Source organism: Drosophila erecta, unplaced genomic scaffold (genome assembly GCF_003286155.1).
Source record: "Drosophila erecta strain 14021-0224.00,06,07 unplaced genomic scaffold, DereRS2 tig00000055-arrow-pilon, whole genome shotgun sequence".
Taxonomy (NCBI): domain Eukaryota; kingdom Metazoa; phylum Arthropoda; class Insecta; order Diptera; family Drosophilidae; genus Drosophila; species Drosophila erecta.
In genome coordinates, this window is record NW_020825200.1 from 1,621,444 (window position 1) to 1,691,326 (window position 69,883).

The window sequence follows — 69,883 nt, forward strand, 5'->3', positions numbered from 1 at the left end:
TGCATTCAAATTTAGAAATTCATTTTTTAAAAAAAATTTTGTAATTTTTTCGATGTATGATGTTGTAGAAATTCGACACAATTAAAAAATGCCCCAAGGCTGAAGTTCTATACTCCATAACTCAACTTATCTGAATCGGATTTTGAAGTGGCATACCTCTAAATGTTTCTGGCACATTTCTCTATAAAACTGCATTCAAATTTAGAAATTTATTTTTTTTTAATTTTTTTGAAGTTTTCCTGATGTATGATGTTGTAGAAAATCAAGATTATTAAGAAATGCCCCAAGGCTGAAGTTCTAATTTCCATAACTCAACTTATCTTAATCGGATTTTGAAGTGGCATACCTCTAAATGTTTCTGGCGCAATTCTCTAACAAACTGCATTCAAATTTAGAAATTTATTTTTTTTTAATTTTTTTGTAGTTTTCCTGATGTATGATGTTGTAGAAAATCAAGATTATTAAGAAATGCCCCAAGGCTGAAGTTTTAAACTCCATAACTCAACTTATCTGACGTTCTTAAGGCTGAAGTTCTAATTTCCATAACTCAACTTATCTTAATCGGATTTTGAAGTGGCATACCTCTAAATGTTTCTGGCGCAATTCTCTAACAAACTGCATTCAAATTTAGAAATTTATTTTTTTTTTAATTTTTTTGTAGTTTTCCTGATGTATGATGTTGTAGAAAATCAAGATTATTAAGAAATGCCCCAAGGCTGAAGTTTTAAACTCCATAACTCAACTTATCTTAATCGGATTTTGAAGTGGCATACCTCTAAATTTTTCTGTCGCAATTCTCTAAAAAACTGCATTCAAATTTAGAAATTTATTTTTTTTTAATTTTTTTGTAGTTTTCCTGATGTATGATATTGTAGAAAATCAAGATTATTAAGAAATGCCCCAGGGCTGAAGTTTTAAACTCCATAACTCAACTTATATTAATCGGATTTTAAAGTGGCATACCTCTAAATGTTTGTGGCGTAATTCTCTAAAAGTCTGCATTCAAATTTAGAAATTTATTTTTTAAAAAAAATTTTCTAATTTTTTTGATGTATGATGTTGTAGAAATTGTAGCAATGTAAAAAATGCCCCAAGGCTGAAGTTCTATACTCCATAACTCAACTTATCTTAATCGGATTTTGAAGTGGCATACCTCTAAATGTTTGTGGCGTAATTCTCTAAAAGTCTGCATTCAAATTTAGAAATTCATTTTTTAAAAAAAATTTTGTAATTTTTTCGATGTATGATGTTGTAGAAATTCGACACAATTAAAAAATGCCCCAAGGCTGAAGTTCTATACTCCATAACTCAACATATCTTAATCGGATTTTGAAGTGGCATACCTCTAAATGTTTCTGGCGCAATTATCTAAAAAACTGCATTCAAATTTAGAAATTTATTTTTTTTTAATTTTTTTGTAGTTTTTCTGTTGTAGAAATTCTAGATTATCAAGAGATGACTCAAGGCAGAAGTTCTAAACTACATAACTCAACTTATATTAATCGGATTTTGAAGTGGCATACCTCTAAATGTTTGTGGCGTAATTCTCTAAAAGTCTGCATTCAAATTTAGAAATTTATTTTTTTTTAATTTTTTTGAAATTTTTTTGATGTGATGATGTAGAAAGTCAAGAATATTAAGAAACGTCCCAAGGCTGAAGTTCTATACTCCATAACTCAACTTATCTTAATCGGATTTTGAAGTGGCATACCTCTAAATGTTTGTGGCGTAATTCTCTAAAAATCTGCATTCAAATTTAGAAATTCATTTTTTAAAAAAAATTTTGTAATTTTTTCGATGTATGATGTTGTAGAAATTCGACACAATTAAAAAATGCCCCAAGGCTGAAGTTCTATACTCCATAACTCAACTTATCTGAATCGGATTTTGAAGTGGCATACCTCTAAATGTTTCTGGCACATTTCTCTATAAAACTGCATTCAAATTTAGAAATTTATTTTTTTTGAATTTTTTTGTAGTTTTCCTGATGTATGATGTTGTAGAAAATCAAGATTATTAAGAAATGCCCCAAGGCTGAAGTTCTAAACTCCATAACTCAACTTATCTTAATCGGATTTTGAAGTGGCATACCTCTAAATGTTTCTGGCACATTTCTCTATAAAACTGCATTCAAATTTAGAAATTTATTTTTTTTTAATTTTTTTGTAGTTTTCCTGATGTATGATGTTGTAGAAAATCAAGATTATTAAGAAATGCCCCAAGGCTGAAGTTCTAAACTCCATAACTCAACTTATCTTAATCGGATTTTGAAGTGGCATACCTCTAAATGTTTCTGGCGAAATTCTCTAAAAGTCTGCATTCAAATTTAGAAATTTATTTTTTTTTAATTTTGTTGTAATTTTTTTGATGTGATGATGTAGAAAGTCAAGAATATTAAGAAACGTCCCAAGGCTGAAGTTCTAATTTCCATAACTCAACTTATCTGAATCGGATTTTGAAGTGGCATACCTCTAAATGTTTCTGGCGCAATTCTCTATAAAACTGCATTCAAATTTAGAAATTTATTTTTTTTTAATTTTTTTGTAGTTTTCCTGATGTATGATGTTGTAGAAAATCAAGATTATTAAGAAATGCCCCAAGGCTGAAGTTCTAATTTCCATAACTCAACTTATCTTAATCGGATTTTGAAGTGGCATACCTCTAAATGTTTCTGGCGCAATTCTCTAACAAACTGCATTCAAATTTAGAAATTTATTTTTTTTAAATTTTTTTGTAGTTTTCCTGATGTATGATGTTGTAGAAAATCAAGATTATTAAGAAATGCCCCAAGGCTGAAGTTTTAAACTCCATAACTCAACTTATCTTAATCGGATTTTGAAGTGGCATACCTCTAAATTTTTCTGTCGCAATTCTCTAAAAAACTGCATTCAAATTTAGAAATTTATTTTTTAAAAAAAATTTTGTAATTTTTTCGATGTATGATGTTGTAGAAATTCGACACAATTAAAAAATGCCCCAAGGCTGAAGTTCTATACTCCATAACTCAACTTATCTGAATCGGATTTTGAAGTGGCATACCTCTAAATGTTTCTGGCACATTTCTCTATAAAACTGCATTCAAATTTAGAAATTTATTTTTTTTGAATTTTTTTGTAGTTTTCCTGATGTATGATGTTGTAGAAAATCAAGATTATTAAGAAATGCCCCAAGGCTGAAGTTCTAAACTCCATAACTCAACTTATATTAATCGGATTTTGAAGTGGCATACCTCTAAATGTTTCTGGCACATTTCTCTATAAAACTGCATTCAAATTTAGAAATTTATTTTTTTTTAATTTTTTTGTAGTTTTCCTGATGTATGATGTTGTAGAAAATCAAGATTATTAAGAAATGCCCCAAGGCTGAAGTTCTAAACTCCATAACTCAACTTATCTTAATCGGATTTTGAAGTGGCATACCTCTAAATGTTTCTGGCGAAATTCTCTAAAAGTCTGCATTCAAATTTAGAAATTTATTTTTTTTTAATTTTGTTGTAATTTTTTTGATGTGATGATGTAGAAAGTCAAGAATATTAAGAAACGTCCCAAGGCTGAAGTTCTAATTTCCATAACTCAACTTATCTGAATCGGATTTTGAAGTGGCATACCTCTAAATGTTTCTGGCGCAATTCTCTATAAAACTGCATTCAAATTTAGAAATTTATTTTTTTTTAATTTTTTTGTAGTTTTCCTGATGTATGATGTTGTAGAAAATCAAGATTATTAAGAAATGCCCCAAGGCTGAAGTTCTAATTTCCATAACTCAACTTATCTTAATCGGATTTTGAAGTGGCATACCTCTAAATGTTTCTGGCGCAATTCTCTAACAAACTGCATTCAAATTTAGAAATTTATTTTTTTTAAATTTTTTTGTAGTTTTCCTGATGTATGATGTTGTAGAAAATCAAGATTATTAAGAAATGCCCCAAGGCTGAAGTTTTAAACTCCATAACTCAACTTATCTTAATCGGATTTTGAAGTGGCATACCTCTAAATTTTTCTGTCGCAATTCTCTAAAAAACTGCATTCAAATTTAGAAATTTATTTTTTAAAAAAAATTTTGTAATTTTTTCGATGTATGATGTTGTAGAAATTCGACACAATTAAAAAATGCCCCAAGGCTGAAGTTCTATACTCCATAACTCAACTTATCTGAATCGGATTTTGAAGTGGCATACCTCTAAATGTTTCTGGCACATTTCTTTATAAAACTGCATTCAAATTTAGAAATTTATTTTTTTTTAATTTTTTTGTAGTTTTCCTGATGTATGATGTTGTAGAAAATCAAGATTATTAAGAAATGCCCCAAGGCTGAAGTTTTAAACTCCATAACTCAACTTATCTTAATCGGATTTTGAAGTGGCATACCTCTAAATTTTTCTGTCGCAATTCTCTAAAAAACTGCATTCAAATTTAGAAATTTATTTTTTTTTAATTTTTTTGTAGTTTTCCTGATGTATGATATTGTAGAAAATCAAGATTATTAAGAAATGCCCCAGGGCTGAAGTTTTAAACTCCATAACTCAACTTATATTAATCGGATTTTGAAGTGGCATACCTCTAAATGTTTGTGGCGTAATTCTCTAAAAGTCTGCATTCAAATTTAGAAATTTATTTTTTTAAAAAAATTTTCTAATTTTTTTGATGTATGATGTTGTAGAAATTGTAGCAATGTAAAAAATGCCCCAAGGCTGAAGTTCTATACTCCATAACTCAACTTATCTTAATCGGATTTTGAAGTGGCATACCTCTAAATGTTTGTGGCGTAATTCTCTAAAAGTCTGCATTCAAATTTAGAAATTCATTTTTTAAAAAAAATTTTGTAATTTTTTCGATGTATGATGTTGTAGAAATTCGACACAATTAAAAAATGCCCCAAGGCTGAAGTTCTATACTCCATAACTCAACATATCTTAATCGGATTTTGAAGTGGCATACCTCTAAATGTTTCTGGCGCAATTATCTAAAAAACTGCATTCAAATTTAGAAATTTTTTTTATTAAAAAAAATTTTGTAATTTGTTCGATGTATGATGTTGTAGAAATTCGACACAATTAAAAAATGCTCCAAGGCTGAAGTTCTATACTCCATAACTCAACTTATCTGAATCGGATTTTGAAGTGGCATACCTCTAAATGTTTGTGGCGTAATTCTCTAAAAGTCTGCATTCAAATTTAGAAATTCATTTTTTAAAAAAAATTTGGTAATTTTTTCGATGTATGATGTTGTAGAAATTCGACACAATTAAAAAATGCCCCAAGGCTGAAGTTCTATACTCCATAACTCAACTTATCTTAATCGGATTTTGAAGTGGCATACCTCTAAATGTTTCTGGCGCAATTATCTAAAAAACTGCATTCAAATTTAGAAATTTATTTTTTTTTAATTTTTTTGTAGTTTTTCTGTTGTAGAAATTCTAGATTATCAAGAGATGACTCAAGGCAGAAGTTCTAAACTACATAACTCAACTTATATTAATCGGATTTTGAAGTGGCATACCTCTAAATGTTTGTGGCGTAATTCTCTAAAAGTCTGCATTCAAATTTAGAAATTCATTTTTTAAAAAAAATTTGGTAATTTTTTCGATGTATGATGTTGTAGAAATTCGACACAATTAAAAAATGCCCCAAGGCTGAAGTTCTATACTCCATAACTCAACTTATCTTAATCGGATTTTGAAGTGGCATACCTCTAAATGTTTGTGGCGTAATTCTCTAAAAATCTGCATTCAAATTTAGAAATTCATTTTTAAAAAAAAATGTTGTAATTTTTTCGATGTATGATGTTGTAGAAATTCGACACAATTAAAAAATGCCCCAAGGCTGAAGTTTTAAACTCCATAACTCAACTTATCTTAATCGGATTTTGAAGTGGCATACCTCTAAATTTTTCTGTCGCAATTCTCTAAAAAACTGCATTCAAATTTAGAAATTTATTTTTTAAAAAAAATTTTGTAATTTGTTCGATGTATGATGTTGTAGAAATTCGACACAATTAAAAAATGCCCCAAGGCTGAAGTTCTATACTCCATAACTCAACTTATCTGAATCGGATTTTGAAGTGGCATACCTCTAAATGTTTGTGGCGTAATTCTCTAAAAGTCTGCATTCAAATTTATAAATTTATTTTTTTTAAATTTTGTTGTAGTTTTTCTGATTTAGATGTTGTAGAAATCCAAGATTATTAAGAAATGCCCCAAGGCTGAATTTCAAAACTCCATAACTCAACTTATCTCAAATTAATAGAAATTAATTTTTTAAAAAAATGTTTGTAATTTTTTTGATGTATGACGTAGAAATTCAAAAAATTAAGAAACGTCCCAAGGCTGAAGTTTTTTATTAAAAATACTTGTCGGAGTAATTACGGGGAACAACTGCAGCTAAAGCCAGATATCAGAGTACTTCTCCTCTTAAAGTTAAACCAAATTTGTCGGGGCTCACGAAGGCACAAAATCAGATCCGGACTCCCACAGACAGTTGGGCCGACATATGTAGAGGGAATTTAACAATGCAACAACTTGCCGCACTTGTTACATGGTCAGAAAGTTCTGAATTGGAATTGAACAATCGCTGTGGCAACATTTTGCCGAGTAAAAAAGGAGGAAAGTATAAATGGTTGGTGGGTTGAGTGGGTGGGGGCTACAACTACTTAAAAGTGGGTTGTCATTTGTCGGCTGACTCACAAAAGGCAATAGGGAGTGCACCACGAAAAATAAATATAGTTTGAGCTTAGTATAACATTTAATGTACTGCCTTTGATACTTATTAAGAGACGCCAGTAAGCTAAAGTAAAATAATTTAACATTTATTTTCGGGTTTTGTAATATTAAGGTATAATTAGCATTTTTCTCTGTGTGAGCACCCAGAGTGTTGAGCTTTTCCTGCCAACTTTTCCACTCCAGTCTGAAAAGTGGGGCGGGGGAAAATGGTTGGCCCCGTGTGTGCATTTCAGCATTGAGTTTCCGACTCCATTCCGATTCCGTGATAACTTATCTGGAGGCAGCCGCGTTGTCTGTAACAAATGTTGCAATATTTATGCCCACACACATGGAGAAATGGAGGAGGGAAAGCCAGATGGGAGGGAAGTTCGTATTATGATTTGCACATTATGCAAATTGGCGTTATCGCAAATTCTTCGTTTCGTTTTTCTTGGCTGGAATAAAGAGGCCGCCGCCGTGTGCTCATGATAAATGTGATAAGCGATATTAGTTCAAGGGAAAAACAATGCAGGGAAAGACATAAATTAAGCCATTCTGCTGGGGATTTATGTGTTTAATAACGCAACAATATATTACACGCAAATATTTTATTAGCGCTCCGAGGAGGAAATAAATACGTTATTGAGTCATCGAGTAGATACACCACATTTCATTTGGCATTTCCAAATGTCGGAGGTTTTTTGAATATTGTAAGCCAATAGCGTAGGCAGCTAAAAATAAAATGCCAAGGATCCCCTGACACTGACTGAAAGCCATTGAAACTCAAGTACACCGGGCCTAATCGAACCCACATCGGCGATAATGATGATGGCTCCATTTCGCCTTAACCACCAATCGAGGCTGTCAGGCTGGGACGGCGATGGAATTGATTTATCTGCGATATGTATGCCCTGTTAACATATGATGTATGCAAATTGCCAACAATTTGATTTGCCATTCCTTGGCCCGATGAGTATTTCGTCAAGTGCCAGTATGCAAATGGCGCCGGAATCTGAGTCTGCGAGAGTGCTCCAAACTGACAATGGCACTCACATGGATCCGGGCTCATCTTCTGGCCGGCCATTCATTGAATGCAAATGAGTAAATCGGCAAACAGCCAGATATGCATACATTGTTTATACGAGCGCTGTCTTTGCGCGGCTCCCAAAAATATGACTCACAAGGAGTTGAGCTTCACTCCCTCATTGCCAGCTATGAAATATTTATAAAGCCATAATGCACGGCATGTGAAGTGAGGTGAGGTGAGGTGAGGTGACGTTTGAAGGATGCACTGCGAGGCAGCCAGCTGCAAGCTCATCATCAAATGCAGCAACCCTCAGCGGCGAGCTCATCGACGACTTCAAACGAGAAGGAAACGTGTTGCCACTTTAACTGCCATTTAAGATACACAAAACGCAGTCGAATGCTCGCACATGAAAGCCAACTGCCCTCCCATCGCCTCCACTCATTGCATTGACATTTATTGGCCGCATTATTTCAGCGCCGTCAGTCAACACTCAGGGGATCTCAATCGAAACGAGACTCCATCTCCGCTTTTTTCCCAGGGAGTGTCTTCCCGAACGGGCTAACTTTTCACATCCACCTCGACTTGGTCTGCGTCGCGGGTCCATGGGGGCTACACCTGGAATGCGACACTAGTACCCCATCCGCTTTTGCCACTCCGATTAACCATGGTCTAACGACTCAGTTACAAACGGCCTGAAAGATTATACATTCAAGCCACTACTGGGTATCCGGCTAGTCGTTCCGAGCTGCGTTCCGCTGAGCGCCAACTTTCTGAAATGATTTTTGCATAAAATCCGACAGCGTGAGGGCGCGGGTTAAGGCCAGGCAATTTATCAACATGCTGCCTACTACTTGTCTGAAAGTTTTGGTACCTCAGTTTGCACCTTTGTTCCCGCCCGGCTGTAAAACTTTTGCCTTGCCACCGCAGGCGGTTCGAGGATCCCAGTGGGTGGAACTGGAGCGGTGGAGCGGTGTTCCGTGGAGCGGCATCCGGGTTACTGGAGGGGCGGAACACGATGCGGCGCTAACGAGGACAAGCGTTTATGTCAAAATCCAATACGTGATGCATTTAGCGCAGTCGAGGCCACTCGCTGTGTGGATTTTACTGCAGCGGAGGGATCGGGTGGAAATGGAAAATGGTAGAAAGGAGAGGCAGGATTTGGCCGATACGCCATTCTTGGCCTAATTGGATGGGCAAATGTTAAGCATTCCGTTTGAATAGCAATCTTGGGGGCTTAAAGACTGCAGGACCAACGCGGCGAAGGAGATTGATGACCGAGTGGGCTGGTTAAACTGCAATATACTCTTAAATTGGGTTAGCTGACAGGCTAGTGACTTTTACACATATATCTACATAGAATGGCGACCTTTTGGATGGCCCTTTTAAATTTAAATTTTACATTTCACAATGCGCGCCTGGACCTCCTGGAAAATGCGCCTCCAGTTAAGGCAACATGGCAAAATTATAATTGGGGCGCTGATTGTCCGTTGCGAAAGGAGCAAACAAATGAGGGAGCACACCGGATTCTCACCTGGACCTCGACCAATTTTCGTCCTTTTTGGACCACCCCAAAAAAGCGGTCCTTCGCTGGTCACATGTCCTAGCGCCATTTATCTTGATTTGTACAAACCTAACGACGTTTAAATGCTTGTTTCAAGCATTTTGCACCATTTGCAGCTCTTTGGCCGGCATCACGTTTCCACCGTGCGCCTTTTTCCTGCTCCCTTCTCCCCTTTCTTGCAACAATTGAACCCCCTTTTGGGTTCGTCATCGCTTTGGTTTGGGCCATGTTTATGCTTGAATAATGTTGACAAAATCGGACAGCGGAAGAGGAGGAAACTGCTTCGGGGGCCTGGAGCTTTTCAGAGAAGCGGGCAACGAAGAGAAATAGCTGCAAAAGATACAAACCAGTTACACGCCATCGTGGACATGCAACCGAAAACCCCCGCGCCGCCCCTGGAAAACCCACTCCCCACCCTTTCTGTGGCACCTCGCGAATTCGCAGACAAATTGTCCAGCTGAGCTGCCTTTTGGCCTGGTCCGCCGTTTTCCACTGTCTTGGGTGTGAAAATGTTAGCAAAGTGCCAACAACAATGCCCAGCCTCTGTGTTCCTTTCTCACTCTGAGGGAGTGAAATGGGGCCGTAGATCTAGAGATGGAACTAGATCGTAGTAAAGCTCTATGAAATATATATAGCATATGTACTAGGATATAAGACTAGGATGTGAGAAACCCTTAAAAAGGCATACAGCAAGCAGTTTTCTATGCCTCCGCATTAAAACCGTATCTGTGAAGAATCATAGTTTTCCGCGGACTTTCCCGCCACGCATTTTCTGCCATCTCTAGGTGGCCTGCTGCATTGGGTTTTCCTTTTTGCCGTTGTGTCTGTTTTCCGGCTGATGGCATGGGTAAATGTTTTAGCAAAACGGTAACGGTAACTCACCGCCGTGTTATGACAAGTGGCTGCGTTCCATGTGGCAGCCATTCCGGGCCATAAACCAAATTGATGATGAAAAACTTGCCGCCGTGTCATGGCCTGTTAAATGTTGGCTATAAAAGTGAAAATTCCTGTCAGCTTGCGGTCGCCGTTTGTTGGCCGAAATCGGTGCACTCTTTAAGTGTCTGGCTTGAATTTGTGTTTACTTATGCTTATTTATGTTTATTCATTTCGACGTTATTGCCGCAATATTGGTTTGCGTTAAGCGCACCTGCGACAAAGTCATAACCATAAAAGGAAGCCTCGATTTATTGGTGCAAAACGTGTGTTCCTGCTACATAAAATTATAATAAACAAAATCATAAAAATCGCCTATAAAATGCGCTTGTTTCCTTCTTAGATCACTAATATATTTCCATCATGCAAAGAGACAAACTCGGAAGCTGCAAAGTTACCCCTTGATTTTTGTAGCCATCAACACCTCCCTTCATTATTTTCCGAATTCCGCTCGAACCCTCTAATGAATGACAAATTGCCACTATATTGGCAACAGGAAAGTAAAATCCGCAGTTTCCTCGCCACCGCAAATAATCAAAATCAAGTGTTCCCAAGCCACGCGGCGCTCCACGAATGGCGCTGCTGATTGAAAAAAGTTGTAAATTCTGTAATGGCAAATAAAAAATAATAAGAGCAGCAGCCAGCAGGGCGAAAGAGACAGCGTGATGGCGGAAGAAAGAGACAGAGCAGGGGCTTCTGAGCGAGTTGGGCAATTGATAAATTTAATGGCGTTACGCATGTCAAACTCGGCAAATCCTTAAAAGTGTCAAATGGCCTGGCCCGAATAAACATCAAAACAAGAAGAAAAATGGCAAAAGCCCGACTGGCTAATGAACACAACAAAATCTTGAGGGAACTAATGGATACACAAGCACATATATATAGAAGTAAGTATGCAAAGTGCCAGGTGACGTTAATAAATTGCCGCAAAAAGCCAAGAAAAAACACTTTGATAGATGTGAAAATGTAAACCGGAATCGCATGGAAATCTACCCAAAGTTGATCCCAACTTTCAGCTATAATCCTTGGGAACAACTTTTCCCTGCAGATATCATTAATTTGTTTTGCCGTAGACAAAAATGAAATTAATTGGTTTTGTTTTTGAGCTGGAAAAGAAATTCGCGGATGCGTCAGGTGAAAACGGGCAGATTTGTCAGGGCATCAGGATCATAAATTATAGGCGCACATAATCAAAACATTTTTAAGTAATAAACAGAAAACCCATTGCCGCAGTACAAAACCAAAAACCCTTTTGCATCTCGGAACCAAAATGATTGCAAACAGCAAACACAAGTCCATTATTTCGCTCCACTCGACTTTCCCCAAGAACTTGCTGCCAAAGTCGATAAGATGCTTTCGGAAAACACACTCTTAAGTGATAAGCCCGCTTGACATTCACTTTCCCCCCAACCCACATACGCCTAGTTAAATATTTAGCATTTAAGACCTGATTTGCCTGCCGTCTGTCAGGCCAATTTAATGTCGGCAGGCCGTAAACAAAGTTTATAGCTAAACAATTTCCGGCCACATGAGTTTACATTATTAGCATATTGACGGGCCACAAGGCGAGTAAATCAGGATCCTGGCGCCAGGAGCCAGAAGTCGGGCGGCTCCCCAAAAAACTGTCTAGTCATAAAAGTTTGGGGAGAAAGCTTGGCAAGCGGGGGAGCTTCCAAAGTTTGTGCCAGAGCGCATTATCATCGCCCGAGAGTCCTTGACAGACATCATTTCGGATCTCAGACGTCAGCAGGCCGCCTAATCCTTGGGGGAGCCATGGAGTGGAGTTCTTGGGGCGGGGTGATGCGGAATGAAATTACGTCACAGCTGAGCAAACACAGCTCTTTAAAGTGGGGACGGGAACTCAACCTGGTGCAGCCAGTGCAGCCAGTGCAGCCAGTTGATAAGATCCATAGAGTCATTAAAGTTTGCCCGGGGCAAACATCAAACGTCGGCCAGTTCGGGGCCTCATTTGCAGCATAAAATGCACAATTTGCTCCGCATTTATTAAAGCAAACATTTCAAGAAGTCGTCATCAACATCATCGTCGGTCCACTTGACGCAGTGCATCAATCCCGAGGCGGAAGAGCTGCAAATGCAAATGCAGAGGCAAACATAATCAGATTGGGATTCGGATTCGGATTCGGCCTCAGATTCAGATTCAGATGCAGATTCCGAAGACAGGCACTCGAAAGTTCAAATGCGTTGCGCTGCTGCCGCAAATGCAAATATTTGGATATCAGCGCAATTAAGGCAATTATTAGCATTTTACAAAACATCTGCCGCCGTCAACTTCAAAACGCAGGAATAATCCCACGCAGCACTGCGAGGAGGAAACCTCTGGCAATTGAAAGATTATGCAGATACTGAGTTCTTTTAACGCACCCAAAGATCCCAAAGAGCGGGTTAATGCAAAATTTATGGCCATTCTGGTTTTTCCCTCGCCTCCCGCAGAGGTGGAGTATTTTACTAGGAAGGTGGAAAAACAATGAATAAAGGGAGTGCTTGAACTGGAAATTAATGAGCAAAAGTATTTAAGTCCGCTCTACCCACTGCAACCATTTCATTTGCTTCTGCCAGAACTTGAACTGATTTAAAATGCTCATAAATCGTTATTTCCCATTCATATTTGAGGAGTGCCTGCCCGACCCCGAAAACACGGAGTCCATTGTGCCAATTGTTCCATCCTCTTAGGCACGCTCAAGTGAAGTCCAAGACAATGAAACGCTAATACGGCAATCGATGGCAAATTAATTAATATAATCGCATTGGTCGAGGGGCCATTATAATGCCGTGCCACTGGCCGACAGGGATCGGGATCGGGATTGGAATTGGAAGTGGAATTGGAAGTGGGTATGGCACTCGGATTGCATACAATTTCACGCTCGCCGAACCATAATGGCAACCGCTAATATTTTGCTTCAAATCCTTTGGCAATTAAATTCCAGTAAATTAGAATAGCTTCGTCTGAGCGGAATCGGGGGATTATTAGGCTTAATTTGCATTTCGAATGGTATTTGTACATGCGATTCACGCAAAGGAAATATCGCAATGCAACTGAGATGGCAATTAAAACTCGCAAAGGTCACTTTGCAGTGGAATTAGATTTTAAAGAGCTTGGCAAGCGAAGATATATTTAGTAAAACTATTTACCCATAACCCCATTTAACATCAATCAAAAAGCATGAAACTCATTTACTGCCAATCCGGTTTGTGCAAATATATATATTTTATGCTGCAACAGTTTAAGGAAGCCAACTGACAGCAAAACTAGTTAGGTATTGCAATAAAATCGGTTTTGGCGCAAGCGAAATTCGCTTGATTGAAAATGCCGCACAAAGCATTTTTGGTCAAATCAAGAGTCAATGGATCGGTGTTTATTAATTGGGAAAAACTCTTTGCCAATCATGATTTACCTGGCAAACACACAACATGCAGCGCAAATATTTTTCAATGGGTTTAGTGAGCTGTGTGTCACAAACACAATTCCACCCACACACTCGGATTCAGATTCAGATTCGAATTCCGAATCAGATTCGTACTCGGACTTTGGGTTTTGGACGAGCGCTCAATGACGGTTTGGTAAATGGCTCAAATTGATTGAATTTTGCACTTTGGCATTCATGATGGCCAAAATGAAATTTGCATTGCCGGCCAACCGGTGAACCAGTGGAGCAGTGGAGCTGCGATTGTGTAAATGTCAAAATGGGAAATTAATGGGCCAAGGAAGTGGTCGGATTCAGGCGAAATGGGAATAACTTGGCCTGGAAAAAGTTCGCAACAGCAACAGCAACAGCAGAAAGGCGAGTAGGAAATTCATTTAATGGATTTTAATTATGCATCAAGGCGTGGCAAGTCGCAAAGTTGGCCACCAGCCACCGCCCTGAATATTTGATTGCACTCATTGAGTGCCACTTGCTGCGAAAGTTGTTGCATACTTGGGGGCAAGTTAAACGAAGCAGAAGACACCATAGCTGAGCCACAAATAGAGCTGCAAGATAGATTCCCATTCCCATTCCTGGGCTTATTCCTTGGCCTCGGGCAGTCCTCGATTCAATTGGTCCGCATTCAATTTCCTTTCATTTTACGCTTGAATCTGCCGCATCCAGGAAAATTGTCCATCAAAGCTCAACCGCAAACGGGCTCACATATGCTGGAGCCCCCACTTCCTCCTTCACTTTGCCTAAGAACATTTTGAGATCTAAAATATACTTTTTTTGGCGACCATTTCGCCATTCGGAGTTCATTGTACTTCGCTGGACTTGACAAATGAGCATCGCCTCCGGAGTTAGTTATGATAAATTATGGCCTGCTATTTGAGTGTGAGCCAAGTCCTTCGCCCAGCCAAATAATGTCGTTGCTTATTTTTGTAGATTTATGCAAGGCAAACAATCAGCAATCTCCAAGATTGCCTAATCCCAATTTGGTTGGGAAGAGTTCTGGGGCACTATTGATTAGAAATTTGCTTTTAGTTGGCTGAGATGGTGCTCAAATCGGATGTGGAATAATGTGTGGTAGAGGGATTCCCATACAGACCTATTTAAAACATTCATTTCATGCACATTTCATTAATCCAACTCAACTTTTTTCTCTCCGGCTTTTCGCATGCATTAGCATTTCAGCTTGGCATTTAAGCATTTCGTTTTTAGCCCTTTTCTGACTTTCTCTGACTTGGCTATTTTTAAAATGAGATTTTGGCGAAACAAATTGCATCTACTTGGGCTGGCGGGAAAAAATCCCAGTAATTAGACAAGTAATTAGTGTGGATTTTTCAAACGAGCTGCAAAGAACAGGGCCGGGAAAATAGACCGACGAAATGGCGAAGATAAATTCGCTTAGTGCAGTTACTTAACCAAAAGTGTCCAGAAAAAATGTTGCTAACATGTGTTGCCGCGCACACATTCTAAAAAGATACCTAAAAAGTTGAAACGGAAAAATCTTGCCATAATACTCGACACCTCTGCACCTTTCGTGGGGCACCCATAATGCTAAAATATTATACCGATATTATGCAAATTTTTATTGTTTTCCAGACAAACCAGACGAGCCAGACGCCGCAGAGCCAAAGGACGCAGGACGCAGGACGAAGGCTCACGGCTAAAGGGATTTGGTGCGTGATGAAATTAGGATAATTTAATAGATTACGCCCGGCGTTGATTCCTCATGGCACTCACTCGGTTTTTTGGGGCTGTGGGATGGCACATGGGATGGTACATAATACATAATACATAATACGTAATACCTGCTATGTGCCGTCTGCGCGTATTGATTGCATTTACCTTCGGCCTGGGCATTGTTGTCTGGCTTTCGGGCCCAAGATCCCCGCTTGGGGATTTGCCCTTAATGTGCCACCCCCGATTTACTTTGGATTTTCGGGTATTCGTTTTCCGATTTTGCCATGGTTTTTTTAACTTTTCCCTCTCGCATTTTCGCCTTCATTTTGTGGCTTTTGGCAGGCAACTCACGTAGTTTTCAGTCGCATTTCGTCACCTGAACAAAAGCCTCAATGACTGCAGCTCAGATTTTCACGCGAGGGAAGGGAAAGTCTGGGCGAAGAAAGTCCTTCAAGTAGCCATTTACGTGCTGGTCGAGTAATGCTTGTTAAATTGTTATTCTATGCTAAGTACATCCAATTGTTCATACCTCGAAGCGGAGGTTTTTGGGCTTACTTTTATTGGCTTTGAAACGGGCAGATGCATAGGGGATACTCGTGTATTTTCCGCTATTAATCGTATTTTTTCTGATATTTCATATCCTATTTGTGATTTATATTTTTGCAGCCGGAAAAAATTAGACGCGTTTTTATCTAAGTATACGGGTATTTTTTGCAGGCCCAAGCAATTAATATGTTTTAATATTTACTCAATTGTCAATTGCCAATTAAATCAGTTGCATAAGTAAGCCAATCCGCGTTAAATGCTTTGCATTTATTTATCGGCTACCTCAGCATCTACTACTACTGTCTTTTTCCAATAGTTATTTTTTAACTACGCTGATCTGCCTTACCTGTTGGCTTTTTGTCCATTTTAAGCTTTTGCCCCGTGTTGTCTTTTTGCACATTTCATTTTCAGTTGGCAGCAAATTGCTGGCATTTCATTTTCGTCCTCGTTGTTGTTACTGTAGCTGTTTGTTAATATTGTGCCTAGTGCGCCCCGATATAAAGTCAATTTATGCAATATAATGAACTGTAAACCGGTAAACTGTCATCACTGTCTCTGCCGTCCTTACATATTGCCATTTAAACGTGGCCAACAGAGGGGAAGGGCATGGCATCCAGGGTCTGCGGGCTGCGGGGATTCCCACATGCCGGCATTTTTGTATTTATTGATTTAATATCGGGCTGCTGGTTGCCTGCGGCCAATTTAATCATCATTTGTAGGAAATAATTAAAATTTACAATGCAGACAGGGGCGGACTCGAACTCGGACCCGATCTCCTGTTTGCTATATTTTAATAACCAGGGAAAACAGAGCAGCCCAGAACGCAGGCAGGCGGACAACTCAATGATATTGGGTAGACACTCGGTCTTTGGGCACAGTGATCACTGAATAAGAAGTGCACTATATACTACAGACGTTTCTATATATATTTATGTAACTGGACCACCTTAAGTGGTAAGTACTGTGCTCAGCGCTCCCCACTTCCTTTATTTTCTTCCCGCTTTTTTAAACTCCTCGCTAATTTTGCTGAACGGCAATTGTTGGGCCGCAGATTTGGCCACTTTAATTTGAATTAGTGTTTTACATTTTCACACTTGCTGCCGCCCATAAATATTGCCTGCGGTATTTGTAAGACAGTTTTCTCCCCCTTGTTTGTTTTGCCCTTATGGCGCATTCAAATATCTAAATACACACTGTTTCTGGTAAGTGCCATTTCAAGCTCATTAGTGGCCATAATTAGCCAGCGGAGTTTATGGCCCACAGACACTGCGAGAATTGCAGACACAACTACTTACAGTGCGCACTAAAAATACCCGCCATGTGTACTCCCTTCGTTCGGCCAGGTCGACCTCCACATGCGCTTCGCAATAATCCTGCCCTAGCACCTAAATCCAAAAACATTTTCACAAAACGCCTTTGTGAATTCGATTTCTGTTGTGACACTGACACAGTTCAATTTCACACGGCTTACCTAGCCATTATCTTCTCCACAAACGTCCGTGAGTACCACATGTTCCCCATTGTCAAATGTAATCTCCTCTGCAAAAGTAAAGGATCTGCGAGGGAAATGCGTGCTAAACATCGCACACACTCTCGAACCATAAAATAAAAAGGCCATGTGCTCGCACACAATCAGAGAAAATACACAACAGCTGAACTGCGAAGATACTTTTCGGCTACCCTCGCACCGAATCTCGCTTCTCTTCGTACGAGTATACCCTGGAAGAAGGGGTTCCTAACTATCCATCAAGTGCAGAAGCATCTGCGAGGTTAAAGCATTCAAAACCTCAATGCTCTGATCACAGACTTGGTTAGTCCCACAGCCAGCACTGTGCGTATGGTGAGGGCATCCGAAAGATGGCTTTCCAAATGTATCTTTTGCGGAAGGTAGCTCGGTGAGGGGCGGGCGGAGATTCTGGGAGCGTCTCGCCAACTTTACGGCCCCGCGTTTTACAAACTGAAACATGTGTTTATTGTCCGACGGTCTTTGCGGGCTCCCTGAGTCCCTGAGACTTTTGGCCTCCTGCAAAAAATGGCAAATTTTTATTTTCGTTGTCAGCGCGGCGACTGCAACACTTCAAGTGACACTGCAGACACTCTGCCCCTGAATTTCCCCTTTCAGCACTTTTAGTTAGCAAGTGCGCGAAATGCTTTTAGTTTGGACTTCTCCCTTTTTGCCCCGTCGGTGGCTGCAGTTTTTGTTGGTTTTTAGCCAGCTTTGTCATTAACAAATGGCAAATTAAATTGCGCTTAAATTGCCTGTCAAACTGGAGGGCGGGCAAAAGGTAAAGAGGATTGCCTAAAATAGCACTGCTGCAAACATTTTCATTTAAACATTAATTTAAGGTAACAAAGAAATGAGCAGGTTACATTTAGAATGAATAATTTGTAAGCAACCACCTTTAAGGTCGCGAGTCTGTAAGCTGTTAACTCGGCTAAGACTTAGGAACAAAGCCCTGGAATTCCCAGCTCATTTTCAGCTTGATTGCACCCAACACTGCAGCTGTCCGCAATTAAAAACAGAAGGCGACTTTGTCACTTGGTCGTTAATAGGCCTTAAGCTGCTCTAATCTGGGCAGAAGGAAAAGTAAAAGTTGGACGGAAGAGTCCCAGTGTCACTCCTTCGCCAATTGGCTTCGTTTGGACCGCTGTTTCTCCAGGGAGAAGTGGAGGTCTCGTCCGTTTGTGCGATTTGATTTAGCATTTTCTGCATCGATTTCAGTCAGTTTCTTTCGAGAGTCTCGGTGGCACACACCCTTGTCAAAATCTTTGTGACAGGCAAAAACTTTGCGCTTAAAAATAAATCAAAACTTTTCATTCCAGCTTCGTTTTGCCGCTGCTCGGTCTTCTTCCCCCGAGATAAATGTGCTGATAATTTCTGTATATATTTTTTGGCTCTCGTTTTCCCTATTTTTGCATATGTCAACTTTTGTCAATGGGCCAAAAGCGAGTTGCTGGCTAAAAGTTTCTATCAGCCCGAGACGAGGCAACTTTTTGCATCACTGTGGCCTTTGTTCTTGGCTGGGATTTGATAAGGATTTCGCATGAGTTTGGCCAAGTCTGTGGGTTAAGCTTTGATTACCGCTTATCAGAGGGCGGCAGACGCGTTTCTTTAATCCGGGGAAACATTAAAAATTAATATTTGGGAATTGACAAGGGGAATCCATTTAGCTGCCTTTGGAAACGCAGATATTGCATCACAAGTATTTAAGTACTTCTGCTCCTATATGTCGCAATTTGCCAACCAAAATATCGCCTCCATTGAACTCGAATTCATCAATGTCGCCTGACTTTTGGATGTCGGCAAACTCTGCAAAATTGATGGTTGGAAAAAGCTTTTAAGCTGCCAATAGCACATGCAGGAACTCCCAAACTTTGGAACCCTTCGGAATCGTTATTTCAATGTAAACAATTCAATTGCATAAATATGCCAAAAGAGAAACACAATAAACTTTATTGGGTGGTGGGTGGTGGGTGGTGGTGGGCCAGGAATAAATTCCAACAATTTGATTCAATCAGAGGCGTAACGATATCGAAATCTGGGAATCGAATGCCTTTGTCACCTTTATAAGAATGGCAACTTTGCCGAAAAGTTATTTAAAGCATTTTCCCTTTTCCCTGCCATTTTCCATCCCGAACTTTTCTTCATTGTTTGCGCTCGAAGAAAAATGCGTTTTTCATGCTAATGTCAAACCTTAATAGACGGCTCCCTCCCGCTTTTAGCCTCGGAAAATCCTTGTACGGAGGCGTGCCACTCCCACCTTTGCCAAACATGTGTTCAGAGATTTTCCGGTGGCATTTCCATTTTGGGGATAACCGAGAAGTTGGGGGTCATCGTGGCCTGAGTTATTTCACTCCAGAGAGCTTTCGATTCGGCTGGTTTGACTTGCGGCTCTCCAGTTTATTGAGAGGGCGTGTTTTGTGTTATGGGCCATGCAAATGCAGCCAATTTAAAAACTTTTCCCGCTAGACTTTAAATTGACCTAGATAGTTGAGAGCGACACAGTCCTTAGGAAAATGGGCCTTAAATAACGAATACTTTTCAAGTTTTTACGGCTGACAGGGCATTTAAAAGCACATAGCTCTATGTGCTCCTTTTCAATCTCATTTTGCTTATCGCAAAGTAAGGCCCAATCTCCTTTCTCCAATTAATTGGGATTTCCATTCAATGCTGGCCCTGTTTATCCACAATATTGGCCACTGCTTAGGCCCCAATAATGAAAGCACTACATATAACTTGGCTCAAAAGGCGTGGACCTCGTCTCGGCCACAAACATGTAAATAAACACAACTTGGGAGAAATGCAACAGCTGCTCAGCTCGAACAAAGATCGTTTCGAAATGTACTTACCATGCAGATAAAGTGCGACGACGTCTTTTTTACGCCGTATTTACTCTGCTCGTTGACGTGGCATAAAAATATTTATTAACTGACTCGGAACGGAAATGTTGACTTGACCCCGACCGCAGAGCAGGCAAGGATATGGATTCCAGCATGTTTGCACTGGCTTTGAGCTCAGTTCGGGAGCAGTTTGGACAGGACAATTGATGGACAAACATATTAGGAGATATATATGTCTCTATATGCATGCGAGCTGTACTGCGTGTGTCGAGGCCCAGACACTACAGCAACTACATAGTTCAGTTAACTAAAACACATACCCAAGTGCACACACACGACAGTTATTTGCTTTTATGGCAGACTGGCCCCTTTCCCACTTCCCCTTCCTGTCTGCTGAAATCTGGACATGCTGTGTACGTCAGTTGGCTGAACAGTTTATCCTGCATATAAACTTCAACAACATATACAACATGCCCCCCAAGTTCACACCCACATCGCATTGGCCTACAACTATTTCCGCTTACTGCTAAACAAATCCCAGCTAGCAAAACATTTCGGTTCGGGAACAATGGACGCACAACGCTACGTATACGCAATATTGGCAGTTGGCATATTATTGGAGTTTCGCCATTGAATTGACGGATTGAAGGGGATGGATTGGATGGGTTGGCTCCAATGGGGTGAGGTGGTTCTTGGGGTGGGGCTTCGGCGGTGAGCAAATCACCAGCCAAGTCTTTAACCCAGCTTCATTTAATATGTTGACAAGTTGATAAATTGTTTTGCATAAACATATTCCGCCTTTGGGTGAATCGTTTAATTGGACTGAGAATTGAATGAAATGGCATGGAATGCGAGCCGACAATTGGCTTTTTGATAGATTTTTCTATGGGGAGGGCTTGGGAGATAATGACGATTAACAGGTAAAATTCTAATATTTTTTTTTGGCCCTACAAACACGTAACTATTGAATGGGAAAACATGGCTACCATGCTTTAAAAGAAACTATACAGAATGATAAAAATATAATATTTTTATTAAACCCACAAACCGCACAAAACTGTATACTTTTTAAAAATATTGTGGTATGTTTTTACTTTTTTATCTATCTTGTAAACTTTTATAGATTTGCAAAAAACGCCCACACTTTCAAAAAATGTTTAAGTTTTTTTAATTTTATTATTTTATTCCCAATTTCCACCGATATATCACAAAATGTTGAATTTTCTCGTTTGCACTTCCACTAGCTGAGTAACGGGTATCTGATAGTCGGGGAACTCGACTATAGCTCTCTATCTTGTTTAAATTGACAACTGCATCTCTAGGATACTTTTCCTTGCAAGCACTTGATCGATTTTTACCCCATATATCGAATCGAATTTGATGTTACTTGAAAAGTTGTTGTGGCACACATCTGAGTCTAAGACTGCGGCAAGAGGGTGCTAAGTGATAAAATATAAAAAGCGAGTGGCAAGTGTGGCGTAAAAAGATGTCACCAGCTGACGCAGACATTCTTAATATTTGATGTCGAATCACGCAGCAAGCAGCAGCTGTGACCCCAAAACACCGGGTTTGGGATGGGAGAACCCGTGACCCATTCCCTGATCCGAGCAAAACGGCAGACATTAACAATTTAATGCATTTGGCGAAATAAAATGCATAAATTCGACATGCTAAATTAAACCTGCAAAGTGGACTCCGCTCGAAGTAGACTCCACTTTGTGGTCCTGCATACGAAATCAGTAGCGTTTAGTTGATTATAGTGATGGCGAAGGACTGGCCCTGATTTTCATGTGATTTACAAGGGTCCCAAATGAAAAGTAGGGGTTTTGGGTTTTTCGGCAGATGAGATGCCATTGTAAAATGCCAGAAACAATTTAATGCTTCATTGATAACCGCACATATGCGACCCTGTGACTGACAGCCCAGACTTATCTTGGCTTTTCTTTTCTTTTCTCTCCCATATTTTCCTTTCTTTTCACTTTTTGGCCTTCCCCGTCGAAACTTGTCGTCAAACGGAATCGAAAGGAATCGAACTGAGGAAAAGCGGAAAATGTATCGCAACTGTGCGATAAACATATGAAAAATGCACATGCGGTGAGCCAAGTTCAATTCCAGAGGCCAAAAGTTTACGCCACTTAATGGAACTTGACGCAAATTCAATTACAACACGGCTCCTCACACCCCAAACTTACTCATGTGAGGATGGCGGAAAAACTTGCAAAGAAATTTGCGGAAAAACGTTGGCAGTCAACTTTCACCACCCGAAACCCCGCAAGGAAGGCTCTTTTTCCGCATTTTGGCGAATTACGTTTGCTGCTAGATTTTAAAACAACCAAAGACTTCATTCGGCTTATCATTTATTTTCATAAATTATTTTATTTTATAGAACTTTTCTATTGAACAAGGAAAGAGTACTTAATGGTCTGAAGCCTCTTTTTGTTTTTAGAATATTTCTGGAATCTTTGTAACCGCCGAAGGCTGTTTTTGCAATAAATAGTGATAGAAATAGTCGAAGGAACTCAAATGGAATCGAAGTTTTTCCCGACTTGCGGGCTGTGGGCAGAAACCCTGCTTTGGCTACACTTTTGCTGCAATTAGCAAATAAAACTTGGCTTATTTCGGTGAGCAAATGAGGCGTGGTCGGGCGGTCGGGCGACTCGAGAAACTTTTGCAATCACTTTCGTTTGCATTCATTATTGGCGGGGGGAAAGGATTTGAGTGCCAGTTTTCTAGGGGCTTGGGTCAACTCGAAAGTCAGCGAAAGGATGTGGCACTTCCTTGCTCATTCAGTTGAAAACTTTTTGTTTTAACCATTGATTTTATCGATGGAGTGCTAGAGTGATTTAATTAATGTTATTGCGGAAAGCAGTGAGTTAAACATTAGTACAAATGTATTGAAAGGTTAATAGGTTAATAAATTCTTATAATTTTTATATATAATTCTTAAATATTCTTATATATAAATTCTTAAAATTTTATATATAATTATCAACTAAGAAATGGAAGTTCAAAAATGAGCTTTTTAAGAAATAAAATTAAACTTCCGTTTCCGGTTAAAATTTAAACGATGAGCGGGAAATCATTACAAGACTTTCGAAGCGCCGCACATCGGCGAGTTTCGGAACCAGTAAACTGTCGTGTAGAACTACATTTTACGTAGACTTTCTACAGCGACCTCTACAGCAACAGCTTGGGCTGCCTGCCGCCTAGGTGGCGCTTTAGCAGCGCACAACCGGATGAAACAAATTAATTAACTAATTTGAAGCTAATTTTAACTAATTTGCTCAACCAATGTGCAGAAATAATAAAATTGCTAAATCACGTAAAAAAATCCACATCCGGCCACGTGGCAAACGTATTCAATTACGTATATTCAATCGAGCTGCAAGCCGAAAATACCTCAAGCTAACCCGATTATAATGGAATTCGAGCGAAGTTCTCCATATATACGTGACCTTTTCGATCTAGGGCCAAGTGCAGCCGCCGAACGATGCAGTCTGCGCAGAAGCTCGAACTGGCACTGACCTTAGTGCTGATTTGGGGCCTGACCCAAAGCCTGGTGGAGTCCAGAAGATGGCAAAAGTCCGTGCAACTGAAGCTGCACAGGGAAACGAACCACAGCAAAGTGATGGAGAGTTTTCCCAGCCAGAAGCTGAGACTCAAGGAAAAACTGAGCACGACCAACGAGCTGGTGATATCCTCGGCATCTGCATCGGACACATCCGTGGCAAGGGATAACCTGTTCAATTCCCACAACACCGAGTACTACGTTACGGGCAGTTTCGGGTCGCCGGAGGCGCAGCAGGTGACCCTGCTGATGGACACCGCCTCGGCGAATCTGCTGGTCTACTCCTCGAAGTTTGTGACTGAGTCCTGTTCGGGGCACAGTGGCTACAGCTCCAGTGAGTCGCAAACTTATCAGGCCAATGGAACTGCCTTCGAGATACAGTACGCATCGCAGGACGTGCTAAAGGGATTCCTCTCCACGGACACCTTCACCCTGGGAGATCTGTCCCTCGAGAATCAGACCTTTGCCGAAATCAACTCGGCTCCTGCAGCCATGTGCCAACAGTCGAATTACGATGGCATCCTTGGGCTTGGACTCGTTCAGATCGCGCTGGGTGGAGTGAAGACCCCCCTGGAAAACATGTGGGATCAGGGACTCATCGACGAACCCGTCTTCTCCCTCTACGTCAACCGGAACGCCTCGGATGCGAGTAATGGAGGCTTCTTGCTGCTCGGGGGCTCGGATCCCACTCTCTACCAGGGCTGCCTGACATATGTGCCCCTATCCAAAGTGGCCTTTTGGCAGATCACGGTGGGCCGAGTTGGGATTGGGTCCAAGAATCTCTGCTCCAACTGCCAGGCCATCTTCGACGTGGGCACCTCCTTGATAATTGTGCCGTGTCCTGCTCTAAAAATCATAAACAAAAAACTGGGCCTTAAGGAAGCCGACAAGAAAAACGGAGTCTATATCATCGACTGCAGCAAGGTGTCCAGTCTGCCGAACGTCGTCCTTAATATCGGATGGAAGGACTTCACTCTCACCCCGTCCGACTACATTCTCAACTACAGTGGAACCTGCGTATCCGGGTTTTCCAGTCTCTCCGACTGCAATGGCACCCAAGCCATGATGGATGATGGCGAAGATTTGAACAGCATGTGGGTGTTCGGCGATGTGTTCTTTGGAGCCATCTTCACTCTGTTCGATTTCGGCCTCAATTTAGTTGGCATGGCTCCCAAGGTTTAGGCCAAGGTGGATCTTCCATCTACATATATTTACAGCAATTATTTCCCAAGATATTTTTCTAGATTGGTGATTGTTGATACCTAATATAGCAGATTCAGTCATTTATTTCCATTGTCCAAATAAATAAAATGGTGTTGGGAACCTCGAAATCGAAGCTCGTCTGTAAAAGGTGATAAACAAGATACGCGCCACACGCGATTTGTTTACAGCACACTTAGTTTGTTATCAATTGGGTGCCAAATGTGCAATTACTTCCCAGGCAGTTCCATCGAAAATGGAAAATTGGGCGATTTCAGGCGAAGTTGATCGAAAATCCCAAATGCCGAATCCAAATGCCGGTGCGCATTGTTTCTCCAATTCTGCACGACCGCAAGCCGTGTAAACAAGGCCAAGATGGATAAGGACCATCGATCAAGCTTGATATCTTCTGTGGGACAGTTTTGGACTTATCACCGACCATATAAAAGGCGCTGTCTGATGTTTTTCTTCAGTCCAGCCCCAGACGATAAAGAGGGCAGCACAATATCTCTCGTTAGGAACGTTCAGGTTACTCAATAAATCGCAATGCTGAAGTGGCTGGTGCTGTTGACCATCGTGGCGCTGGTCAGTGCCGAGATGCACCGCATCAAGATCCACAGGAACCGGGATCACAAGCACACCCGGCAGCATCGCAAGCAGGCCATCCAGGCCCTGAGGCAGAAGTACCACCAGCAGAACGATATCATTTACGACTACGGAGTGCCCATTTACATGCAGCCCGACTACGGCTACGACTATCCCAGCCAGACCTCGGATGACTACACGTCCGAGGAGCTGGGCAACTCGATGAACATGTACTACTACGGCCTGATTGGCATTGGCACCCCGGAGCAGCTGTTCAAGGTGGTCTTCGACACGGGCTCGGCGAACCTGTGGGTGCCCTCCGCCCAGTGCCTGGCCACGGACGTGGCCTGCCAGCAGCACAGCCAGTACAACTCCAGTGCGTCCTCCACCTTCGTGGCCAGCGGGCAGAACTTCTCCATCCAGTACGGCACTGGCAGCGTCTCCGGCTATCTGGCCATGGATACGGTGACCATCAACGGCCTGGCCATTCTAAACCAGACCTTCGGAGAGGCGGTTTCCCAGCCGGGTGCCAGCTTCACCGACGTGGCGTTCGACGGCATCCTGGGCATGGGCTACCAGCAGATCGCCGAGGACTTCGTGGTGCCGCCGTTCTACAATCTCTACGAGGAAGGCCTCATCGACGAGCCTGTCTTCGGCTTCTACCTGGCCCGGAACGGCTCCGCCGTGGAGGGTGGCCAGCTGACCCTGGGCGGCACCGACCAGAACCTCATCGCTGGCGAGATGACCTACACACCCGTCACCCAGCAGGGCTACTGGCAGTTCGCTGTGAACAACATCACCTGGAACGGAACGCTGATCTCGAGCGGCTGCCAGGCAATCGCCGACACTGGCACCTCCCTGATCGCCGTTCCCTCGGCAGCCTACATCCAGCTGAACAACCTCATTGGAGGCGTTCTCGTCGCGGGCGACTACTACGTGCCCTGCTCCACTGCCTCCTCCCTGCCCGTGCTGACCCTCAACATCGGTGGCACCGACTTCTACCTGCCCCCCTCGGTTTACATCCAAAGCTACACCTATGGCAACCTCACCACCTGCATGTCCACCTTCACCGACATCGGAACGGGATTCTGGATCCTGGGCGACGTCTTCCTGGGCCAGTACTACTCCGAGTTTGATTTCGGTCAGAACCGCGTGGGTTTCGCCAGCCTGGCTTAGATTGGCTTGGACCGAACCAACAAAGGTTTCTAGCTTTACCATGCTTCCAAAAATGTAAAAAATAAATGCCCTTCTATTGATTAACTGCTTTAAGCCTTTCAAAGGGCGTATAATTTGGCCAAGCCAATATTTTGGTGCCACTGTGTACTACATGATTGTCAACACCCCGAAATGTGTTCGATGGAATGCTCCGCGTTATCACGTGAGAAATTCTTGGCTAAGTGGTGTGAAAATTAAGCCAGCTGCGGAATAGGTGGCCTTATCAGAGAACGAAGCGCTGCCCACATGCAGAGCTATAAATACGTGACCCAGTAGGCCTCAATTGGCAATCAGAATCTCGGACCATGAGGGACAGATGGAGCCGTTTCCAGCTATTGCTGTTCTGGCTAACAGTCTTGGCCGTCTGGGCCTTTGAAGTGGAGGCCAGGAAGCGCGTTAAGCTCGGATTGCACAAGAATCCCGAGCCCATCGAGGAGAACATAAAGAACGAACTGAAGACGCTGTCCATCAAGCACAAGTTGAAGGCGGATGATACACAGGCCACCACGAAGCAGGACACAAAGTCACAAGGCACAGGATCCCGAGTCGCCACACTGGAAAATCGCTACAACACGGAGTACTACACAACGCTGGGATTCGGCAATCCGCCCCAGGCTATGCAGGTGCTGATCGACACGGGCTCGGCGAATCTCTGGGTGCTTTCGTCCAAGTGTCCGGACTCGGTGGCACCCTGTGCCAATCGCATCAAGTACAACTCAAGTGCTTCGACTACCTACAGGGCTATCAACTCCACATTCAGCATTGCATATGGCTCCAATTCGGAGGATGGACCCATAGCACTCTCCGGCTTTCAGTCGCAGGACACGGTGAACTTCGGCGGATACTCCATTAAGAATCAGATCTTCGCCGAAATCAACTATGCACCAGATACCGCCTTCCTGAAGTCCGAGTTCGTTGGGATTGTGGGATTGGGGTTCTCCAGCATAGCCATGGGCGGTATCACGCCACCCTTCTACAACTTGGTGGCCGAAGGCCTAATAAGCCGAGCTGTGTTCTCCATCTACTTGAATAGAAATGGCACAGATGCCACTCACGGCGGGGAGCTGATCCTGGGAGGCACCGATTCGGGTCTGTACAGTGGCTGCTTGACCTATGTGCCCGTTTCCAGCGCAGGATATTGGCAATTTACGATGACGAGCGCCACGGTGAATGGGTTTCAGTTTTGTGAGAACTGCGAGGCCATACTCGATGTGGGCACTTCCCTAATTGTGGTGCCTGAGCCAGTCCTAGCTGCCATCAACCAAATATTGGGCGTTCTCGACGCAACCCCTTCGAATGGCGTCTACCAAGTAAATTGCTCCACGGTCAGCGAGCTGCCGGACGTAGTCCTCACCATTGCCCGCCGGAAGTTCCCCTTGAAGTTCAGCGACTATGTGCTGCGTTACGGGAACACTTGCGTCTCGGGATTCACCAGCATGAAAGGCAACAACCTGCTGATTCTGGGCGAGATCTTCCTGGGCGCCTACTATACGGTCTACGATACTGTCTACAAGCTCATTGGACTGGCACCAGCAGTTCATTAGGTCATTCCACCTATCTATTCCAGCAAGTTCTTTAACAATGTATTCTCTGTATTACCTACTCACTTTAATAAATAACACCCCTTTTAAAAACTAGAGCTACACCCATTACTTATTTAATTTGCGTTTCACTGAGTTTCCTCTATAAATCACATATTCCCGCAAGACTCGCGTTTTAACCCACATTACGTGTGATTCCAAATAAGTATGAGCCAGATAAATCCCCGCGATGAAACTATAAATGGGGCGTACTGAGCAGGAACCCACCAGTGAGCCACCATGAATATAAGTGTGATTACCCTACTGTTCTGCCTGATCGTGCTTGTGGAGGGCAGGAAAGTCCACAGGTTTCGACTGCAAAGACGATCCCACCGCCACCACAAGCTTCCGCAACCCCATCTGCACCTGCAATTCCGCAACGCCCTGCGAAGGAAGTACGGATATACGCCACTCCGGACGGTGAATGCTGTGCAAGTGGCCAGTGAGTCCGGCAAGGGAGCCGTGCTGTCCGAAGCCCTGATAAATTCCTACGATACCAACTTTTTCGGACTTGTATCGGTCGGAGATCAGCCATTCACCGTGCAATTCGACTCGGGATCCTCGGACCTCTGGGTGCCCAGTTCCAATTGCGAATTCTGCATCAAGAAGTGCGGCAACAAGTTCTTCCAAAAGTCCAAGTCCAAGTCCTTTCGGTCGAGTGGAGTTCCATTTAGCATCACCTACGGCTCGGGATCCGTGAAGGGAATCGTGGCCACGGACAATGTTGGCTTCGGCGATCTGAAGATCCTGCAGCAAGGCATTGGATTGGTCAACATTTCCGACTCCTGTTCCGTTTTCGATGGAATCGCTGGCCTCGCCTTCCAGCAGCTCTCCATGACCCGATCGGTGCCTCCATTCCAGCAAATGATTGACCAACAGTTGGTGGAGAAGCCGATCTTCTCTTTCCACCTGAAGAGCGGCTCCAGCGACGGTGGCTCCATGATTCTCGGTGGATCGAACTCGAGTCTGTACTACGGCCCCTTGACCTACACCAATGTGACCGAGGCCAAGTACTGGACCTTCAGGATGGACGGCATTGAGGTCCATGGGAAGGGTTCGAGGCGCTGCGACTCGGGCTGCAAGGCCATCATGGACACGGGCACCTCCCTGATCGTGGGTCCTGTGATGGACGTCCTCTACCTGAACCAGGCCATCGGAGCCAAGCACAATGCCACCTATGACCTGTACACCGTCGACTGTGACTCCATTGACCAACTTCCGATCATGGTGTTTTACATCGCTGGCAAGGAGTTCTTCGTGAAGCCACAGACCTACGTGATTGTGTACCAGGACTTTTGCTTCGCCGGCTTGATTGACATGCGGGGCCTGGACTACTGGATAATCGGCGATGTCTTCCTGCGGGAGAACTATGTGGAATTCGACTGGGCCAGGAAGAGAATAGGCATAGCACCGGCTGTATAAATGCATTTTATTTGAAAAAAAAATATGAATACTGTATCTACATTACTTGCTGTTCCAAGGTCGGACTAAAATTTGGTAAACAAAAATATTACCTCTTGTATAAGTGGTAATTACAGAAAAAAATTTAATTGTAAGAGTTGGTCAAATAAATGGGCGTTAAGTCCGATCGAGAAATCGAACCCCCGAGCTTTTTGGCGGGCCGTTACTTGCGGGTTCCTACTGGAGGTTCCTTTCCATTTTGTGGCGTTTGCTGACCACCGTTGCCCCCAAAAATGGCACGCGGCATGCGGGGCTGTTGCTGCTGCTGCTGTTGTTGCTGCTGCTGCTGCTGCAAGTGCTGCAACTGTCGCAGCTGCACTTGCTGCTGAAACTCCAGGTTCTTGTAGATCATGGCTGCTGGAGCAGCAGCACCACCAGGGGCCTGATGCTGCTGCGGGGCAGCCTGCTGCGAGTGCTGCTGGTTGTGCTGCGGAGCTTGCCGCAGGTTCCGCGCCATCAACTGCTGGTAGAGCAGAGCAAAGTCCTTGGGATTGGCGTGGGACAATGCAGCCAGATCCCCGACACTGGGATGATGTAGCGGTGGTGCCGCCTGCTGCTGCTGCTGCTGCTGATGATGCAGGGGCTTCTGTGGCACGTGGAGATGTTGCTGGCCGTGGGGCGCATTCAGCTGCGGTTGTGGCGGCGCTTGGTGTTGCATCTGATGGTAAAACTGCGGAAATGGTATCTCATTGAAATTTTTCACCGAGTTGCGGTTGTGATTTTCGTTGCCAAGTGGACGATGCTGTTGCTGCTGCTGCTGATGTTGCTGCTGCTGTTGATGTTGTTGATGCTGCTGCTGCTGATGCTGGGGAGTCTGCCTCTGTTGTTGCTGAAAGCCGCTCTAAAACATGAAATAAACGTTTAGCAAGAGGCACAGAATATTCGTAGGATGTGGGTTAAAAACACCCAGTTCTAAAACTTTTTCAAAATCATTGGTGATTTGAAAACCCCGTGAACTATTTAATAGAGTCGCGCCAGCTTGCACATAGCTTACCCCCGACAAGTTGGACCCCGAGGCAGCGCCTTCATGTTCCGGAGAAGCTTGTCTTCTTTCATATAGAGGCACCGACCTGGCGGATCGCTCGTATCCCGGGTGCGAACTCCAAGCTTGACTCACCATCGGTTTGAGGCCCGCGAAACAGCTGGCCGTGTCCTTGGGGAAGTCGAGGAAGCTCTCCCCGAAGAGGGAGTAGTTCTCGGCCGCCTTGAAGTAGTTCTGGCTGCCGTTCTCCGGGTAACTGGTGCTATCTTCGTAGAGAACCCGCTCCACCTCGGTTACGTAAATGCTGGCATTGTCGCTGGCCGCTGGCTTGCTGACAGATCCCATTTCACAGCCCGTTCCTGATCCGCATCCGGTTGGAAAATTGGGCACAGGCTGCTCGGGCGGCTCCACGAGCCCCAGGCAGACGTCGTTGGGCGTTACGGCCCAGATTTTGTTGGCCAGCTGACTGGATATGTTGGCTAATGGGGTAGAATGGCAGAATGGTAGCATGATGAGCATCAATCTGACCCTGAAGCTCACACGAAAGTTTTACCTTGAGTGGCAGCCGAAGTCTCATTCTCGTCCAGGTCATCGAATATCTGTTGGCTCCTATTGCTGGTACTCTCGGTCATCGCGCAACTTGTAGGAGCATAAACTATGAATTTGGAGGAGCGAGCCAATCTGCCTGACTTAAATTACATAAATTGTTCAACCTTCGCCTACTGTGTCCCGCAGCTCACTGAATGAAAGCAATGGAAAAGCCTGGGCAATCGAGCAAGAGCCCAGTCAATTCACAGCCCAGTTCACAGTTTGTTTATGAATTCTGGCTTGGATTACGCAGTAAACAATTAACTTATGTACTCCGCACCTCAACGCATTCCAGCTTCTGGCAAATGAAGCAAGAGAAAGGAAACGTGCTCGGCGAAGAAGAATCTGACATAAGGATGATGGGCAGCACTGGACTTTTTTTGCAACACTGTGATTTCCCTAAGTGGCTTGAACTTGTTTGGTCTAAATGTTGTGAAAGAAAAGTTTCAGGTGTGCTAGTTAAATAAGAGTAGTATATAGCATAGGATTATGTTTGCAAATATTCAACTCATAATCGGCAATTATCCAGGAAGCCCCAAAAACCGCGTGCCACAATGTGACCGTTTGCTCAGCACTTATATATGTACATATGTATGTATTCTTGTTAAACGCCAAATAAGCACTTAAGTCAAATTTAAAAAGTGCTGACTGACATGGAAGCATTTGCAACATTCTAAAAATATATCATTTGATCAGTAACAGTAGTATCTTTATTTAAAAGGTGTTAACAAAGCCGTACACGAACAAGTCACAGTGGGTCTTAGGCTAAACAGATAGAAATCACTAGCAACTAAAAATCAGTTTAGGGGCTCCGTGATCACATAACAAAATCCAGCTCCTGCGCCGCACAATTTCACTGGTGGCAGTTGTAGCAGAGTTGGGGTGCACCTGGAAAAGTAAATAAATGTGAAAGCGACTATATATTTCTGTGGCCTGAGGTGCCTACACATTTTCGGTGCTGTTGTTGCCGCAGTTTCCATGCTCGTTCCATCCCCAGGTGTAGACCTGACCTGCCGTAGTCCTCAGTAGACCGTGTTCGGCGCCCATGTGAATTCTGGCAGGGCCCTGGTGCTCAGGAAGCTTCAGCCGAAGTGGCGTGGGTATGGCCTGCTGCTCGCTGAACGAACCCATGCCCAGCTGACCGTAGCAGTTGCGACCCCACACGAGGATCTCGTTGTTTTTGAGCACAGCTGCATTGTGGGTCCAGCCCACGGCCAACTGGCGCACATCCTCCTCAAACTGAAAGGCGTTGGACTGGCCGAACTTGTTGTCACCCAGAGTCAGGATTCTCTTCGTGCTGCCTCCACCCGATTCGCTTAGATCCGCGCACTTGAGCAGCATGTGGTTCTGACCGCTCGAAATGGAAACTATCCGCAGTTCGTTGGGATTGTGGGCCTGGATCTTCACCGTATTGCAGCGGTGCAGGCAGGTGGCCGTGATATCCAGCTTCATGGGCGGAGGGTCCATGATCCTAAGTCGGCCGAAAACGTAGATCTTGTTGTCCTCCGTGAGGACGGCACAGTGGCGCAGGCCGAAGCTGATCCTCTGGGCGGCTTCCTCGCGTGGAAGCTTTACTGGCATGGGTCTTCTCACAGCAATAAAGCCGCGCTGGCAAATTCCCAGCTGCTGAAAGGCATTTGAGCCCCAGACAAACAGGCGCTTGGTCAGCGTGATGGCTCCCGAAATGTCCCAGCCACAGCTGATGGTTTCCACTGGAACTTCCTGGAATCAAATTGTTAGATCGAGATTATGCGATCTTCGCCGTTCCTCACCCCGAAGTATTCCGTAGGAATCATCTTGAACTCGCTGTGGCACTCCTCCGTGGAATCCAGTCCCAGTTGGCCGCGATTGTTCCATCCGCAGGCATGAATCCTTCCGCTTGTGTCGAGGATGAGAACGTGACCACCACCTCCGCGAATGAAGCGCACTTGGGCGGGGGCGAAGGAGCACTTGGCCACCCGTTGCGGTGTCATGCACAATTCGGACTCAAAGCCAAGGCCGAGCTGGCCGTGAGAATTGGCACCCTAAGACATGGCGAAAAAGGGGGCGGGAACCCCAGCCAAGGAAATCACTCATTAATTTGCAATGCAAATGCACCGTGGCGATGTCTCTGTCATGCCTTCTTGTCATACCCTTGCAGAGAGTAAAGCAGTTTGTGGTCTACTCCAGTCAATCATCATGAGTATCATGAGTATCTATGAGATATCAAGATGTTGAGCTACGGATTTGAGACTTTGGGCTTCTCAGATATAGAAACACTTAAAAGCGTGCTTAAATAGTATATCAAATTTGGTAAAACAATCGTTTTGAGGACTTGAGCGATAGTAGTTAACTTTAAGTAAGATTCTAGTTCTTGGATCTACAGGTGGCACGGAGATGGGATTTATTACCACCTCAGTGCAACTCGCTCTCTGCAAGGGTATTCCAGTGGTCGGCTCCTCATCGAGGCTTGTACTGCGGCTCCTACCCAGGCGTAAACCTCCATTCCTGTGACCACCAGTTGCTCGTTTCGCGCCGACTTCCGGTTGCTGTTCGTCGCCGGGTTTTTCGTGGTGATTTAATGCACCGCAGTCACGCCAGGAATGCGAATGCTGGTCCGATGGTTCCGACTCCTCGATGGCCACCAGTTGGCTCCGAAAGCGCTGTTCTGTCTCTGGCAGCTCATGTAAAACTGAGGCTTGGCTGTGCTTTGGAATTACTTTTATATTTCGCGTTCATTAGTTTCGGCGTCGCATGCTAAAATGTAAACAATGCAAATGCGGCAGCGTTGCCAGATCTGCGCGCACAGCTGTTGCTTTTACATGACTCTGCTGGATAACAGACACTTGTGTACTGTATTTAATTTCCCGCCAATATAAAATTTAAATTTAGAGAACTACTTGATCTTGTTTATAAGCTTTCAGCAATATTTAGTAATATTTAAAGCAAAACTCAGTTGACCTCCTAGGACCCAACTAATAACACTTTGCTTCCATTTAATGTCTCATTTGGTATGGCCATAACGATTATATAATCCCGCCGGACGGGCGTGAAAATCGTGTCAAGCGCATATAAATATATTCTAATTAAAAGCAATAAAAGTTCAGGGCGAAGGTTAAAGAGCATGCAATTTTAATTAAGCTTTAATTGTCGGGCTGGGCCAAGTAAGCCACACTAGTTAGCCACAATGTGAGTTGGCCTAAGAAAAATGTGGTAGGGAGTTAATAGAATGCAAGGGGAACGAAGTGGAGATTGCCTAGGATTATTTGCATTCCAGTGGGTTAGTATAATGGTAAAATGTTAAAGAAATAATATAAGAAATGGCATTAATCAAATTTTAAAAATCAAATCAGTTAAAATTTGCCCCAAGCTTCGAAAGCGCTGCATCATATTGATGAAAGTTATTCATAATCGCTTCGAACCCATTCGAATTCACCCACGCCCAGGTGAGCTGGTTTTAATTACACCGAAATCACGGCGCTAGAAAATCAGAGCTACACAAATGGGCAACTGGCGCTAACAGCAGGACATTACAAAGCTGCAACGTTCGCCTGGCATGCGATGTGGCCAGGACCTCCTCCTCCTCCTCGCCTGGAAATCGAACCCCTCTCACGTGAAGAATGCACTGTGGTCCGCATTTGCAATTCAAAAATTGCCTGGCACACACGGCGAACGCCGAAGGGAGGCGCCCCTAAACGCTAGAAATGAAACTGATGATTTTCACTTGATACCCGCAAACGAAGAAAAGCCGTGGAAGAAAAGACTGCTGCTCCACATGCAATCGCAGGTGGCCAAAGGCGATGGAAATGGAAATCGCTCTGAATTGCAATGGCAGTCAATTAAAGCAGGGGGAATTAACATGTTCGCCGTCGAATTAGAATAGTAAAATCCAGAGGAAGAGGTTGCAAATGGAATAGGAATTTCATTTGCAGGATATTCAAAAGTCGCCTTGGCTAACTCACTCTTCTGCGAGTCCAGTATGAATTGTTATCCGTTTCTGGGCGCGAATATGACGGCTTATACGAGGGCCTTCCGCTGTGCTGTGGTCAACTAAGAAATATATGACGGGAAATCCCCGTAAAACTATGAGCAATAAAACCAAATGAGATATGAACTATTGGGTAGAGGTTTATTAATTTGGGCGCATATATAACGGGCTAAGTGTATGAATTAAATCACATTTGCCAAGCAACCACGATACTGGAAACTTTTACATTGAGTCTATTTCTTAAATTGTAAGTGATATTCACAAATTTAGTACAGAATTTAAATTTTGGCGGAATAATAACATAACAGAGCTGTTGCTGAGCTGTAACACAACAGTGACAGTGCTGCAAAACGCTTACAGCCCGAAAGTATGCAGTACTGTAGTGCACAGTAAGCGCCAAATTCAAACGTTTTGAAAACATCAATATTATCCTTTAGCCATTCTAGAAGTCCGCGAGGGATCCCTGCACGGATAAGTGTATTTCGAAGGACTTCCTATAAGGCCTCACTTGCATTCGCGCGTGCATGTGTGTGCGTGCATGTGTGATTGTGAGTGTTCCCTGCGGAGTAATTTAAACGTAAAGGACACGTGACTCCATTTCCTGTATGTTTTTGGCATCTTTACGACTTTTTGTCTGTTGGTTGTCACATTTTTCTCGGTTTTTGTTGCTCCTGCGTGTTGACTCGGTTTCGTGTGCTGAGCTCTCTTTTTGCTAATGCCATTTTTGTTGCTCTTTTTGGCTGCCGTCGCTAAAAAGAGACATTTTTTGCTGTTTTCGAAATTAAATCTAATTTGATGTGCAAATGTGTTGTGTTGGCACTGGCGCTTTGTTATTAGCCCCACTCCGGCACGTGTTGCCTCCCCGGCTTTTATTATTCCAACTTGTCCCTACCAACTTTGCAGCTACAGTGGACTCTCGAACATCACGACGGCAGCGAAATAGTATTTAGTTGGGTTCACTTCTCGAATTCCTATCAAGTAATTAATGAATCTAATGCTGGAACTACCGTATATTACCTAGTACTCATGGAGACAAATGTAAGTTATTTATATGCATAAAATAGGTGGTTAGGAATAAATAATTTTCGAGTTACCATGGTGTCTTCTTTGGCCCTTTGAATTAACAGTTAACGCGCAAATGGCTTACATTTTCTCCTTGCCCGCCCGTTGCCACGCCCCTTTTGTGGTTTCATTTTCATTGCAAGTTGCATTTTGTTTGTTTTTCGCTTACGCTTTATTTTCCTTCCCCCTGCGGCTAGGACATTGGCAGGAGCACAAGGACAACGCCAACGTGTGATAAGCCAAAGTGGCAAAATTGTTGTGGCTGCAGGGGAAAATCAGGGAAAGAAGTCCTGCCGATCGGGGGACACAGGCGATTGGCAGTTGCAATTAAGCTTTTGGCTTTAAATGTCATCGGTTGCAGAGAGTTTTTTATAATTACTTTTCACTGGATTGCTAAGCTGGTATGTGCAATTTAAATGAAGTACTTACGTACGAGAATATTGATATTACATGAAATACAATTTGTATATCTCTTCAAGGATTAATCCTGTTAATAGTCTGAATAAATGCAGAATCTTTAAAGAATGCACTCAAATTGTGGCTGCCAACTCAAATTCGATAGCCACGTGAATAATGTTTTGCAATTTCATATTTTCCGACCGAATCGGATTTCGAATACCAGCTGGACAGAACTAATCACGGCTGTGGTCCTGCCATCACCGAAATGCAAAGCCATATCTGTCCCGCAACGGCTGTCAAATTATGAAAATGGAATAGTTTCTGGTGTGGCTGACACTTTGAAAAGCAATCAGACCGCAGGACCCCACCATTGAATCCTCCAACCAACCAACCAACCAACCAGCCAACAATCCAACGAACCCACCGAGAATTTCGGTGTTGTGCTGCCCTAATTGCTCAATCAAAAAACGTATGCAATTCCACGGGGTAAATCAAGCTGACGCTGGAAAATGCATTTTCCAAGCCAAAAGAAACTAAATTTTATACTTAAACTTCGCCACAAAGACATGGCCCAAAGGTTGATGATTGGGAGCAGTGCGCGGGGTGTGGAGAGCGGAAGTGTTTGGCGGTTTTTCTGGGGGAAAACGAATGAAAGTGATTGCCACAAGCAACAGCCAAAGACAACAATGCCAAACTTTGGCTGTGCCAAGGAGTTTTCGCGAAAGCGGGGGAAAAACTGGCCGGGAAAACGGGCAGGGGCAAAGGATTCTGGGTAGCGGAAACGGAAGCGCATTGAGCAAAGTTGCAGTTGTTGCCTTTTGTTTCGCCATCTCTCCAACGCCAGAGCAAAGCAATTTAAGTTAAACAAGCGCTCAACGTCCTCCCGCTTTTCCTTCGATGAGTTTTCCCAGCAACAGTGTCCTTTTTCGCGCGTTGCGCACGATGTAAATGTCAAATATTTTTCAAAATCCTTCGTGGCGCTCCGATTGTTGCGAGCAAATTTCCAAAATTGTTTTTCCTGATTGACTTAAAGTTGCGCTGCTTTTCGCTACTGCCGATAACTGGGAACTAAGAACTGACGTCTTGGCAACATTTCAAGTGGCTTGAAATTGATTTCGGTGCGACAACTTGACAACTTTCCAAATGGAAATAAATCAGGGAAAATGAATCATTAAACTATTTATAGTTTACGTTCAAGCTGGGAATGTATCTATGATAATTAGATTTCTGGAAGCAGCCAGCTGAACCACGTAGTGTGTGCCAGCGACCGATTCTCCAGTTATTGAATATTTAATTTCAATTTATGGCTAGGCTAAGCCACAAACAAAGCCCAGTTTCCAGTTGGGCCCAAAGTTTTGTTCGATAATTGCGGGCGGAAGCCCTATTTGGCTGGCTTTTCCTGCGCTTTCCTCCACTCGGCGGCGCTGGCTCGATAATTATTATGTAAATTGCTTAAAAATTCACCGCAGGTATGCCCAAAGGATTCACTTTGCCTCAGTTTCCCCGACTTTTCCCGCCCTCCCTTCCGAGACGTCGTCTGGCAGCCGTTGCGCTGCATTAAGCTTGATTGCATTAAGTTTGCTTTGCCCCTCCGAAAGGTGCAGGATGGGGTTTTCCGGGGTCCCAGGAGGAAGGTATCCCTACAGTTTGCGCCGAGCGCGCTCCTCACATTGCCCTGGCCCGATTTCATTGCGCTTTAATCTATGCACTTTGAATTTCTTAGCCTGCATTCCGTATTAGCCAAATTTTCGCATGCTTCGTTGCATGCCGCTCGGTTTTTCACGGCAGCGGGCTCGGATCGGGATCGGGGAAATACTTCATTGAACTATCCGCACACCCACACACACGCACAGTGGTTGTTTTGGATACCTAAAAGTATTTTCTTAAGCTGCAAAATTTTAATTATAGTATATGTCCGACTTATAGTTCTTTTAGGAAAGGTTACAATTACATAAACTATTTTCGCACACTAAATTGACACATTCTGGAGCCCACAGTGCTCTGCCAAGAGCCTGTGAAAATTTTCCTTGTTGCGCTTGACAGGATATTGATGACCTGCACCTTTCCACCCGCAGCAGCATCGTCATTATTTCCCTTAGCATTATGATCGAACTTGTCTTCGTTGCGAAACCAATTTAATCTTTGGAGATTTTAACACATTCCACTCCGCATGCAGCAGTCACTTCCGCTTCCTATTCGAAATTCCTGCTGGGCCTGATGTGATTACCATTGTTTTTGTTTGCTGCTAATAATTAATTTGTGTGCATTACAGCAACTTTGACTCGTCTGGCAAATTGCAGCATTTTATTGAATTTGAATGAATTTTTTATGGCTGCTGCTGGGCAGGCAGAAAAGTTAACAGTTGAAAATAAAGCCATAATATTTACTTTTTTACTTTTTAAATACAAATTGATTTATGCAGCTTAAAGGGCGAACATTGTATTTCCATTGCCTAAAAAGGGACCATCCCTTTAGCTTTATACGTGTTATTTAATTACTTAAGCGGATTTTCGCAGGCGTTGACTTTAGTCCTGGTGAGCTGCATTCCCGCGTATACTTAGCACTTTAATCCGCTGCTGCTTCTCCAGCTTCTCCGCAGTTGGCCTCGAGTGGTGCAGTTTATGCAAATGAGGCTGGCCGCCGTCTGTCCGGCTGACAGGACCTCTATCTGCAGGACGTGCGTGTGTGCAGTGCGTCCTTGTCTTGGGCTAAATGGCAGCAGTCGGAGCGCCACGCCCCTTCGGGCCGGCTCAGTCCGCCTTCGGTGCCCAGTGGGCAACTCTAATTATTTGTTAACATAACACGAGTGGCAATTTAAATGCAATTAGGCTCGCCTGGGCTTCCCGCCCAGGACCTCGGATTGTGCTCATTAGGAGGACTTGGGTCCTTCGATTGAGTGCAGATTTCAATTGGCAATTCAAGTGGCCTCCACTGGCCAGTTGGCAAGAAACTTAATGAGCATTTCGGATTTATTAAGGCTACTACAATCGATTTGGGCCGCATTATTGCTAATGTTTTGCCCATTAATTCAATCAGTTCGACGAAGTAAATTATAAATTCCTGCTGGAAACGTAAACTTAAATCTTCAAACGTCGTCGATATTTCATTTAAATTGCACTGCCAACGATTAACTTTTATTTACATGAATTCCATTTGCGATCAACAAAGCGTGCCATCCAATTGACAATTTAATTACAAAGCCAGTGAGGAACACTGAAAGCTAAAAGTTGTGTGCGCACTCTGAAAGATCCTGCACCTGAAGACACAAGGCACAGGCACTTCATTTCGCAACCATCCTCGGAGCTCATCTCCATCTCCATCTGAATCTGAATCTGCATTGTTTTTTGGCCAGGCGAAATCTATTTAAAACCGGTTCCTGCTCACCAATGGCATTCGTCTCCGACTTTTGGGTCCGAGGAGCCGACCAAATGCGATTACACGGGCCAGGACACAAAAGACGGAGCAGCGGGACAGGAGGACCTTGCCAGAACTGGCCAGATGTCCTCCTGTTTTTGGCATTGTCCTGCAAGCTGAATGCACTGACCAGAGATCAAGCTGCTAAGTCCCTGCCTGTTTGCTGCGTGTGTTTTACTGTGTATTACTCGGGTATCAGGTATTTGTTAGGGGGATTACGAAACACAGATTGGGACTGCAAGGCGTGGAATGATTGCTGACAGAAGGATACTGCTGCAAATAATTGAAACTGTCACTTGGTCGGGGCGAGCGGAACGCAAACTTAAATTCGGGATTGCAAAATAATAGGAGTACCATTTCATTGAAATTATAATCTTAGTTTCCAGCTAAAGTATAGGGTATTTCCCAGCTCCAACCCATCATGCACCTCAGCCAGGAGATACATGCAACAATGGGAGATAAAAGTACGCAAGAAATTACGAAGGGAAGTGGCAAATGGGAAAAACATGAGTAAAGAGCAACCAGAGTGGACAAATGTGTGTCCTGCAACGAAATGCATGCAAATGAGCTGAATAATGAGCACTTCCTGCCCTGCCGACCTCTGACCTCTGGACAACCCTTTTGTGGCACTAATTTCCCGAGCAGCCAGTCGCCCGTTCCCTCCTCTGCCAGGCTCCAAAGTGTCAGTAAGTCAACAAGAATGCACTCTGACACCGCCTGAAGGAGTTCAACGAGGGAATCGAAAGGCTGTGGGACGCACTTTGAGTGCACTGGCAGAAAAAAGGCGACAATGAACTACATTCTAGCTGCACTAGGGACTCAGTTAATATTAATATTATATTGAGGCAAAGCAGGTGGATAGTGGATTACAATTTTGAATTTACCGCACGTGCAGGCGGCAGTCTTTTCTCGCAGTGATGCAATCTGTGCGATGGTCGCTTCTGTTGGCCAGTCGTCGTCCACTCGACACTTTGAATGTCATTAAGCTGTCCGTCCAATCTGGATGCCAAAACCCCCGTCGCCTCCTCCTGCCCCTCTCCTCAGCACCTTGTCCTCCGTCCGGACACTTAGTCAATGTCTCACTAACAATCGTCAACAGGCTCAAGCAGCGTAGGGCAACAATCATGGCTGCTGTCCCAGTTTCTTTGCCTCGTGGAGTCCAGAACCCGGAATCCTCCCGAAAGGACCTGGCTTTGTTTGCCAGCTGGTACGTTGGTATATGTTGAATGCATTCTGGGCCCAGAACGTTTGTCAATTTTCCGCTTGTCGACCCTGTGAATTGGCCTTTTTTGTCCGGGGCGAGAATCCTGTTTTATTCCTGCATGCAAAACGCGTCCTGCGTGTTGTAATTGTCCTTAGACCGGCACTGCCGGTCAAGTTTTTCGGCGCACAGATGCTCCAGGTGAAATATGTTCGGAAATACCTGTGAAACAGGTGAGGCCAATGATAAAGCGGACAGTCGAAAAGGATTTGCCAGCAAGAAACTGGCAGCTGAATGGAAAGTAACCGATATGTAGTAAGGTTTTTAGGTGTCCAAAGCAATGTTTCGAGGACTATTAAATACTAATACTGCTTTGAGGCCAACTGCCTTCTAGCCAATAGCCTGGATGAGCCAGATTTTCAAAGTGACCGCCGAAAAGTGGGACCAATCCCTCGGCTCAGCCCGAAAACTTCATCCACGCTGGTGACCCCGACTCCGGCACCATCTCCGCTGACATGGAATATCCCTAATCGCCGATGGCTGAGTGCAAAACGCAGCGCCCGAGGCGACAGGAGCATTTGGGGCTTATTAAATTGCCATTACCTAAGCCGGACATCATCATCATTTTCGCCCAGGGCCGCCCTGCATACGAAGGCTCGGCATTTGCCACTCAAGTGCGGGATTAGCGGTGATGATGACAACAGCTTGACAGCCAGCAGGTCCATTAGGGCGGCGGTGGAGGGGCGTGGTCGCGCACCCAACGGCAGGGCATAGGTTTAGGGCCAAGGGATTCAGGTGAGCCGAGGATGCCTGACGAGCTTAGGTGTCCAGCGAGCAGCGAGTACGCGTACTCATGCATCCGCGGACCCAAAAAGTAGCTGGCTTCACTGCACCGAAAAAAATCTATGTACCTTAGCCTATCAAGTATCAAAGATACATTCGATACATTCTCAGTTTCATCGTTACTGAATCGAATGATGGACCTTAGGTTGTATACACATTCCATAAAATAAAGTTATAATTTGATCAACAATACAAATATTCGAATATACCCGTACATTTTCGCCACGAGCTCGCTTTTGTTTTGTACAGTGCTCTAAATAAATCCGCACAATATATTTAACATTTAAATGGGCAGAAATTAACTGAGTCTGAAAGTGGGTGGAAGAGGTGGGTGGTGGGTGGTGGGTGGCGGATGAGCTGAGTAAAGGGAAGTGAAGGAACTTGCCACCCAGTAAATGCCACGTAATCCACAAAAGCCGAAACGACAGCCCCGAAACACAATGTGCAGTGAAAGTCGGGAGCTAGCGACAACAAAAGCCAGGACTCTTGAGTGTCCACCGCCAGGACCCGGTCCCAGCTGCTCCAAATCCCGCAAAGAGTCCGAAATATATACGGACCAAGGGGCCAAAGCCTTAATCTGCTTTAAATGGCAAAGAGATTTCTGCGTTTTACCCACCCGCCAAACCCCAAACTCGCATTCATACGGCAAATATCAAGTGCATCATCATCGTCGTCATCGTCATCAATGAGCAAAGAGACAGGACAGCTGGGAGCGGTTGGTCCAAGGACGAGGCCAAAACTGCATTAACTTGGCCGTGCTTCGAAATCGAGCAGCCTCAAAACTAGACAGATACACCTAGAAACTTCTTGGATAGCCGAACTCAAATAGCCAGATAGTATGTTTGAAAACCTAGCAATACGAGGAATTATTAAATTATTGGTATCGTAACGATACGATTAAAATGCATTTTGAAAGCTATGCTTCTTTTCTATTCTGATTCTGATTCTGATTCTCGCAGTGCATCGATGTCCTTGGCGCGCAGCACAACATCGTTATTATCGCATTGAGCGCTGTAAAGTACCGAATAATCTACAGGATAATGAGCATGAATGAACGAGAACGTTTTCCTTTTTATTTTATGTTTTTTAGCTTTGTTTTGTTTTGAATGGAATGGACCGAATACCTTCTGAAGTGAATAGGTAACCAACTCAAGAGCGGAGCGAGTGGAGGGCCCCAGACTCTGCCCCCAAGTGCACTCAACTATAGGAAGCCAAATCTGCGGAGAACTCAGTGACTGCTTGTTTATTAAAAAATAATAATAAAATATAAAATAATCAAGCATGGAGTCCGTTAAACGACAAGTCAAAAAGCACTTCAAGGACACATGGGGGGAAGGACAAATGCAGGTAATCTTCTGGTTATGAAGTGGTACACCAAATTGAGCAGCTAAGGGAGACACTTCGATGTCTGCCAAGCAAACTCAATTGAAATACACATGTTTCTCTGCAAGTATTATTGTGCGCACATCATTGAAGGCCAGCTTTATTTTCATTAAACAAAGTTTACATTCATGGCTGTAAGCAACATGATTTCACATGACTTACCTTCACTTGTGGCACTTAATGCCGAATGTTTTATGGTATTGAAAAGGGCACAGGGAAGTTGGGAGCCCATTTTGCCACTTCTTTGTCTCCTTCGCTCCAGCATTTAAATTCATATTTCTCATATTTACATGGAATACTTATGGCGCAGGACGCAGGACGCAGGACACCAAGGAAGCAGAATGCCAACTTTTTGCCATTTTGTCAACGTTTTTCAGTTTTTTTTTTCATATTTATTTTACTGTTTCATGTTTTTTGCCGTTTATTTTTGTTAGAGCAGCAAACCAGAACGAGTAGTTCATTAGTTTTCAACTGTTTGGCTGCAGCTATTCCTATTTTGCAGCTGCATGTGGCCAGAGCCATCAAAGCATCGTTCCGGGCCATCAGCCAGGAGTCCTGTTCCTTTCAGGACCTGCTCCTTCTGCTCCTCTGCTCCTCCTCTGCTCCTCCTTGCCATTCCCAGCACTGCCATTCCATTTCCCGGGCGCCTTCGCATTTTTCGTGGCACAGTAATGTGAACAGACTGCGGCTGCAGCACTGGCTTTTGTAATGAAAAGTTGAGGCAACTTGTTGTACGTATACGTCATGATTTGAACCCATTTCCCATTTCCCATGCCCCTGCACTTTTTTAGTTTCTCCCAGGATGTTACACATGATACCGATATGGGCTGCAAGTATTTTAAAGTTGAACCATTTCGAAAATGAAACATTTCTCATTAATTAACGGAGTTTCAGCCGCAACACTTGCCTGGAAAAAGCTAATTGAGGGAAATATTTCTGGAGCATGTGAATGCCAAATCAAGTGACTGCGCCCAAATGGAAATTCTCTACAACTCACAACGTTCCACTTAATACAACATATCATTTACTGAGCTGCCAACTTGCCTACGAGAATAAAATATCAAATGTGGAGTGAGTGCCGCCATATCAGCGACATCCTGAGTGATTTTTCTTGTTTGCTAATCATTTTCGTGTACTTCTTTGCTCCGCAAAAGGAAGTTGCTTTGATGGCGTTATAGATATGTTAAGTACACGGCTCCCGGGGAAATTTGACTGACATACGCATTAAGTGTACAATACCAGCCAATCAATAAGTAATGCGAAGTATTCATCGCGTTTAAATACTGATGAGAAGTCGCATCTTTAACTGAACTCAGCTCGGCGCAGAAGAGTTCTTTTTGCCAGTTCTTTGACTCTGATTTCGATTGCAAAAGTTTTGCAGATGCTCGGTTCGCTTGTCTCTATGGTAAAATTGCAGCAGGGTTTCGCGGATGTGCAGCCAACTCACTAAAGCCAAAAGTTAGGATGTGATTCAGATAGTTGGCCCGTCTGCAGGAAGTAAGTTAAACTTTAAGTGAGCCACAGTTTCAACAGACCTTCAGGATCGAATCATAAGTTCCCAGCTACCGCATTGCATCATTGGGCAAATGGCTGAAGCAACAGCGGCCACTAAAATTGCGGAAACTACTCCATGTGACACACGTTTCTGCTTTCTTCTCCAGCAGTTGAGCACATCAATTTACTTTTATTTTCCTCTTGTTGGTGGCCCCGTTTGCGGGTTTCGCCGAAAGGGTTGCTCCAGAAAAAACACAAATATATTGGTCAGTGGCCAGAAGGATCGATGGGTGTGTGCCCTGTATCTCAAAATGTATGTCTTGCAAATTTATTCGGGTCGAATAATAACAGAGGAACTTCTCCGAATTGTATTGTATAGCTGAAATACTAATAGTAATATAAATTGGCAAAATCTTCGAATATGTGTTGCTGTAGCATACCCGACATTGCTCGATTGCTAGGTGTTGCTACAAAGTAAGAAAACATTTCCCCTCTTTCCGATTTCCGCACATCGATAAACCCAAACCTTTGGTTGCCGATTCAATTCAATTGATTCAATTGGGATTGTATCGGGCTTCGTTTTATGCTCGTTTTGGCCAACACACATTACGAGCTGGGTTTGAAGCACATCCCCGGTGCGAGTGCCCCATTTATCTGTTGGCCAAATGGTTCATGTCTCTATTTGAAGTGGGTGTGCGACATTTTCCCGAAATGTAAGGCTAGACGGGTATAACCTTTTATTTTGCAGCATTTTTTAGCTGCCCACTCTTACGAGCCGATAATGTTATTGGCGTAGGAATTTTATGAATTGACCATTTTCATTTGGCCGGGATATTTGATATTTTCCCTATGACTTTGCAATTTGCATAAGAAATTGTGTCACGACTAGTTTCGCTACACTTCATTCCATTTCTTTTGTGCATATTTTATCTGGCTTTTCAGCGGCCAAGTGGGTGAAGTTGGTAAAGTGGGTGAAGTGGGTGGTGGAGTACGCTCTGGATCGACCGGCATTTTTGCTCTTTTGGGGCTTGGCCTTTTCTTGTCGGTTCATCGTCTCCTTTCCTCGGGATTCCTTTGTCTGCAGGACAAAATATTTTGCGATTCTGTGTATGGTTGCCACAGTGGCTTGGGAATAAATGTCCATGCCAGCGGGCTGAAGGATGGCATGTGGCTGGAATTTGATGTGTGTTGATGGAGTACGGATGAAAGGCCTCTAGTCAGGTGTATCCGTTGGATTCGAAATTGAAATATTTCCAAGAACTATCGCTAATTCCTAATGCATCGATACATGTAGCAATGCTAAACATTTTGGGTTCTTTAACCCGACCCACCAAATATTTCTGTGTAACAGAATCAAAGTACCATTTTTGCTTCCACCCAGCCACCGGAAAACACTGCTGATTGTTCTGCCTTCCCGCCAGTAAATAGCAAGTCGAATGCCAAACTTTTCCCGGTACTTAACACTGTGCAACCACAGTGCCTCACAATGCAGGCCTCACGTGTGGGTGGGTGTGTGGATGTACTTTTGTGAGTGACTGTCAGCATCGTCTGCACTTTGACACTCGCACAGAGTTGCATTCCAGCCATTGAGCTATTTGGCTCGAGTGGCAACCGAAACTTTCGAGCCAAAAAATAAAAACTTCCCAGAAGAGGAAAACTTTTGCGGACGGCGAGAAGTTTTTCCTCTGTTTGGTGCTGCTTCGGATTAATATTTTCTTTTGCCTGCCTTCCGTTTCCACTTTTAGTGCATTCCTCGGCGTTTTCTGTCTTTTTGTCTTGTTACTTATTTGTTGTTAGTCCTTCGTACTTCAAATGCAATTTCTAACAAAAATTCCTCTCAAGAGTATCAAAATACACAGCGGCATTCTTCAGTTTTATTTAGTTTTTCTTTAGTTCAACGACGTTCAGTTCAGATTTGGCTTACACAAGCACGAGGTGTTGAGTCGTTTACCTATATTTGGGTTTTTTAGATATTTTTTAAAACCCAAAGGCGCAAAAGCCCTTGCAAGTATGCAATGTTTTTGCAAGTTAACATGCTCTATCTTAAGATCCCCTCCCCGTTGTTAAGGACAACAAACCACGCCCAAAGGACCGACATTTTAAATGGCGCACTAAATTACTGAAACACGCCCACACAACACACGCAAATTTGCATGCTTACGCTGTTCTTACGCTCAGAACGTCCCGCCTATTCGCTACCCCGTACACAGTAATCTGAGAAACACACTATCTTCTGGCTGAGTGTACATATACTGAAGCAGGCATATTCCTGAAGGAGAAAGTTATGCCTTTTAAATGCCATATTAACCAAAAACCAGGACTGAGCTTCTGAAGTTGGTACTCCGCACTTGAGGACTACAGGGTATAAGTGCAACTTACTGCTGAGAACAAAATTTACGCTTTTCCAGGCATTTTTCATGTGGCTCGTAGCTGCAGTTGGGAAACTTTTTATGGCGGCCACAGCATTCGGCAAATGAGTTCTTGTTTTGGGGGTTTCAGTTTTAACCACCCACATGTGTGCTGCCCGCATGAAATGCGCGTTTGGTTGCCAAAAGTTCTTTAAAATAATTATGAGAGGTGTGCTCGTACGCAAATGAGAACAACAGAACAGCTATTTAAATGTTTAAATGTACAATTTAGCGAGATATTTATTTAAGATACGAAGTCACACCCCCGGCAAGGAGGAACCAACCCAAAAGGATAATTGGCTTGGTGTGAAAATATGGCCTTTCGGCAGCGGATTTTCTGGTTTCATTCAGCCTAATCATTTCCCAAATGAATATTTTAATGCCTGGGGAAGTCAAGTCCCCGTCGTACTGCTGAATTTCCTCTCCATTTTCAAGCCATATTAGGTTGGGTTCGAACCGAAGCTCATAATCCTTGCAAATTGTTCTTGCCAACTTGCAGTTGAGCTCAGCAAAACAAATGTTTGCCCTGGACTTAAAAGATTGCGCCACGTCAGTCCAGATAGGTTCGAAGTCGTGGCAGCCCATACAGTTTGGCTCATAGAACTTTACGAAGAACGTCCCATCCTCAGTGGTTTCAAGGAAGTTGTCTGCTGTCAGCACATGTACCTTGCCAGGAGTGCACTGGTCCACGGATCTGGCCTTTATACTCCAATTTGCAATGGTGGTCACTTCGCCAGATCGTTCGGATGAGGACTTATCCGACAGAGCGCTCCAGATCAGCAGTGAAAATAGTATATGAGTACCCCAAAATGTAGACATTTTTCGGCAATTTGTACAGAGTTTGTTGCGACCTAACAAACTTTGTCTGATCTGAATGTGACTTCTAAAGCAGTTCACACTTAGATGGCTAGCTCCCAGCTGAAATCAGTTTTGGCAGTAACTCAGTGCGTAACTCAACTAATTCTAATTTTGCTTTTATTTCTTTTCAAAACTGATAGTCTTAGAATGGTTAGTGCGGCTTATGGAGTTTTAGAAACTTGAGGAGACTTTGCTTACGATCTAACTTCACATGCTCAGAGTATGTAAGAATAGTTGGTAGTGTGTATGAATACGGTGGAGTTTGGGTGGGAAGTTCAGCTTCTGGAGTTCCATTTAGTCAGGCTTCAGTGCCAGTGGCCATCCTCGTTGAGTTTCCGGGGATCGATGTGCAGGCCGAGCTTCTCCAGCTTGCGCACCTTCCTCATTTGCTTGGTCAGGCGCCGCTTGAAGTTGATCTCCTGGTTGAGATTCATAATCTCTATGGTGTCGTACTGCCGTATGTTCTTGATCGTCTGCAGGATGAGGTTATCCGTCAGATGCAGCTTGATGGTGGACATCTTCATGAAGGGGGCATCGCGGCGCCGCAACTCCTCCCTGTAGGCAAACAGGGTGTAGTGCAGCGATGGCAGCGAAGGCAAAGGACGCTCCAGTTGTGGAAAGAGTAGCTCAGCCATTTGGAATACGCGTATGTGCCCACTGATTTACTGGGTATTTACTGGGAGTGCTGCGCGGAGATCTGTTCGCTTTGAGTGTCCAGAGTGCAGTGCTGCCCGGGTCAGGGTGCCCTGGTTTTTATGCCCAGCCATCGACTACCTGCTGCTGGCTGCTGTTTACTGCGAAAATTCCGACACTCTGCCACTGGAGGATTTTCTGGGGAAATCCCGAGGAAATGGCAGCTGGCGCTAGAACGAGAGACTTAGCTACCTGCCAGGACAGCTGCAGGAGATGTTTTCTTTCGAGCACGCGATTAAACTGGATTTTCCTCAGCCCGCAAATTTTGCGACGTCCGCGTACAGTCTAACTCCGCTAAAGGTGTCACAGCGCAAGCCAAGGTTTCTAGAAAGTGCGAGTATACGAAATTAAATATAATTTCAGAGCACAAAGGTCTGAATCAATTCCACATAATCAGTAAGGAACCCATGCTTGATTATAAAGAACTTCTAATGAGTTTGCGACCTAGAAAAGAGAGCAAAACAGCCAGTAAAAGAAACAGAAAAAAGTGAATGTTTTTGCATTCATTCAGTATTTTACAATTTTTCCTTTGCCTTTGCTTAGCAGTGTCCTTCGGCCTTCCATCGCAAATAAAATAAACGGCATTCACCTGCGGGATTGACGACTGCTGAAATCTGCATACCCATGTGGTGCGGTCAAAGGTTACGTGAATATATTGCATAGAATTTACTTGTATTCATTCAATTAGTTGCACTCACATGAAAAAGGGTAAAATAAATATATGAATGCAAGTTTAACGTTAAGATGCATCACTTTGATTGCGATGATCTCATAGTTACTTGCAGGACTTCCGCAGGATTATGATTTTTCCCACTTACACTCATAATTGCTAACTTTTAAATGCTTTAATTTTGTGCAAAAGTCAATTTCCAATTTATTCGCAAGCGTCAGATTAATGCCACTAAATATATGTTATATATAGCTTGTTTGTAACCGAACATATTTTAATTAGTCAAATTATTAATATATCCAAATGCTGTCATCGAGGAGGAGCCAATTAAAACCAGTAATAATTATAATAACTCGTATATTTCGGGGCTTTTGTACCAAATTCTGTGGTTTGGTTGGCTTACGTCAGATGTTAAACTACCTCCAACTGACCAACAATGCGAATCAGTCTGTATACTCATGAGACAACAGACCAATATGTTGCATATGGTACATTTTCCAGGAATCGTTGATTTAAAGATGAGTTTGCAAACTGTGTAGCCTTTACTTGGGCTAACTTTTCAACGGTCTAGATAGAACTTAGGCGTTCACCCATAAATAAGCCCATTAGGAACAAAATGAATGATCAAAATGGAAATCTATACGATTTGCCTAGGAATATTAAATCAATAAATTGCTTTTTTTACTTTAAAATGGGCGATTAATTGGACTGCGCATACAGACGCTGATTGAATGTTAAATTCCGTCTCTCTATCATCGGCCAGAAACAAAATGTAAAATATTTCGATTAATTATCAGAACCGACAAAAGATTCTAGGGCACATGGACGGCTTGTCTCCGGCGAATGCATTTAATTTGCATGTTCACGAAGGTCCTTTTGTGTGCATTTGTGAAATGTCCGTCTGGATGTCCGTCCTCAACGCCAATGAGTCAATATTATTACGGTCGACCCTTCACACCCTCCATGAAATTGGCAAAAGGGAAAGCGGCCGCAAACGCTGGCAAAAATGCTTTCAATTAATTAAACACCCGAAAAGCAAGGCTGTAATGAGAATGCAATGTGCTGTGCAAAGAGCTCCAAAGGGCGATGTTTGGTTGGGGGAACCCGCAGCTGGTCTCTCGATCAACTCAATCAACAATGATGCCAATTTGCAGGACACTCGATGCACGCAGAAAAACCTCGTGTCATCTGCACACTTTTCATTATAAAAACTGCACTCACACTTATGCTCTTTGGCTTGGTCTTTCGGATTAAGAATATACTAGAATTTTACCTATAAATTCTACTTAGCTCAGCTCGTTTTCAAAATATTTTATAAATATTGTGGAGAGTATGTATTAAATGTGAGCCACCTTATTTGCAGGCGTGCAGTCTGCGGCATGCAGCTCATTAATAATACAGATACTGTGTTTGGCGGCAATCATTTTTCGGTTGCATGCCATCGCGGTGGCATTGATTAACACCGCCAATGGTCACCGCAACGCCAGGCGAACTGCAATGATATTGGGCGGAAAAGGGGCATTTGGTCGAGTGTCGTCGAATGAGGCCGTACATGGGAATAAATGTAGTTTTGGTAGTGCTTTACGCGGCAAGTGGCTTGAACGAGCATAATGCCAGTCAGGTGAAAGGTAACCTGCGGTCGACGAAAACGGCTTCTTTTTGGTGGAAAAATGTCATATGATTTTCCTTGAAAACTTATAGCAAATACGAAGTTTGAGTTCGCGAAAACGCCAAGTCATGTGAGACAATTTGCAACCGTGTGGCGGCCTATAAAAGGCACCTTTGACCAGCTGAAGCAAATACTCAAAAGGCAGCCGCGGCCGAGATGTTAAGCAAGTTGTTCACCCACATCAGTGAAAAGCCACTGAGCGAGCGGGTTAAGTCCCGAGATGCCTTCATTTACTTGGACCGGGTGATGTGGTCCTTTGGCTGGACCGAGCCAGAAAACAAAAAGTAATGAAAACGAGCCAAGCTCACATGGTATATAAGTACTGAAACAAACACGGCTTCTCGTAAGGTGGAATCTGCACTACAAGCTGTGGTCAGCATCCGTGACAGTAGTGTTGCTGATCCTTCTGCCCATCTCGGTGAGCATCGAGTACATTCAGCGGTTCAAGACCTTCTCGGCGGGTGAGTTCCTCAGTTCCTTCGAGATCGGAGTCAACATGTACGGCAGCAGCTTCAAGAGCGCCTTCACCATGCTGGGATTCAGGAAGAGGCAGGAGGCTAAGATGTTGCTGGACCAGCTGGACAAGAGATGCATCAGCGATGAGGAGAGGTCCACTGTGCATCGCTATGTGGCCATGGGAAACCTGTTCGACATTCTGTACCACATTTTTTACTCCACCTTCGTGGTCATGAACTTTCCGTACTTTCTGATGCAGCGTCGACATGCCTGGCGCATGTACTTTCCCTTCATCGACTCCGAAAAGCAATTTTACATCTCCAGCATCGCCGAATGCTTTCTGATGACCGAGGCCATCTACATGGATCTCTGCACGGACGTGTGTCCCCTGATCGCCATGCTCATGGCTAAGTGCCACATCAACCTGCTGAAGAAGCGGCTCAGAAATCTCAGATCGGAGCCAGGGAAGACCGAGGAGGAGTACTTGTCGGAGCTCACCGAGTGCATCCGCGATCATCGATTGCTGTTGGAGTAAGCTCCCCCAAGTGCTACAATTTCTTCTTCAATTTGTTTCCAATTTGTTTTGAAATGCCCTTATTGTATTCCCCAGCTATGTTGACGCACTGCGACCCGTCTTTTCGGGCACCATTTTCGTGCAGTTCCTCCTGATCGGCACTGTGCTGGGTCTCTCAATGATTAACCTAATGTTCTTCTCGACATTTTGGACCGGAGTCGCCACCTGCCTCTTCATGTTCGACGTGTCCATGGAGACCTTCCCCTTTTGCTATTTGTGCAACATGATCATCGACGACTGCCAGGAAATGTCCGATTGCCTCTTTCAATCGAACTGGACCTCCGCCGACCGTCGCTACAAGTCCACCTTGGTATACTTCCTTCACAATCTTCAGCAGCCCATTACTCTGACGGCTGGAGGCGTTTTTCCCATTTGCATGCAAACCAATTTGGCTGTGGGTACCAATATTGGCCATAACTAATAACTATATAACTAATTTAACTGTTCTATTGTAGATGGTCAAGCTGGCCTTCTCTGTGGTTACTATAATGAAACAATTTAACTTGGCCGATAGGTTTCAATAGGTTGAGAAATGCAAGCTACACTCAACAAAATACTGTTTAACATATAACACAACACTGTGCAATTAACTTCTGCAAAAGTTTAGCGTGGTAATTTTAGTAGGATGCCGGAATTGTAATTTTATGAACTTTCTCTTAAAGCAAAAGAAAGTTCTTTGGCGCAAAAGAAATCGAGACAAGCTCCACAATAAAACGACTTCAAGTTGGTCAGTAAATCTAGTGCACTTGTCTCTTTCGCACGAGAGGGCGCCCGGGGCGTGCTTTCTCTCTCCCGCCGCTGTCCACTTAATAAAGTGCAAACAGGCAAGTGATTATTTCACAGCTATTGTTCGAAAGGGATGGGATGCGGATGCGGATGGCGGATGCGGATGCGGGTTGGGCCGAAAGGGGGCGTGGCTTGGGGAGGAGACAACAAAGGATCTGCGTTATAGCCAAGGTAACGAAGCAGAACACACAAAACATATAAAAGCAGCAAAAAACAGCAAAAGGGACCATATAACGAGGAGGAAAGCGCGAAAAAATTGCGAAGCGCGAATAAAAAATGTAACTAAGGAAATTAATACAATGGTGCGAGAGAGGGACAGCAAGGGAGCGCCAGAGCGAGAGGGCAGAGGGGTCAACTGCAGGCGAAATTTGCGAGCTGCTTTATTGCAACGAGCTGAAACTAACAAGGACACTACAGGACATTCAGCCGCTTTCAGCCACTTGAAGAGATCATCGCGATCACTGCTCACAGTGTCTTTTAATCTTATTAAAAATAGTTGAAAATGCACTACACTAAGCAGTTTCGTATTTGCAGTTCGCTGCCGTGTTCTGCGATGCTCATCTATCATTTGACTAATGCCATTACTTAGCATTGGACCTCTTGCACTATGCAAATTTTGCGGCTAAACCTTCCAAGGTCGATCTGGTGGAAAAAGTTCACAAATTAGCGCCCATCATCAATCAATGGTGGGCCAGCCAAAAGAGCGCCAGCCGAGGTCAATGGGGTGAAATGCTGACGCTAATTGCAATTTGTGGTTTCAGTCAGCTGCAGGAGGAGCCCAATATATGCACAATGTACTACATCGCACTCCCTGCGCACGGCGTTTGCATTTGAGGACCCCGATGATGGATTTTGGGCAGCAGTGCGAAGCCGAAAAACCGCATCGACATCTTCTGCTAAACCCAAACCCAAGCCCAAGCCCGGCCAATTCGATTGAAGGAAGTTCGGGCCCTGTAAACCAGGTAAACTCAATCAGCGGAGGCAGGTAGCCGACATCAGGTGCGCATATTCAAATCAAGTGTTTAGTGGCCTCGGGGTCGCCAGGATTCTGCGTGGCTCATGTGCTTCCTTTGATCTGCGGCCCTTAAATGTGTTTCGCGGAACTCGCATAAAATATTCAATAAATTCTTTCATCGGAATAACATTATGAATCGAGCAGGTACGTTTGTTTTACGTACGTTTCTTGCAATATGCAAGAAAACCCATTCGAGCCAGCCCGAAGAAAATGGAACTTAACATGTTGATATGCTAATGTATATTGCACAAGTTGTCCCTAATTTGTATTGCATTTCTACGTATTTAAATGTAAATATTAACCTATACTCGGGCTTTGAGCACAGTGAATGTAAATGCTAAATTTCAGTTGACATCAGTGGCTTTTCCCAAATGACTTGCAACGACTCAACATATTTTAGCTGCCTATTTTAATTATTAAATGGTAAATCCATCACATGGCGCGCCCATATGTTTTCCCATGCAGTATTATTTCTTTATTATTGCTGGTAATCCGATAAACAACGCTAAACGCACAAATTGGAAAATAAGCAAGTGCACAGCCAGAAAGTGGCCAGGTCATGGCAGCTGCCAAAGGAAGTCATGACCTCCTCTGCACTGACTTTGCACCTCTTTCCGGCAGGCAAGTCCTTATCCTTTATTCAGGCGGCATTTGTGGCATTCGAGGCGTGCGGCACACGCTGCGTATGAGCTATTTTCTTAAGTCAGCTCCTTTCGCTTTTCTTTGTTCGCCATGTCTGAGTGAATGTGTGCCACGTGTGGCATGTTCAGCTTGCAATGCCTGCCTTTTGGTCTTATTGAAAGCATCTGTGGGTTATTTTTATAGAGCTACCTCTATCGATGGGTGAAAAATCAAGCCACGGGCTTGTTTCCTTGACTTGTAAGTTGTACTAGCCTATTAATGGGAAAATATTAAAGGTGTATTCGCATTTTGAAGCAGCTGTGACCGAGCCAAAAGCATAGCGAAAGCCAATTTAAAATCCTGATGACTCCATCTTTTCCCTTGCACTTTTTTAAAAAGTCGCCCTTAATTACATAAATAAACAGACGAGAGCGACAAGCGCTCCTTTTCGCTCCTTCCGCAAGGACCTCTAATTTATTTTTGTGCCATAATTTATAGCTTGTTACGAGTAGTAATCAAATTGCTTTTGAGAGCTTCAATCTAGACAAATTACCCGGCCACTCATCTATTTTAGTTTTTTAATTAAAGCCAAGTCGAAAGACTGCAGCCTCGGGAATTGTGGGAGTGGATCGGTATGGGACTGGGAATGGAGCTGGGGATCGGGATGTCCCAAAACATTTGCCAGACGCATCGGACATAAATCAAGTGAACGAGAACGGGAACGACATGGACATGGCAGGACAACAAGTCCAACAAAGCTGCTCTCCCGGCTCCGAAGCTCCCTTCCCATTCCCATTCCCCTTCACTTTCCCCTTCCCTCTTGCCACTCCCAATTTCCCATGGCCATTCTGAAATTTGTGAATTGCAGTTAGCCAGAATCGAGCAGAGGACTTCGAGGGGCGTGGCACCAGCCAAGGCCAAAGGCAAAGTTTTTGGCGTAGAACTAACGAGCATCAGTGTAAACTGTCGTCACTGCTGTTGTTGTTGTCATCGCCGTTGCAGTTGCCGTTGCCGTTGCCGTTGCCCTTCTGGTTGCCCCACCAGTTTCTCATTAAACTTCCAAATTGCTATACAAAGTTTGAATAAAGCTAGCACGTCAAAATTGTGCCCAGCTAATCAGTTTTCGATTCGAAGTAATGGTTTCGATCGAATTCGTACTTTTCCGCATGGAAATTAATTTCATTTTGAGCAAGTATCTTAGTATCTTGTATCTCATCTGCTAGTGCAAGTCCCACTTGCTGAACATGTTCAAATGCTAGTGTTATTTTTGGCTCATTTGGAAGCTATCCCCTTGTGTTGGCCCCCGAGTGCCAAGCATTCAACTGACGTCAACTTGCCCCTTTTAGCCAAAGCATTCCCAGTGGTCCGATGCCCTGCAATACACCACATCCGTAAAGTTCCAACTTTGGTTTACGCACACTGCCTTTGTCTTTGCAAAATATTCGCCAGAGACACCAGCCGAAAAGTATGCAACTGCACACAATGCAACCGAGAAATCGCAGCTGCAGGCGAAATAGAAGATGGGGCGCCTCGTCATGGGGCGTGTTGTGAGCAAACTTTTGCAACATTTATCTTCGTTATTATGACGCTCGAATGGGCTATCAGCGCAAAAGTGGAGCGGCTGCTAAATATTTGGCCGGCAATGGAAATGCACAGTACGGCGGCTCTAGGAATAAGAAGAATGTGCTTAATGCCGCGGTTCCACCGCCTCTCATCCGGCTTTCTTGGGAGAACGCAGTGTCTAAAATGGTGGCAAGTTGCCAAACGTGCACCGCTGGCGGGCTGCGCATCTCCGGTGATGCAAAACAAATGTATCTCAAATTATTTTCTAAGCAGAAAGAGATATTTCAAATGGGAAATGCCACGTTATTCCACAACTACAAATATTATTTGCAGAAAATATTAATCACACTTTCTTTCTGATATTCACAACTTTGTTATGAGTTTATCGAATGAGTTCAGTCGCTGTTTTAGCGGGTCCTAGCCCATGGTGCACTGCTTCACTTTTCGCATCCCTGGCAGCACGAGTATCCTTCGTCCTCGCTGCATTTGGCAGTATCGGGGCAGACAAAGCGAAGTATCCCAGCTGCGAGCGAGGCAGTGCAACTCGGCAGTTGTAAGCGGGAAGGCAATGGCAACTTTTTCCTGCACTTAATTAGTTTGGGCATAAGTGGAGCAGAAAAAGTTGTTCGCCAAGATGACAGTGGGCGGCCATGTCCTCCAGTCATCCAGTCCTCCAGTGGGTTTGTCAGTTGTGCCCGAGTCCTTCCTGCTGTGTCCTGCCTTTGGCTGCTTTGTGTGCGTTCGCAGCCAAGGAAATTGCCTCATAAATGTTCATTACCCAATGTGTGTGTTACACACAGAAACACACAGTGTATGTGCCGTTCGGGCCCCGAATTTGGATGGATTTTGTTTGGCGACATGTGCGCCATTTCCCCTTTTCCCAAGCCGAAAATTACGCTGCACTCGTACAGGAAATGTTGTGCTATAAATTTATGTTTAATTTAGGGGCAGAGTAGGGATTTCCCACTCATTTGTAAAGTCCGTAATGCCTTTCACTGGTCATTGCTCGCATTACCTAAAACCTAATCAGCGCCTATTAATCATACGCCCTGTTGACCACATTTTGTCCCACAAATCGCGCTTTCTCCACTGTTCCTCGGCGTGTCAGATAATGCTGGCCCTTCCCGAGCCCATTCTCCGCCAAAACGAGAAACACAAACATCTCGCATACGCGCAGCAATTCAAAAATATTAAGTGCCGCAGTTAGGCAAGTACTTAGTGGCAACAAGAGCAGAGGAGCTGGCGGCTAAGTGCCAGTCAAACAGGGTGCAAACAATGGAGGCCCAGCCGAAGGAAACGCTGATGGCACGCCTGAAAATGAACTCGCAAAATATGGCTCACAAATAGGGACATCGACCGCGCGGGGGGCAGGATAACGAAGGGGACAGTGGCTGCTCAGGTCTGCAGATAGCCCAATGGAGAGGAGCTCGTGAGTGGGCTTAGGCTGAAAAGCAGCCGATTGCTGTCTACAAGTATCCAGCAAATATAATCAAATGAAGAGTAACCAAGAACTAAGGCTGTGCCTTCCAAAACCGTAGTATGACCGTAGTTAGGAGTTCCTTGCGAATCACGAGTCCATCTCTAAGCCGCAGCCCTAAAAGCGGAGGACCAGTGGACCAATTGAGAACCCAGCAGCATCCAGAGCTGCTCGTCGAAGGGGCTTCGTTTGTCGGAACTGTCACATTAAAATGGATGATTTATTTGCGACCCTAATTTATTGCGCCACAGTCACCGGCCGCGTTTCGTTTCAGGCTGGCAGTGGCAGTGGCAGTGGCAGTGGCAAAGCCAAAGGACAGGATATTGAGTACGCGCAATGCATGAGCGAGTGGAAATGGGGAGCGGGAGCCAGGGGAGTGGATGGCCGAATGGGAACGGGACCAATGAACTCGCCGGGCGGGCGGCGCCCCGGAAATTGGGGGTGCGGCAAGTGGCAAGTGGCAAGTGGCAGTGGCATCGGGGCTAATATAATGAATTTTACACGACACCAGCGCACTTGGCACTTAATAATCGCATTAGGGCGCTAAGCAGCGCGATGACAGGGCGGAACGGAGGGGAAACCGCAGACGGGGAGCCACCCATTCCCAACTTCCGCTTCCGTTCCGTTCCGCTTTGTTCCGCTCACAGCTTCTTATCGGCTACACAATGTTTTATTGTCCCGCTTATTGCTACAAATGTGCGGATACTTTCGGGCTCTTTGTTGGGCCATTCAAATGCCTAATGCCGATTATAAAAACAAGGCTACACGATCAGCCGAATGGGCATGTGATAAGGACAGGTGTCTGCAATTTACCTCAAGGGTCACCTCCTTGGTGGTCAAGATAAACGGCGAAATAACGTGGGCCATTGAGTCGAAATTACCTTCGAGGGATATTCCAGTTAATGAGTTTATAAAAGGAGTATCAAAGCAAAGTAAATACGAATACCTTAATGCATGCTTACCCGAATAAATTCCATTGAATTGAATAGTAATCATAAATACTTTTTTCCCATCGAACAAATAAATGGATATTGCTGCAAGTTTTAACAAAGACACAATGATTTGGTTTCAAGGAAACATCGCAAATGGACTGCTACAAATTCCGCTTTGAAGATATCTGCCGAGTATCCATTTCCGCCAAGAATTCACTTGCCACACTGACAGAAAGAAGCAAAGAGTGAGAGGTGAAAGGTGAAAGGGACAACTGCCCAAGCGAGAAGGGGATGGAGAGCGAGGAAAAGCTCATCAGTTGACACCTCATATCCTTGGAGCATTTTCCAATCGAAGGACTCATCTTGCCTAGCTCCATTAGAAAAATTGCGCGCCCTCCGTTCGCTCAATTCCTTTATTACAGAAATCGTTCGTTCTTTTATATTTGTTTGGCTATTTCGTATTTTTCGTATTTCTGTTTTTGTTGCATCTTGCGAGCACAGTGGAGAAAAGACCAGAAGGACCTGGTCCAGGAGCAGGTGGAGGCCTGATTGAAAAACACTGATAGACTCTGTAAATAGATGAAATGCTGGCCCAGATGTACTCAAATATATGGGCAAAGTGGAAAGTGGCTGCCACATCGCCTATTCAATTGGCTCTCCCCGTTGCACTTTGCGAATTTGATCGAGTGAATGGCGTCACAAAGCAGCAAATCGAAATGGAAGTTGTGTAAACTCCTTTTAGCTATTTTCCGATTTTCCATGTAACTTTCTACGCTGGGTATGGTGACCGTTGCTGACTTATACTTATCGTAATATTGCATTTAAGAACTCGATTTAGTAAATATTTGAACAGTGTGCTCTTGTCACCTTTAATAGATTTCTCCATTTTAATTGGGTGGTGAGTAAAGTAAGTGTATTTACCCATGTCTTCAGGGTAACTTCAAAGCTTTTTTCCGCTAGAGAAAACATTTTCATTTTGTAGCCAACGCGAATAAATCAAATCAAGCACATTACGGCGTAAAAAGGAGCAAAATCAGAGGAGTCAGAGCTGCAGCCAAACGGTGGCCAACAACTGAATGTGTGGCAATTGTGGTTGCATCCTGGTGGCACAAGGATCAGGACACGTGTGAAAGCAAAGAATGCGGTCCTGTTTTCTGGGCCTAATCAACAGCAACATCAATTGTGCTTTTGGTCTCGTCTGCGGCTGCTCCATGATATTTTGTAATTAGAGAAAAATCATTTTCCGAATTTTGCAGCGATGAAATTTGCAATGCAAGGGGCAGCTGGGCCGGCCCAAATGCAAACAATACGTGAACATGGTAAAACTCATTAGTGCCAATGGCAGCAGCAATTTCAAAAGACAAGCATTTTGTGGCCGTTCGATTAAAATGCTAAAATTCCACGATGTTTCTGTGTTTGCCGCCAGCCGCCACGGTCAAAACCGTATTATTGTTAATTAGTCCCAACGGATTAAAGTTTTGTTGCGTTGTTTTAGGCCAGTGCACAACATTTGATCCATCATGGCTAAAATGTTGCGAATTCATTGGTAATTTGCATGCATTTACTAGAATACAATGGAAATTTATCGATGGCATAAGTGATCAGGACGCTGAAATAGTGGCAGGCTTTGGCTTTTTGTAAATTCACTTCCATTTAGTGCCATAGATTGCACTGTGTTATTTGTGATTCGAAAAAATGGTAAAAGGATGCACAGGTTAGCTGGATATACAAAAATATATCACGTAAGTCTGATAAACTTGTATGGCGAAATCCTTTCAATTTTGAGCTTTAACTTCTGCCCTGATAAAAACAGGTTAATGTATGAGTTTACCTTTTCTCAGTTTGAAAACGATCCGTGGCGAAAGAAAAATGAAAATCGTGAAGAGGAAACCAAATCTCATTTGCCCGCATCTGGTGAGCATTTGGCAAATAATGCCGTGAGTTTCACACATTTAATTAGTTTAATTAGTCTCCAGCACACACGCACCCGCACTTGCCACGCCCATCGAGCCGCCCTCAGCGCCCTTTATCATTAATCAGCTTTCATTTTCTTTGACTGCTACAAACATTCTTTTCGCCAGCCCAAGAGGTCCCTCGAACTTCTTGCGCTGCTCGCTTAATTTTTAACTTTTAACACTGATGCCAGCTTGAATGGCACTTTGCCACGCCCCCGCCCTTCGGGAGCACCCACCAACGTCCCGCCCCTTTTGGCTAATTTGCTTTGAGAGGAAAGTTGGAGGAAAACAGGCCACTGACGTCATTAGCATCAAGCCAGGCTAAATATAGAAGATGGAGCGAGGCGGGGCGAGTGCGAGGAAAACTTTGCCAAACTGTGTTGTGTGGCATTTTGTCACATCCAGACATTGAAAATTCGGATAATTGAATATTTTCCAGGGCGTCGGCAACAAAAACGATTTCGAAATTGGGTTAATTCTTAAATTTTCCAATCCAATCCGGCCACTTGCCCGCGCGGAGCGAGTGGAAGGCCAAATCATTAAAATTAGATTACGGAATCCTTCTCGCATTTCCGCCGGAAATTGCACTTTGCGTGCGGCAAGCAGCAAGGACTTGGGAGCAAAAAGGATCTGCATCTACATCTGCATCCACATTTACATCTGCGGAGTGCCAACCTGGTGACGTCAATCGCAATGGCAATGCGAATCGTCCAGAGGAAGCGACAGATTAGTTAATAAAATCTCTCTTCCGCCCGCAAATGACTTAGACAGGAAGTGGAAAGAAAATGCAAGCCAAGGACCGTCTAAATTTGCTACCCGTCATGCTAATAAAATATGCAAATTTCTTCAGACACTTCAGCGAGTGGCAAAGCCCTTTTTCCACTCAGATTGCCGTTTTATTATTGTTTCTGTTTTTATGCTGCAATTTATGTTCCAGCAGAATGACTTATTCCAGCCTTTATGGTTTACTTTTGCGGCAACAGTATTGGGAACACACAAAAATATACTACAATACAACGCTAAACTTAAAAACAAAATACGTGTACTGTAAATTGCTTTATGTCTGGTATAGCAAATACATAATAAGACGGGTGATATATTCGTATATGCCTATGTCTAGCATCAGTAATAAATGTCTTACACTTGACGTTTACATTGCTATGACTTTTTTAAAATTTTCGGTTGCGAATCTGTTTCTATCCAATACAACACCATGTGCAGTACAAAGTAAGATTCACGACCTGACTTGTTGCATGTTTTTTGTGCAGTTGTCGTTGCCACACACTTTTTGTGTTTGTGGTTTTGGGTTTTGGGGAAGCACATAAACATGTTATAAAATATGCACATTATAAAATGCGAGTTGAGCTAGACAAAAGCCGAAACGAATTTGCACACTCATGGCCCCCGAAAAAAGTTGAAGAAAAACGGGGACGACGAAAGGAAGGCAGTGGAGCTCACATTTTATAAAAGTTTTTCCTGCTGTCTGTAGGTTTTTTGTTTTTGTTGGCGTTTCGACTGGGTTTCATAATTTCCTTCCTGCTTAGCTTTTCTGCTGACAACTTGCTGCAAAATATATTTTGGCATTTATTTATTTGTGTCTTGCATCTTGACAGTTTTCTTTTTCTAGCACCACTACTTCGCTGTCTTCTTTTCCTGTGCTCTGGAATCGCATAAATATTCCCAGGCACGAAAAGCTAAAGAAGTTTTCAAGTGCAGTCAACGCTGCGTATGCGTAATAAAAGCCAATTTCGTGGCACGAGAGCATAAGATTCGAATGAGGGGTAAATGGAGAGAAACTGTAGAAACGTGTTGACTTGTACAACGTATTTATATGATGCTGTAAATTCTACGGTACTGCATAGATGCAATTTCAATAAAATCAAATATGATGTGTGCTTGAATACTAAACGTTTAATAGAAATTTGTTCACAATTTGCTTCAGATGCTTGGCACAATTTGATCGATTCAGAAATGGACATTTGTCTATCAGTTTAATTAAATTGAGGGGTTCGAAGAGTAAATGTAGAATTTAAAGTTACTTAGCAAAAAATCAAATAACATTAGGGTTTACGAAGTGTTCTTTGATTTTCTTTTATTTCAATAAGCGTGGGAAAAACATTGGCATCGTTAGATTATAGAAACAGTTGTGATTGAAAAAATTGAAAAATCTATTTCAAGGCAACAGCCACTACAGACTGAATATTACCCTCTATTAAAGAGACATCAGAGGCCGTCTTACAATGTAAGCTCATTGATTCATGACTTGTATCTCCAGCAACTTGTAAGTAATCGTCTACGACTTTAGTCGAGTGCATTAATGCAGCAAAGGAGTGGAAGTGAAACATAACGCCACCAAATATGGACTTAGCATCCTAAAGGGTATTAATACAGCAAAGCACTGCAGAAACACGCAGCTTGGGGCAATATGAAGTGCAGTGAACTGTGTGCTGAATCTCATTCAGTCCCCTGAATCCCACCCCACCGCCCCCCTCCAGCGGCAGCCTCCCCTGCCCCTCCGCCTGTCTTAGCCATGCAGCCAAATTGCAGTCGAAGGCATTGGCTGCTGATGAGATGAGCGCGAGCTGCCACCGAAGCCAGCTGCGTACCACACGGCGTATGTGTAATGTGTGCTTCAGTGTGCAGTGTGCAGTGTTCAGTGTGTGTGGCACACACAAATGCATCCGGGTGTCCGGAACTTGCAGTGCCGTTTCCGAAACATTTAGCTCGGGCTGAAGTCGCAGCTGAAAATCACTGGAAGTCACAACATTCGAGCACTGAGTTCTACGACATTTTTATTCCCCCAAGGGGATTTGCTTCTCTTTTTACATGTATTGTATTTGTGCCAGCTTTATTGTTATTGTTAACAGAGACGGAAATTCGGAAATTCGACAGTTGCTTATATTTGCGGAAAAATTGTGTGGCAAAGATGGAGAAATTTTCACTTTAACTTTAAGTTACAGAGCGAGTTCATAACAGTTATTCCTGCTTTTCAGTACTTATTTATGAGCAATGCACCAAGGGAAAGCTTAATTGCAATTGCATTGCATTATGAATTGCATTTATACTGTATTGTAAATTTAGGCCATCTATTTTGTTTGTTACACCACAGCACACTTTCAATTTTTACGGACATTGCCAAATATTCATAAAATTTGTATTTCCCTATTTAATTGTATTTTCATATTTACTTTTGTTGCGGCATGTCCAAGAAAAAACTTGTTTGCACATCATAGGTAAATGCAAAATGCAAATAACAAGTTTTGCATCTGCTTCCAGTTTTCCACTGGGTCAGCTATTCGACACATTGACTTTTGGCATAGTTTTCTCTGAAACAGTGCCCCCAAATCGGAAAGATTCGCAACTGGATATTTACATATATAAGAACAGACTTTATCCCCTTCTACCTATTTTACATACCTATGGAATATAAATAATATTTAACGCCTGGTAATAAACTTTACAGCTTATATAGTTCCACCGAATGGGCGTATTGAAATCACTGTGCCAACTTGATGTTGCCTAAGAACTGGTAAAATAAAAAATAAAATGCCCACGCAGATGCCGCCAGATTCCGCTAATCTTCCCCAGCTGAAAAACGACTCCCAAACATTACCATCACCATTATCATCAAGCCTCGAAACTGTGAATACTTCGGTTGACTCTTCGCTGATTGATTATTTATGGGCACTTTGTTTTCTGTGTGTGGAAGTGCGGAATGGTTAACCCATATTCGCAACGGGCTTACAGAATTGAATCGGGTTTTTGCCAGTCGAATCTCACGTAGCCACATAAAAAGGCCATTTCGCTGTGTTCTCCTACTGGGATCTTGACAAATCGTGCCCCAATGGCCAGTGTCGTGATAAGCGTCAGTCACTGTCTGATTTTGGTTGATGCCTCCGATTTTTTTGGGCCCGCATTTATTAGAAATCAGTGCAATGACAGGGGCAACATTTAATGGCCAACAAATCTTTTTGTTTGTGGGGATAGTTCTTTGAGCAAATGGCTTTCTTTTTTGTGGGACAACCATAGGCTTTTACCATGACCTTCCATTAACTCGGTTGCAATTAACCCGGCTCCAGTTGGCTAATGACATTTTAAGCATTATAAATAAAATTTAATAAAAGTCAACTTTTGACTCGGCGTAATTATAATTTACTGCAATGGCACGCGCCGCCTCCTGGTCCTCATTTTCCCCATCCTTTACGCTCTCTGTGGTGCAGGTGTAATTGTAATTACTCCACGCACCAACCGTCCGGCCATCCAAGCATCCAGCCATCCAACCAACCAACCATCCAAGCATCCAGCCAACAAACAACATACAACATACAACAACCAACATCCAACAGGCAGCGCAAAGTGACTCGGACCTCGCTTTTCATTGCGCGAAATGTCCATTTAAATAGCTTGATTTATGCCAGCGTCGAGCTGCAGAACGGCAAAGCAGCCAGAGTACAGTGGGCGCTAATGCCATTCTACTGCTCAGAATCTGTGGAGATCTGCGATGAAAATGAAATGGTACACCAGGTATCACCATCACTACAACTGTATTGTTAATAAATCTATATTATTATAAATTTAATTAATTATTTAAGTGTTTTATTTTGATTAAATTCTTCTGTCTCAAACTGATTTACCTAGTTCATCATGTTCCAGGGTATCTTAGCATTTTCATACTCCAATCTTCCGGGCTGGCTTTAAAGTAGTTGGGCGTCAATGGACCACTGTGCGTGTCCTGACCTGGCAGCGGTGCCTCATTTTCGGCTTTTGCCACCGAACTTTGTCCGTTTCGTGGGCAAAAAAGGGGCGTGGCGTGGCGGTAGGGGCGGGGAGAGGTCGGCGCTTTTGCTCTCACTTTAAGTGTATTTATTTGCGCTTTATTTTTATGACCGGGCCCCGTGTAATTGGCGCTGTGAGCGCTCGCTCGCTCCGGAGCGCATTTTGATGGCCGTACACCGTACGCCGTATTCCGCATTCCGTATTCAGGTTGGCAGGACGAAGGATGCAGGACGAGGTCCTGGGGGGAGTCATAAAGTGCACGCTTCTTGTGCTTTATACGCTTTATTTAAATTCTCCCGTCGCTTTGGACCACACCCACTACTTCGTTTTGGCCAGTTGTTTGCCCACCCTCTTAGCGTTTTGCCAATGATTGCTGGTCCATGTGTGGCTGGTTCTAAGTCACTGGAGAGTTTACTCAGTTTTGCGCATTTAAATTTTTAATTAAATTTAAAAAGTTCCGTGTCCGTGTGCGGAGCGATTTGTTAAATATTTATGATTATTTGCCCAGCACTCTGAATGACCACCGAATGGCATTGCCCAAAGTGGCCCACAGCTAAATGCCATTCCTAATTACAAACCATTTAATTTGCATTTGCACATCCAAACTTATGGCTTATGAAAGTTACTCGATTATGGCTGAAATAGAGAATCGGAAAAGATGAGAAGAAAACCACAAATATCTGCCTGATAAGCTCTTATCGATTCAATTTGCTATTGGTTTCTGTGCTGATATGCATATTTTGTGAGCAATTTTCGTTTTAGTGTATGGGGAATTTATTCCAGGTTTTATTGGCGCTTGGCAAGCATTAAACGAGTCCAAAAGAAATAAATACAAAAGTTGTAAGATTTATCGCATTAATTATCCATAAATATTTGCAATAAATTTGGTAGCTAATGGAAAAGCCAATTTTGAGTACATTTTATTCTCTTCATGAAAGAAACACTATTGTTTGCTCCATTCAGAAGGCAAATACGTATAAGTATTGTATTGAGAAAACAATTTCAATAAGTATTAAATTTAAAAGTTCAAGGAAAGGCACTATTTAAATTGTGTACACATCAATGGCATCCGGTGGGATGGAATTGCAATTGTTTACCTAGCGCATTGAGAACAAAAAATGATTAATCATAATTTATTGAATTAAAGCCTCTTTGTGGACCTATTTTACCATGGCCGTAGCTTAATTAGTGGTTGTTTTCGAACACATAGCGGGTAAACAACATTTCAATCTCTGTTTGCAATTGGGTTCAATGCATAAAATTCGCTGAAATCATGCGAAACCAGAAGGCGGCGACAATCGCAACCGTCTGGCCACATAAATCACGGCCAAAAGCACTGAAAGCGATGGCCAACAGGCAACAATGACAGCCGCCACCGAAGAAATTCATTTGCATTCAACACGTTGCCGTGTGCGCAAACAAGAGTGGCTAGTGGCTGCTGTATGTTTGCTATCTGGACGAGGGGGCGTATGAGCGACGTGCGTGCAACGCGGCGTATGTGTAACGGTGGCAGATGCGACAGACGCGACAGATGCAGCTCTGCAACTGCGACAGCTGCCGCTCGGCGTGCTGCAAGGCAAAATAACAGCGCCATTCAGCACCGTTGCAGTAAACTAAACAAGTCCGGTCAGCGGGCAAATTGAACAGGGCTGCGAGATACATTCTAAACTGTGAAAATGGCAAGGAAAGTTAATATATTAAAAGTGTATATTCATCATTAATGAGTTACGTACACAGCTAAGGTGCTGATATTTCGGCTTAATCTTCTTGATAGCGGGGAGGGGGTTTGCCCATTTCAAGAACCTAAAATGGGAGTACCAATCCGGATTCCCAAGCCATCCCTGGCCCCACAAATCACGCACAATCGCACACCAGCACGCCCAGACACAGTCGCAAACACAGTCGGTGTAATCTAATTGCTGACATGGCCAGACGATGCCAGTGAATGGGCCCGACCAGACGACCAGTTGACCAGTTGACCAGAAACCAGACCAGAATCGAGATGCCAGAACCCGCTCGAGCCATCAACGCTGCGATGGAGGAGCATTGCGAACGGGAACGGGACCGGCCGATCAGAACCGGATGATGGGGCCTGGAATTATTGTCACCCGACCACATTGCAATATGGGAAACGTGTTTGGAGCTGAAGGAGTTTGCTTTCGGTTGAAATGGGCTCAACTTGATCCGCACGAGAACTGTGTCAATTCCCGCTGCCGGAGAATCGAGATGGGTTTGCTTCTAGCTGCACTTTTAATGTTAATTTTAATGCGTGCTGGCAAAAGTTGCCGCGCACTTACCACTCAGCATTTACCACTTGGTAATTGTGAGTGGGTTGCGCTTTTACCGCGTGTGGACTGCCGTTCATGAGCTGAATTTACTAGACCGCCCGTTCTATTTGTGTAAGCCAGCCCCGCCTCCTCCTCCACTTTAGTTAGTTAGTTAGTTAGCTGCCACAAGCACACACACACTTTGCAAACGCTTAAATGCACTGCGACCCTGTTGACCTTGCCTGTATGTGGCTGCCATATATAGGTACACATAGCATACATAGCTGCTGGCTCAACATCATCCGACCAACTCGATTCCAGTTGCCATCATCTGCTGGCAAGAAGAAGGGGGCAGAGCAAAGTTAGTTACACTAACAGGTAATCATGTCACCACCCCAGGTGAGAAGCGAGTGCCGATGGGGAATTCAATAACAATTCCACTCCAGATCGCGTTATAATGCGATAACGAAAATCCAATCCAATTTCTGCTAAACATTCGCAGCATTCCCTTACAAACTAATAGACTGTATTGCTGCGGAAATAAAAGGGATAACTTGTATCACTTAAACCAAATTTGATTAGTTTTAATTTAATTTAAGAGTCGGTTGCATTTATCAGCGGTTTGGCGGGGCAAATAAAGGCTTGTTCAACAATGTGTTGCGTGGATGAATTATGCTGTTGGCCCTTGAATGTGGCAAATATAATAAAACATGAATGCTGCCCATTAGAATACTAAACAGCTCGGATTGACCAAAATACAAAGCAGATATGTGCAATAATTAGGAGCTCAACAATTTTGTCTGAAGTGACGTATGAAGGATTTTGCCAGAAATGGGACTTCTCTGCGGGAAGTTTATACTGCGATTTTGGCAACTAATGAGAAAACTGCAACTGACTTGAGAGTTGGAGGCGTTACATGAAGCACACAGGTAAAATTACAGTGGTATAATGTTGTAAAAATACTGAACATGTATGCGAACTTTTAAAACAATGCAGAGTTTCGTTGGCAAACTTGTGCACATTTGTAGGGAAGTGTATTCAGTGGATATAAATTTCAAATTAAATCCTAATATTATAGCTGGTGGTTTGCTTTCTATCTTTTTTTACATTATTTGTTTGCATTTAATAGAATTGCTACCGAGAACTCTAGATTCTGCTCCACTGAGCCATAAGCCCCTCACTTTTGCCCCCAGTTCTGCGGAATGTAACGCCCACACTTGTTTTAATGGCGAATGCTTATTGCATTTGTGCTTTACTTTTGCTCTCTCAGTGAGGTGAGGGCAGCAGATACAGATACAGATACAGATACAGATACTACATACTCGTATATCCGAGAGGCGAAAGAGCCAAGGCCCCGAGCTCATTACGGCAATGACAAATCAGTTTTCTTGTCAAACGCAACTATGATGTCAAGTGTGTCTGTGGGTTTTCCACTCGCTCGACGTTTGTTTGTGTGCGGCTGGCGTTTCCAATTTTCCGGGCAAAGTCGCTGGCCAGGAGCGATGGGCGGATTAGGATCGGGCTTAAGGATTCCAGGGATGAGGACGTGTCCCAGTTCATTTCGTGTGTCTGCCGACATTTATGACACGCTGCCGGCTGCAGCTGAAGTTGCCAACAAATGCAATTTAAATTGAGGCGTACCTCCGGTCAACACAATCAGCTTCGTGGAGGTTGTGTGGGTGGCAAGGACTTTCAGGATCAACTCGAGAAAACAGCTTAAAAGAACAAGTAGTTAGTAGTTAGTACAAGTACATAACGCACCAATTAATAACTTTAAAAACTCTGGTCACAAAAATCAGCCCTAAATAAATTAAGTAGCAAAAGAGCAAGCAAGAAAAATCCAAAAAAATATGTTCGAGTCCTAATGCAAATTTCGCCTTCATGCGATATTTATGAACTGCTCATTATTATAATTTAAATTCACTTGGCTAAGAAGCACGAGTCTAATTGCACGACCCAGCTTTCCACTGCTTTCCATTTCATTACAATTTCAATTTACTGGACAA

At 43.6% G+C, this 69,883-nt stretch overlaps 9 protein-coding genes across 10 annotated transcripts; 5 read left to right on the forward strand and 4 right to left on the reverse strand.

The window, feature by feature from the left end:
• The first annotated feature begins 23,705 nt into the window (after positions 1-23,705).
• LOC6541215 (aspartic proteinase A1) lies at positions 23,706-24,965 on the forward strand. Its single transcript, XM_001968255.3, has one exon. It carries the CDS (start codon positions 23,706-23,708, stop codon positions 24,963-24,965), a length of 1,260 nt encoding a protein of 419 aa, XP_001968291.1.
• A 494-nt stretch (positions 24,966-25,459) lies between these two features.
• Positions 25,460-26,824, forward strand: LOC6542852 (lysosomal aspartic protease). The gene has a single exon (XM_001968256.2). It carries the CDS (start codon positions 25,530-25,532, stop codon positions 26,742-26,744), a length of 1,215 nt encoding a protein of 404 aa, XP_001968292.1. The 5' UTR covers positions 25,460-25,529; the 3' UTR covers positions 26,745-26,824.
• Positions 26,825-27,076: 252 nt separating this feature from the next.
• Positions 27,077-28,327, forward strand: LOC6541490 (lysosomal aspartic protease). The gene has a single exon (XM_001968257.2). It carries the CDS (start codon positions 27,089-27,091, stop codon positions 28,325-28,327), a length of 1,239 nt encoding a protein of 412 aa, XP_001968293.1. The 5' UTR covers positions 27,077-27,088.
• A 276-nt stretch (positions 28,328-28,603) lies between these two features.
• Positions 28,604-29,785, forward strand: LOC6541956 (cyprosin). Its single transcript, XM_001968258.3, has one exon. It carries the CDS (start codon positions 28,604-28,606, stop codon positions 29,783-29,785), a length of 1,182 nt encoding a protein of 393 aa, XP_001968294.1.
• Positions 29,786-29,821: 36 nt separating this feature from the next.
• Positions 29,822-31,531, reverse strand: LOC6542942 (putative cyclin-dependent serine/threonine-protein kinase DDB_G0272797/DDB_G0274007). 2 transcript variants are annotated; one of them, XM_026978876.1, is made up of 3 exons: positions 31,360-31,531; positions 30,942-31,285; positions 29,822-30,665 (listed from the first exon to the last, which is right to left on the reverse strand). In XM_026978876.1, the coding sequence occupies exons 1-3, from the start codon at positions 31,436-31,438 to the stop codon at positions 29,988-29,990; spliced, it is 1,101 nt and encodes a 366-aa protein (XP_026834677.1). In that variant the 5' UTR covers positions 31,439-31,531; the 3' UTR covers positions 29,822-29,987. The 2 variants fall into 2 exon arrangements, with proteins under 2 accessions (XP_026834677.1, XP_001968295.1); XM_001968259.3 differs by having other exon boundaries at positions 30,819-31,285.
• A 548-nt stretch (positions 31,532-32,079) lies between these two features.
• Positions 32,080-34,151, reverse strand: LOC6543218 (secretion-regulating guanine nucleotide exchange factor). The gene is made up of 4 exons (XM_001968260.3): positions 33,862-34,151; positions 33,167-33,418; positions 32,341-33,116; positions 32,080-32,282 (listed from the first exon to the last, which is right to left on the reverse strand). The coding sequence occupies exons 1-4, from the start codon at positions 33,877-33,879 to the stop codon at positions 32,192-32,194; spliced, it is 1,137 nt and encodes a 378-aa protein (XP_001968296.1). The 5' UTR covers positions 33,880-34,151; the 3' UTR covers positions 32,080-32,191.
• A 13,641-nt stretch (positions 34,152-47,792) lies between these two features.
• On the reverse strand, positions 47,793-48,544 carry LOC6542501 (thioredoxin domain-containing protein 5 homolog). The gene has a single exon (XM_001968261.2). The coding sequence runs from the start codon at positions 48,382-48,384 to the stop codon at positions 47,806-47,808; it is 579 nt and encodes a 192-aa protein (XP_001968297.1). The 5' UTR covers positions 48,385-48,544; the 3' UTR covers positions 47,793-47,805.
• A 35-nt stretch (positions 48,545-48,579) lies between these two features.
• Positions 48,580-49,181, reverse strand: LOC6541699. Its single transcript, XM_001968262.3, has one exon. It carries the CDS (start codon positions 49,056-49,058, stop codon positions 48,729-48,731), a length of 330 nt encoding a protein of 109 aa, XP_001968298.1. The 5' UTR covers positions 49,059-49,181; the 3' UTR covers positions 48,580-48,728.
• A 2,326-nt stretch (positions 49,182-51,507) lies between these two features.
• LOC6543081 (odorant receptor 22a) lies at positions 51,508-53,225 on the forward strand. Its single transcript, XM_001968263.3, has 4 exons — positions 51,508-51,739; positions 51,804-52,442; positions 52,522-52,879; positions 52,941-53,225. Exons 1-4 carry the CDS (start codon positions 51,612-51,614, stop codon positions 53,007-53,009), a joined length of 1,194 nt encoding a protein of 397 aa, XP_001968299.1. The 5' UTR covers positions 51,508-51,611; the 3' UTR covers positions 53,010-53,225.
• Positions 53,226-69,883: the final 16,658 nt, after the last annotated feature.

Excerpts from the sequence above, each read along its gene's own strand:
- LOC6543081 (XM_001968263.3), top strand. The coding sequence starts at position 51,612 with ATGTTAAGCAAGTTGTTCACCCACATCAGTGAAAAGCCACTGAGCGAG. Across the intron at positions 51,740-51,803 it reads ACCGAGCCAGAAAACAAAAA|GTGGAATCTGCACTACAAGC; the intron begins GTAATGAAAACG and ends GCTTCTCGTAAG. Across the intron at positions 52,880-52,940 it reads GCATGCAAACCAATTTGGCT|ATGGTCAAGCTGGCCTTCTC; the intron begins GTGGGTACCAAT and ends GTTCTATTGTAG.
- LOC6541215 (XM_001968255.3), top strand. The coding sequence starts at position 23,706 with ATGCAGTCTGCGCAGAAGCTCGAACTGGCACTGACCTTAGTGCTGATT.
- LOC6542501 (XM_001968261.2), bottom strand. The coding sequence starts at position 48,384 with ATGTCTACATTTTGGGGTACTCATATACTATTTTCACTGCTGATCTGG.
- LOC6542852 (XM_001968256.2), top strand. The coding sequence starts at position 25,530 with ATGCTGAAGTGGCTGGTGCTGTTGACCATCGTGGCGCTGGTCAGTGCC.
- LOC6542942 (XM_001968259.3), bottom strand. The coding sequence starts at position 31,438 with ATGACCGAGAGTACCAGCAATAGGAGCCAACAGATATTCGATGACCTG. Across the intron at positions 31,286-31,359 it reads GACTTCGGCTGCCACTCAAG|CCAACATATCCAGTCAGCTG; the intron begins GTAAAACTTTCG and ends CTACCCCATTAG. Across the intron at positions 30,666-30,818 it reads CGGGGTCCAACTTGTCGGGG|AGCGGCTTTCAGCAACAACA; the intron begins GTAAGCTATGTG and ends TTCATGTTTTAG.
- LOC6543218 (XM_001968260.3), bottom strand. Across the intron at positions 33,117-33,166 it reads TTCCTACGGAATACTTCGGG|GAAGTTCCAGTGGAAACCAT; the intron begins GTGAGGAACGGC and ends ATTTGATTCCAG. Across the intron at positions 32,283-32,340 it reads AACAACAGCACCGAAAATGT|GTGCACCCCAACTCTGCTAC; the intron begins GTAGGCACCTCA and ends TTACTTTTCCAG.
- LOC6541490 (XM_001968257.2), top strand. The coding sequence starts at position 27,089 with ATGAGGGACAGATGGAGCCGTTTCCAGCTATTGCTGTTCTGGCTAACA.
- LOC6541956 (XM_001968258.3), top strand. The coding sequence starts at position 28,604 with ATGAATATAAGTGTGATTACCCTACTGTTCTGCCTGATCGTGCTTGTG.
- LOC6541699 (XM_001968262.3), bottom strand. The coding sequence starts at position 49,058 with ATGGCTGAGCTACTCTTTCCACAACTGGAGCGTCCTTTGCCTTCGCTG.